This window comes from Cibotium barometz, chromosome 7 (assembly GCF_041138505.1).
Source record: "Cibotium barometz isolate CiBa-2024 chromosome 7, ASM4113850v1, whole genome shotgun sequence".
Classification (NCBI taxonomy): domain Eukaryota; kingdom Viridiplantae; phylum Streptophyta; class Polypodiopsida; order Cyatheales; family Cibotiaceae; genus Cibotium; species Cibotium barometz.
In genome coordinates, this window is record NC_141052.1 from 59,341,671 (window position 1) to 59,413,759 (window position 72,089).

A 72,089-nucleotide genomic window follows, 5' to 3' on the forward strand; every position below is an offset into this window, starting at 1 on the left:
TTTATTTCGAAAGTGTTATTCTCCTTAAAATGAAATTTATGCATAAATAGATGCGTAAAGAAATTTTATAACAAAAATAAGAATTCTCTTATATTCTATAAATAGATACGAGGATGTGAAACGAATCAAATAGATGAAAATGAACGAGGAATAGATGGAGATGTATGTTTGTGAAAGAATGGACGTAGTTATATGAATGTGAAAGAAATGATGTAGATGTATGTGAAGGATGTATGTGAAAGAAATGATATAGATGTATGTGAAGGATGTATGTGAAAGGAAAGATGTATGTATGTGAAGGATGTATGTGAAAGGAAAGATGTATGTGGAAATGATGTAGATGTATGTGAAGGATGTATGTGAAAGGAAAGATGTATGTATGTGAAGGATGTATGTGAAAGGAAAGATGTATGTGGAAATGGATGTATGGACGTAGATATGGAATGTGGATGTGGATGTATGTGGATGTGGATGTGGATGTGGATGTGGATGTATGTGGATGTGTGGATGTGGATATGGATGTAGATATGGAATGTGGATGTGGATGTATGAACGTGAATGTGGATATGTAAATGTGGATATGGATGTATGTGAATGTGAATGTGGATGTGTGAACGTGGATATGGAATGTGGATATGGATGTATGAATGTGTAATGTGGATATGGATGTATGGATGTGAATGTGAATGAATGTATGAATGTGAATGTGGATGTGGATGTATGAATGTGGAATGTGGATATAGATGTATGAATGTGGAATGTGGATATGGATGTATGGATGTGAATGTGAATGTGGATGTATGAATGTAGATGTGGATGTGGATGTGGATGTATGAATGTGGATGTGGATGTGAAAATGGATGTATGGATATAGATGTGAATGTAGATGTACGAATGTGGATGTGTATGTGGAATAATGAATGCAAATATGAATGTGAATGGATATGAAGTCGATATGAGCGAATGGATGAGATGAGATGTTAAGTGAATCAGAATGTGAATGAATAATATAAGATCTGAACGAATGAGATGTAATGAGAAATGGAAGTGATGAGACGTAATGTAAATTAAGAAAGATAGGAATGGATGTTATGCGAAGTGAATGAATCTGATGTGATGGGATGGAAAATGATGTATCTGGTCAAGAATGGATACACATATGATTTGGATTTGGATTAAGTAATATGGATTGATGTGGAACAATCTGGAAAGATGTGAGTTCATTATTGAAACTGTATTTGTGAACTGTTTGCAAATGACTGTTTTATGTCAAAGATGCTGGGGAAGCATTTTGACTGTCTTGAGTATGTGGTCGTGGAGACCTACCTGATAAAGTTGCAACAGCTGACGGAGAGTCAATGGAGGACGTCTCGCGTAGCAAGGTCGACCGAGGTCTTGACCAGCCTCAGTTCGATTTAAATGGTAAGCTTTCGGTACGGTGGATGAGGGACCAAGGAAGCGGCCTATGAGTGAAGCGCTAGGCGAAGGATCCTAGAGGGTGCTGATGACCATACGGTGCTCGGGCTTTGGGTCACCGAAGATACCCACACGTGCGTCGTGGAAGATATTGGAACAAGGAGTAAGAGTTGTTTTCTGAAACCGGGCACGGATTGGTTGATTGACCTTAATGGTCCTCAACGGATGAGTCCATGGCTCTTTTATATGGATCTGTTGGTTGATCTTGCTGATCTTCAACAGAGATTCCATCTTGAAATTTTTTTTAGTGATTATATTGTCGGGTACTATGAGCTAGGAACTATTGAAAAGGCCCCTGAGTGGACAGGTGGTAGCGTTCTGGTTGCCAAAGATGCCATAGATACTCCGATGAAGAAATGATTGGAAATTAAGATTCAACCGGATATTTTAGAGGATTGTAATCAGTGACACGATGGTTTCATTAAAGGATTGTTTTAAAGATAGCTGATGCTGAGAAAAAGACAATTTCATATTGGGTGTGTAAGTGGTGTGACTAGTTTATTTTTGCATGAACATCCGGCTAGGTGGCCTGGGAACTCTTTTCCCTAGTACTCGGGACAAAACCTAACCAAATTCTAAATTGGATCCCATCACTACAGTGGTTGGGCGGTTGGCTAACCCATGGGACTGGATGGGGTGGACTGATGGATCCGTAAATCGAGACTCAATTTCTATTTAGTTCGATAGATGAAGTAAATCCCGGACAAAAATTGTTCTATGGAAAAAGGATTAACGGCTGTGCCTCTCGATGAGGAAAAAAGCGTTGGTCTCTATGATCCAAGTGCAATCTGTCTCTTGGTCTGACTATGGAACTTACGAGTTCGGTTAGATCAGTTCAGTTAAGTAAGGCTTTTGACTACGTTAGGGAAAAGTTATCCTGGTGGAATCGCTCGTGCTTTCCCGGCAAGAGAAGTTTTCCAAGTTCGGTTTGGAAGAATCGAGGAATTAGTCACCTGTCCGGATATTCGTGGGCGAGGCCCCGAGTGTGGGACCCCTGCCCTGTGCAAGATGTGCTACTTCCGCCTGCGCACCCCGAATCCATTGCATGGTGGGGACAGGGATCTCACAATCCCCACCACCTCACCACATCACCAAATTGGAATCGCCTCCTCACCTTAGCAAATTGGGCATATAGTACAAAACCCACAATGGGGTACTGGGCAACATAGCCCACGAGTACAAAACCTAATTCAGGGTGCCCTACAAAAAAAAACATTTGCCACATGACCGTTCCAAATATGCCACAGCCGTTCCATTCTCTCCAGCCATTGCCACGGTTGCACCAAGTAGAACTATAAATTTTTTCCCGTCATTCTGAAACTACTGCGACCGCACCATTACAAACTCCAAGTTTGCCACAGTCGTACCATTCCCATAATGGAAGTGCCACGCTTGTTCCCTTCTCACACCAAGCTTGGTACACCCGTTCCTCCAAGTGCCATGCCCGTACACCAGAGCTCCCACGCCCGTTCGTTGGAAATGCCACACTCATACCCTTCCAAGTGCCATGGCCATGTCCTTCTAGAAAAGTATAAATACGGGCCCCACCCCTCAATTCCTCACTTTCAGCCTTCATTCTAGCCAAACTCTTGTAGTTTTTTCTCTCGAGCTTACCCATTCTCACACCTTCTAGTAGCTATGTCTGATATCTCAGACTCCTCCATGGATGTCCAACACCACCCCACACTTAGGAGGAAGCATCTGATGGGGGGACCGATTTGAAGAGTATGCCTACCACCCCACACAGTTGTCACATTTTGGGGAGGCCCTCATGAAGCAAGTGAACAGCCACACTGTGCATTCACTTATGAAGAACAACCACAAGGTGGAGCACAAGCTCCTCTACTTCACAGGACCGTGCTATAGGGCAATGGCAGCAGAGCCTGTGGTCCATAAACCAAGCTGGAGTAGTTGGGCCTTGGAAGCTTGCCCACTTTGGAGCCATGGGGGCTAGACTTGTTAAAGTGCCTCTACTTCACCAAGACCTATGATGCAAACTTTCATACCAGGGAAGTTTTGGACAATGAGGGCCATCCACTAACAGTGCAGCTCACAAATGCACCCAAACTGACCAAGGGCGACACTAACAAAGACGAGGTTGAGTGGGCGAACAGTAATCAGGAGGATTTGATCATGCCAGCCCAAGCCCTATAGTTTCTTCTCACCACACTCTAGATAGGTAGATTCAGTAGGTACAACATGTCTACTATGGCCAGAGTGCACCAGGGATCAATGGTCAATGGGGTAGACTACTTACACAAGGAGCTTCATGCAATATGCTCTAATCCGCAGGGGAAGCTGGCAGCGGGACACTTGATTGACAAAGGTGCTTTATCATGTGGCCGGGTGGGATGAGTTACCCTGAGCCATCCAACTGAGTGGCCTGACATGGTGCCAACATCTATGCCCCGACCACAGTCCTCTCCAAAGTCACCACCCCCGCAAACCACCATCACCTAGAACCTAAGGGCAAGGATCCGATTGAACAGCCACCCACTAAAGGCCCTACACACAAGGAGCTGGCAGTTGAGGAAGCAAGAAGAAAGGTTGAAGAGAAGAAGAAGGAAAAACCTGATTTTTTCCAGCAAAACCTTTTTGAAACACCACCCCCAAAGCACTTTGCATATTTCCTCCCTTATTTCACATAAGCTAGGCCCTCCTCACCTCATGCATCTCACGCCAACACACAGTAGAGACCCTTCGCTGGGTGCAATCAGGTAGTTTTAGGTTAAGCCAGGCATCATACACTAAGAGTGTGCATGCAGCCCATGGCACAATGCCAAATTTTATGCTTCAATTTTCTCACATGGCCAGAGAGTTAATTACTCAGATGATAGATTGTGTCTACCGTCAATAGGAGGTGGCCACAATTTCACAACAAAAGATGTTGCTAGCAAAGGTGTAGGAGAGGAAGGTCTCTAGAGATCTCTACCAGGTCAATCTACATAACCTCTAGGTGTAGAATAAGATAGATAAAAAGGAGCAGCAGGTCGAGCACACCTTGGCCAGAATCACATTACTCCCACAGCAGCTCCAACAGGCCCACGAACCTGCTCAGAGGGCCCATCAGTCACGAACTCTTTGTAATAGATACCATGGCCCGAGACACCTAAGATAGAGAGCACAAGCTATGAAGGAGGCCCTTGCATAGACAAAGCTGGACTTCAAGAGATATAGGGATATCTCAAAGGAGACCCTCCATGAGGAGGAGGAGCTTCTGGGCGCCATCGAGGCCAGAGAAGTGCAGCTACCACACCAACCCCCTTTAAAGCTTCTTCCAACACCATAGAATGCAAAGTGGACGCCCTTAAGGATACTGCTTACAGAGCTGCCACTCCTTGTCCTTCCCCCATAGAGTCCCTTCCACCTCACCGACCTCCATTACAGGAGCGTTCAGCTCAACCTCCTCTAGCACAATGTATTGTTGGACAAGCTCCTCTCCCGCCAAACCTTCACTTACATCCTCACCAAGCTCCCCCTTGGTAGCATCCCCCTCATCCCCCATTTTTACTTTGAGGGGCTCCCCACCCTCTCTAGGCCAATTTGATCAGCTGGTGCTTCTAAGATTTGGCCAACCAACGGACCCAGCGGATCTTATTGACCTTTCTGTTCTTGAAGGCCTGTGTCCATACCACTACTCCTCCAAGAGGACCGTGGAAGCATTGTAGAATCTATGGAGTAGGGGATGGCACATCGTCAAATCCGCCTACCACTCCCTCCGCACCTCACGATGCCTGTTAAAACCCTAAGGTCTCTCTAGTTAATCATCATGCATAAACATGCATAAACCAGGCATAAACTCATCCATCTGACCACCCCTGAGCCCAAGGGTACACACATAAATATAATGAAGTACCACGTAGCTTACCTTGGTGTCCCATACCACCAAGAGATATGACATCATTCTAGCAGCACATAGCTCTAGTGTGAATTGGTAAGAATGTAGATACAATCCTCTACCCAAGACAACATCCCTTGAGTGTGCCCCATGTCCCTATTATATAGGAGGGCCCTCAAGTGACTCTTAACTCTCCAATTCCCATGTGTGACCCTTGGATGCTTGACCCTAACCTCAACCCTTAAGGTTAGCCCTAACCCATGCTCCACTAGAGCTTGTTCCCATGCTCCCATGCTCATAAGCCTAATGTGGGTTAGCCTCCTAGTATATGCACATATAATGTGCACATAACATACTTCCCCTCTCTCAAAACATTGCACTCTTGCAATGAAAAGAAGGAAATCTGCGCATTTTTAGTTCATATGCAACCGTGCCAATCCAATGTATAACTCAAAATGGACCACAATATTAATCATCATCATGCATAAACATGCATAAACCACGCATAAACTCATCCACCTGACCACCCTCGAGCCCAAGGGTGCACACATAAATACAATGAAGTACCACATACCTTACCTTGGTGTCCCATACCACCAAGAGATATGACATCATTCTAGCAGCACATAGCTATAGTGTGAATTGGTAAGAATGTAGATACAATCCTCTACCCAAGACAACATCCCTTGAGTGTGCCCCATGCCCCTATTATAGAGGAGGGCCCTCAAGTGACTCTTGACTCTCCAATTCCCATGTGTGACCCTTGGATACCTGACCCTAACCTCAACCCTTAAGGTTAGCCCTAACCCATGCTCCACTAGAGCTTGTTCCCATGATCCCATGCCTAATGTGGGTTAGCCTCCTAGTATATGCACATAACAATGCCATTCCCCCATACTCAGCGGCGGCGGCCAGAATCCTCATTTTATACCACAGATGCTATGTACAAATGGAGGTCATGGGTGGCGACCACATGAATTTTCCAATTTGATGATAAGCATGTAGCCTTTCCAATAGCATTCACACCAAAGAAAGCTGCAAAAGTGAGGACTTTTTTCCAAGCTCATGGGCCCCAGGACTTTGACGATGAATATCACGCGGTGACAATGACAACGGGCTAGAAGGAGGAGGCAATGACCAAGGCACCCAACCAGCTCCACCACCACCACCTTCCTCTCTCCCACATCAACCTCCACAACCCATTCCTTCTCACCCCAATACCAAAGCCCAACCCCTCTGGTACATCCACCCTACCCCTCTTCCCTCCCCAAACCTCTTCTCTCCCAATTCATTTTCCTACCCCACCTTCGTCACCCACACCCCCCTCCGCACCCTCCTTATCATTGCACTTGGGAATACACACTACATTTCGTGACATCCCATCCACCTCAACCAAACCCCCACCCCTCTTTGACACCCACCTCGCCACACGAGATCCTCCACATAAACACCCCCTCCACCCTCGTCAATCACCGACACAACACCCCTCCAACATAGTCCTCGAAGAAGGAGAGATTTTGCCACCACCACCACATGAGCGTGAGGAGACCCTCCGCTCAACCCTCTTAACTGGTGGTACTCCCTCGACCACACGGAGTTTGAGAAGGCAATAGCCATCCTTCTCGGTCGACAGCTCTAGGCCACACCCGTCACTCGCATTTCAAACCGCGCATGGACATCAACGTCTTGCATCCATACCTTAAGGCTAAACATCGTCAATGGCGACACGAGCACCCCCCATGCCAACAAGGATGGTATCATTTTTGGATATTATGAGCGCATAATGTGAATGCCCACTTGGAGACTACAGACATTTGATGATATAAGATTAAACCTCTTCAATAGCTTCTGTATATATTTAGACTGCAGCATAACAATGCCGTCATTGCACTGCAAAAACTGAATCCCCAAATAATAATGCAAGGTCCCCAAATCTGACATCTCAAACGATGATTGCAAATCAGCCTTAAAGGCTGAAATCTGATCTATATTGGATCTTGTGAGCAGCATGTCATCAGCGTATAGAATGATGACCAAAAATGTGTCCTTACTCCTCTTCACATAGAGGGTACTCTTTGTTGGACTGTTACAAAAATCATTTGCAACCAAGTATGCATGAATCTTCTCATACCATGCTCTAGGAGCCTGCTTAAGGCTATAAAGAGCGTTTTTCAACCTGCATACTTTAGACTCTTCCCCTTTCACATCAAAACCAAGAGGCTGCAATACATACACCTCCTCATGTAAATCACCATTCAAGAATGCAGTCTTAATGTCCAACTGATGTACATTCCACCCATGATGTGCTACCAAAGCAATGAGACACCTAATGGTAGTCATACGAGATGTGGGTGCAAAGGTCTCATCAATCAATGCCCTTTTGCTGGGCGTACCCCTTTGCACCAAGTCTGGCCTTGTAGCGATCAATGCTACCATCTGCTTTGCATTTTAACTGGTAAACCCACTTGGTACCAATGTCCTTCTTGCCATGAGGTATATCTGTCAAATACCAGGTATCATTCTTGAGTATAGAGTTATACTCATCCTGCATAGTATTTTCCAAGCTTTCATAGAAAACTTCAACCATGCTCTCTATGTGAGTTTTTCTTTATCTTCCCCTCTCTTTCCTTTATCTTTCTCCTCTCTTTTTGCTTGCCCTAACCCTAGCTCTATGCATAGAAGTGCTAATAGAGATCTTTTATGGTCCATCAAAGCTCTCTATTATGCTTTCTATGTAGACGCTAGGGCTAGGGCAATAGAAACCACAAGCTTTTAGTCATTTATGAATTAGGGTTAGGTTAAAGTAACTCACCTTGTTTTTCTCCTCTTCTCCTTCTCCTCTTTCACTTCTCCTCTTGATTTCGAGTATGTTAAAATGAATTATAATTTCTAGCTTTTTGTTTTATTTTGTTACTATTTTGTAGGCTTATTCAAGTCAATAACCCGCTACTCTAGCTTCTTGAGGTAAGAGCTCCCTCTTTTATATTATGCTTTTAGGGCTTTTTAGGGTTTTATGCATTTAGGGTTTGTGATTTTTTGGGTCTCTATACATGTTGAGAGCTCTCTATGCATGCATAGAGCTCCCAATGCATGCATAGGGTTTTATGATTTTTTTAGAGTTCTATGCCCTTAGGGTTAGCAGAGAGCTCTCAATGCATGCCTAGAGCTTCCAATGCATGCATAGAGCTTTTAGGGTTTTGTATTTTTTGAGGGTTTTATGCCCTTAGGGTTAGCATAGAGCTCCTAATGCATGCATAGATGTTTAATCTTATGTTTAATATACTAATTACTTTGTTGCATCTTTTGTTTTGTAGGTCTTTCACTAATCCTCTCCTTCGGCTTCACAAATGTTGGGGGGAGGGGGGGAATGATTGCTTATTCCCTTGGCAACCTACTGAGAGTCATTGGTTATGCACGCAGCATACACCAGGTAAATATGGATCTATCACAAAACAAATGCAGCATACACCAAGTAAATATGGATCTATCACAAAACAAACGCAACACATAGACTATTGAAAACTATTAGACTAACTACTTAATACAGTGCAAGAACACGATAACTTAACAGATAACTCTCGATCATAACATATAAAATGAAAATGAAAATACATAAAGACATAACAAGAAGACAAATTTACAAGAGAGAGAACAAAAAAGAACAGTATTTCTTATATCAACCAAAAAAGAATGATGATACAATCGATAGCAAGCCTTTACAAAGCTCAAGATCCATCATTTTATACTACCTGCTTGCAGTCTTCATTGATGAGTACTGTGATAAGATGCACCGGCTAGGTGTTAAGCTTCATCGTTCTTGTAATAAAGTACTCTAGCTACCATTCGGCTGGCCCTGACACTTGGTGGTGCTGACATGAGGGTGTCCGATTGCTATAGCATTAGTCCATGACACAGGCTAGCCTACGGCTAACACTTGGCACACCCGGTGGGTCGGATTCCCAATCCGACGACTCGAATCCACAAAGTTGTCTTCCGGAATGTTAGATGCCTTTTAGCTGTGTCGGTGGTGGGCAAGTTCTTATCACAACTTGTGGAGGCGTTACTGATGACCTCTTGTTCAGCGCTTTTAGTGGCCGGATCCTAAATGTTGTGGTAGCAGGCACATCTTGGCTCTTTATGTGGAAGAGCAGATACATAAGGTGGAGGATGAAAAACACCTTCCATGAGATAAATTCCAGGGATTGATTCCTGAAAGCAGACTTCCAAAAGATAAATTCCCTGAAACTTGCACCAATGTGAGTAATTGCTCCACTGACATGTGTATTGGCTATGGCTTTTAGATCTTCCCATAGATTATACAATTGGTGTTCTTCTTCTGTGAGCCTTCTTGGGTAATCCACCCACTTGTGAGCTTCCGCACATTCTTCCGGCCATGGTGTCTCCACACCTTACAGTGGCCATTGGCATCTTGACTGGTGAGGTCACTTTGCCTTCTTCTTTCGAGCTCATATCCGAAAATTGAATTGTGATTCCAGCCAACAGATTGGCTTCTGCCTTTTCGAGTGCTTTTTTCGTAGCGCCTCTTTGTCTTGTTGCTCGTCCACCTAGGCGGATACTTCCGTTTGGATTTTGTGTTGTTCCTGCAAGGTGACCCCTTTCTACTTCCACTTATTATCTGAGGTCGGTTCTTACACTACCGTTGGAGTCTACGCAACCGGTCTAGCGTAGCCATTGACTGGGTGTGTTGGATTGCGGCCACCACGGGAGGTTGGATTACCTATTTAGGGGCTCTCCTACCATTATAGTGGTAGGCTTCAGTTGTATGTGTGGTCATCTTGCAAATGGCGCACCAAAGGTCATTCAGGCCGCATTCCTTGGCTCCATGTCCATAATTGCAACGCTTCACACACCAAATGTTTGACCGGACGACAGGAGTGGGCTTCGCACCTTCACTAGCCGACTGAGCCATGGCTACTGCCAGTTCCTTGGCTATCTTCCTTGCTTCTTGCTCTTGGACCCAGTTTTGCGATCTTCCTCTTTCTCCTCTGATTCCTCACTAGTTGTGGAATCATAGGAATCATCCTCCCCATCTGATGATCTGGATGAGGACTTCTTGGACTTCCTTTTACTCTTGGACTTTTCCTTGCTTTTAACAGGGCCTACCAACACCCGCTCTGCGCTCTGAGAGAGCTGAGTCTACAAGCTATTCCATGTTGATGGTAGTCAGGTTGGCACCAACAATAGAGCATTTGAGTTGCTTGTTGAGACCCTTCATGAAATAAGAATTGAGAATTTCCTCTACGGGCTGATTAGCTACAACTAGCCTCCTGCGGAGAAGTTTCTGGAACTTTGTAGCATAATCTTACACTGTCATTCTCTTCTAGTTCATTCTGCACAGCTTATCGAGCACATGCACGGATGTCTTCTATTCTCTAAAGCATTGAAGGAATGCATCCCGGGTGGCATCATAAGTGGGGAAATCGGCACTCATACTGAGCAACCCAAAGAGCGACACTCTTCTGTGGGAACAAAGGTAGCCTTTTTGAGGTGCTAGTTGTTGCATCATGTTGTGGTAGTAGAGGGGATGAGGCTGCGAGGGTAATGGTGGTGGAGGTGGTATGAAGAGTGGTTGTGAGGTTGGGGTAGTAGGGGTGAGTGGTTCTTCTTCTAAGTGGGATAAGGGTTGTTTTGGTATAGATTCGGAAGGTTGGTCTTCAAGGTTGGCGAGCAAGAATTGCCGTTGCGCTCCAAGTAGTGCCTTACACATGCTGACATGAGGGACGGGTTTGAAAACAAGGGGAAGAGATTCAAACACAATGGCAATCAAGCAGCAAGCGAAATTGCAACAACAAGAAGCAGCACAAAGCATTGTGGTCTCACTAAAGTGTGGGGGGGGATGGACCCCTTATTTCCTCTGCAGCATACTAAGAGTCACTAGTTATGCATGCAGCATACACCAGGCAAATACAGATCTAGCACAAAACAAACGCAACACACGGACCATTGAAAACTACTAAACTAATCGCTTAATAAAAGTGCAAGAATATGATAACTTAATAGAGATAACTCTACCAACCACCATATGTAACATATGAGAAATGAAAATACACAAAGACGTAACAGGAAGACGAATGTACAAGAGAAAGAACAAAAAAAGAATGGTCTTGCTTATATCAAACAAAAAGGAATAATGATACAATCGGCACCCAGCCTTTACAAAGCCCAAGATCCATCTTTTTATACTGCCTGCTTGCAGTCTCCACAGGTGAACAAACTTAATTCACTTAGGCGAACAAAGTTAATTTAGTCATATGGAAACACATATAAGATCACATCCTCATACAATGCAGTGCGAGCCTTTACAATGAAAACATTGAAGAGGTGGCATGTGTGCCACATTATTGAGATCTCATGCTCTTTGTTGTACCATAGCATCAAACAACGAAGCATAGTCAACCTCTTCAGTTAGTTATGAATGTCCATATGGATTGTATTGACTGTATGGATCATGTGAGTCATATAACTCGTAGGTCTCTTGCTATGGACTCTCTGAGTTTGCAAGTAACGTCAGTGAATATTGTTGTACTAGTGTTGTCCTAGGAGGAACTAGTTGCGATGGTAATACCGGAGGTGGCAATGGCATTTGTGGTTGTCTATACATTCCTCTCAGTAAAGGATTTTGGTACATGGGCACTGAATATTGTTGTACTGGTGTTGTCCTAGGAGGAACTAGTTGCGATGGTAATACCGGAGGTGGCAATGGCATTTGTGGTTATCTATACATTCCTCTCAGTAGTAAAGGATTTTGGTACATGGGCACTTGGTTTTGTGCTTATTTTTGTTGGTTATTTGCTAGAGTGGGTAAGGCTAGGACTTGCCTGGCGCACAGGTAGTGTAGGACATTGGTTACCTTTGGTACCAAACAACAAGATGTGGGCTGGTCTTGTCTTGCCCTGGTCTTGGTCTCTTGGTAGAGATACTATTTGCCTGGCAACCCGCCTTCCTACTTCCCTTACTAACATCAACATATCTTTCGTGTATCCACGTGGTAGTGGTTAGTAGGGACATGGGCACGCATTACTCTTCTCTACCCCTGGATTATGGCCTCGTACCCCATGGGGTTGGGTTGTGCTATTTCCAAGGGCACTGGCCTCATGTTTAAGAGACCTATAGAATGCATATTAGCATCTGATGAAGACATCATGGGTGCTCGGTGGGTCTTATGCTAGCTTGAGGAATGAATCCAATAGGTGTCTCTTTTTCTTTCCTCGTGTGTCCATTGTTCCTTGTCCAAATGGATAGGAACTGGTTGATTGGTTGGTTGTGCAATGGGTGACTGTCCCTTCCTGGGATCCTAGGATAGGTTGTTCTACTCTCCCCAACACTTGGTTTGTTAGTGCAGGTGACGATCTTGTTTGGGGAGGTACTACTCCTACAGCTAGTGGGTCTTGATTTGGCAATGTGAATGTGACCCTAGGTTATTGTCTAACTTGCGGTGGGGTTGATTGGGAAATGCCTCTACTAGATTCTATACCTTCCCTTCGCAAAGTTCTCTGAAAGTCGCAGTTTCAGATAGTGTAGGCAATGTTTCATTTTGAGTGAACCTAGAGGTTCCTGCTCTTGTGTGTACACTAGAACTTCTCCCAAAGATAGGGCAAATAAAAGCTCTTTTTATGATGTTCACAGCACAATTGACAGAATTGGTGGGTGAATTTGGTGCATGTTGGACCCTAACACTTTCCATTTCAAATTGGTCCACCAATCCTTCTTCTAGATATGAGTTTAGTTGACTTATGTCGTACAAAGAGACTTCATTGGAAGAAGCAGAATCAATTAACGGTTGCCGTTTTAAAAGAAAGGCACTTTATTGGGTACTAGTTGTTTGGTGGGATCTGATGCTTTGGGAATCAGAGGTACTAGGATTTGAGGCACTACAGTCTTGTTTATTGTAGTCTAGGACTCTTCCTAATCAAATGTGCATCAAGAAGTGCTCCTCACTTTTTGCCCTAGATTTGGTAGTTCGTGGAGTACTTCCTTTTTCGTGTAAGACCTGGAGTTGCTTGGCTTTGCTCTCTCTTGGAGGTGCCCCTACGTTGCCTTCTTTGGAAATTTTCAATAAGCAGACAAAGGTGTTTTTGTGTTTTCTCTTGTTTTTATTTTGTTTGGTGTTTGCATAGGTGCAGGCGGTGCGGGGAGATCAACCTAGGGGGCCCAAGGCTCAAACTGCAAGCTGTCATGGTGATCACGGGGCCGACGCAGCTAAGGTGAAGGGAGAGGTGACGTATGGTGATTAGAGACGCCGGAGGGCAAGCGTAACGGGTGCTAAGCGTGGCCTTGGGGATCAGAAGTAGCGGGAATTGAGGTCTGACACATGAGCGAGGTTTGATCACAAAGGTGGCACAGAGAAGGAGGAGAAGGAGGAGAAGGTTGAAGGGCCGAGGTTAGGGGGAAACTGGCCACGGGGTGGGTGGCAGCCAGCAGGGATGGAGAGTGTTAGCTTGCCTCGAACGCTGACCCAGAGATAGCCTGCGCACATGAGGAGCTCAGGCCGACGAAGAGCTGCTCAAAATAATAAAAAAATTTCGTTTTATTATATTTTAATCCTCCTCTGCACCGAACGTTTCCTTTGGCCGATCGTTTTCTCCCCACCTATTGTCATTCTAGCCCAACACACCGACTGTCACCTCCACCTCTATAAAGATCAAAGGAAGGCCTTTTTTATCCACACCGGAGAGTGAGAATTGTTTACCTTGCCTTACACCCTTGCACAAAAGAAAACAAGGGTGTGAGGCCATGTGCACCCTTGCACAAAAGAAAACAAGGGTGTGAGGCCATGTGGCTTAGTAAAAAAGCTCGACAATGCTATGGCTCGCTAAATCTGGCACTGGAAGATGCTAAAAAAAGCAAGTTGGATGACGCTAAAAAGATGTTCCTATTCGTCTTCTTTGGCAGGTCGTAGAGCACTACAAGACGGTGATCACAACCAATTTGAGCGAGGCACAGAGAAAGCATAAGGAGAATGTGACATACATTTGTACGCTAGCTCAGATGTCGGACCTCTGCACTGGTTTGGGTGGCGTCCACGTGCTGGTGGTGGCCACGTTAGTGTCGATTGCCTCCGTGGACAAGTTGGGGCACCACAAGCTCTTCTTGGAAGGGGGCATTCAAATGTTCATCTCTCAAGTGAAGTTGTCTCTCAAAAGCCTCCAAGGCTCCCTTGCTACTCCGAGGTCGCAATGTATTACTGCTCATCTATTGCCAGTACCTATAATAGCATATATATTCGAGATCCTCAAAGGCTCCCTTGCTACTAAGAGTCACGAAGTATTTGCTTACTACTCATCTTCTGCCAATACCTACAACAGTATATACGCTCATATGATGCGGGTGGTGTAGTGTAGCTCATTTACGCCTACGCTAAATACTTAAAAAAGGAGGTGATGACACAACCTCTCACATACAGGACCTTGGATGTTGTCAGCCATGGCCTAGAGCCTCTTCACATGAGCGACCAAACAACCCTGCATGACTCTTAGCCATCCAGCGTCTCCTGTCATCACCGGATCTACCTCTATATGTTGAAGTACATCCACATGTGTGAACTCAAGAAAGTGCCAATGTTGATGCCAAAATTTGCAAGCTTTACCTCTCATTTCTGATTGACATGATCGGTCCTCGACAACCCCAACAAGACATTAGCGCACTTCACATTGGTGTGCACGATGCCTTATGTGTGAAGAAAGTCTAGGCCTTTTAAGATGGACCCTTGCCTCTAATTCCAGTAGACAACCCTGCTCCTACACCACAACTCTTCTAGGCTCCCACCCGCCGTGTACTCCAAGAACACCCTTTTCACCTCGCATCTTGGTTGGCCGTCATTAGTGCTGCTCTTGAAGCCCAGGCACTTGATGACGTCAGAGCAGCTGATTGGATGATCTTGAAACCTCTACAAGATGGCCAATTGATTCCAGCATACAACTCTGCTCCTACACCAGCTCTTCTAGGCTCCCACCCGCCATGTACTCAAGAACACCCTTTCACCTCGCATCTTGGTTGGCCATCCACAGTGCTGCTCTTGAAGCCCAGGCACTTGATGACGTCAGGGCAGCTGCTTGCATGATCCTGCAAGCTCTACAAGATGACCACCTCGTTCTCCACGTCCTCCTTTCACGCCAAGGTACCACAGAGCACCGTCTTCACTACCAATTGGTTTCCTGAGGTGGGCTGTAAGGTTCCCCCCTTCCAAAAATAGGGGAAACACTTAAGATAGTCCACTAAGTCTTATCTTAGAGAAAATTTCCTACTCATCGACACCTTGACCATACAGAGATTCAAGGATACGATTCATAGGTAAGACCTAGTTCTATCCCGCAGGGGGAGCGTGGTCTCCTAAAATCAAATCACCCATAGGGTAATTGATCACATAAATTGGGTAACTACAAGACTTGATTTCTAGAGGCAACACTTTTTTCCTCATCCATGCAAGGCACAGCCGCTGGCCTAGTCTTCTAGAATAGAGTTACCCAAGAACCTATTTATCTAGTATAGGACTTTCACTTAATCTGTTGGAAAGCTACCCGACTAATCGGGTCCACCCGTCCGTAGGATGGTGCCGTCGAGGCATTCCATCCTTCCACTTTCCACCCTACTCACGCGTCAATTTGTTTTCTAATTAATCCTACCACACTATTTGACATAAATAAACATGTTCCTTAATTAAGGCCCTTTTCACAAGGTTTGTTAAAACAGCCTTTTTCTACAATACAATCATACCAAAGATAAGATTTATAAAAACAAAGTTTAAACATGAATCAAACAAGCCAAACCTCTCTTATTCTTTTCCTTTATACCGCCGATGATCTAGAATTCGGCCTTCCAGCCTCTACATGCTGGGCAAAACCCTACGGGACGATACACCTCATCGTCGGCTGCTGGCGAGGACTCAAGCCAGCCTGTCGCCCTCTCAGGATCCATCGCTCGATCCTCCCGCCCCTCAGAGGGATATCTGCGCACTAGGGTGGGCTAATTCACCGCACTAGCTTGGGCCCTCAGAACTAGGCAGCATCACAATCACTCGCCTCAATCGGTGAACCTCATTCTCCCAATGGTATAAGGGATACCATGGGCCAACTCCGAGCCTTACTAACATCTCCGCCATCCCGCTATACAAGCACAAGAACGGGGCAGTGTCAAGGCAGGGAGAGTTGTACCTATACCTTAATTTAACCAAGATAACAATCCATTTACTTACTAAACCATAGGACTAGAATCCATGTTACCTTCTTAAGAAAACAATCCTTTTCTCACACAGATTTTAGCGTTTCAACTTGAGATTGCGATAAGACATTCTTTATTAAGGCATATGCTGTTGTATTCGTCTCAAAGAGGTAGATCACTGTAACAATCAATAGAGACGCCGGGGCCATACCTCAACCCCTAAGAATAATATATAATTGAAAAACAAAATATGTATATACCTTATAGAAGTTTGTCGTTTATCGTTGTCTTTGCTCGTATTAACAAGAGCTTTAGAACTTGACATATGAGAATAGAGTCTTCTAATACGTTGTCTTTTGATTGAAATCATCCAATAATCTCCAAGCTTTATCTCCTCTTACTCATACTGTGATTCTTCTCTCTTTCTAATGTCTATGGCAAAATAGCCTTCTTCTCTTACAGGGCTACGGGATACTATTCTTTCTCTAAAAGAAAAGCTATGGAGTTTTGGTCTCTTCCTCCGAAAGACCATAGAAATCTAAGCTTATTTTCTGAGATATTAGATAAGAATGAAGGGATATGTGCATCTCAAACTCTGGGATTACCTTGAGCCTACTTGCTGCCTTCTCACAGTTTTCTCTGTGTAGAGACCTTGACAGAAACAGCAAATTGTTTCGGCCATAACTCTCTGATAAAAACTCAGAATATGGCCATGTAACCACTCAAAAGAACGGGAAGGCATCTGGTCTACAAGCCATCGCGGGCAGAATAGGTAAAAACGTCTGTATATAGCCACAAACATGCCATCTTTAGAAACGCGTTATTTTTTCACATTTTTAGTATGCATGGACTCTAAATGTGTAAAAGCACTCTAAATATGACCTCTTATCACCTAAACTCGAAATTCTTTTTTTGGGGATACTTATCTCTTAATAGAACTATTCTTATGTTCTTATTTCTTTTAGGATTTTTGGAGCTAATATTTTTATTCTAACACTTTCCTAATGTTTTTAGCCTTATTGTCTCACTCTTCTCTAAGTACACTCTCATTCCTTATTGAAATCTATATTAAAAGAGACACATACATACATGGCTTGGGAGGGACGTTACAATCTCCCCCACTTAAAAGATTCGAGATGTCCTCATCTCGCGAGCTAGGGTAGTATCTAAGTAAATCCTCCTGTCTCTTTCAAAGTGGTGTCCCCACTAGGTAGAAATCTTCTTTTATCTAAATATTGTTCTTAAGGAGTCATTTATTTCATGTGCTTGGCTCATTTTGTTGTGCCCCAAAAGGTCTATTATTCTAAGTTCATGCATCCATATACCTCTCATATAATATGAACCTTCGAATTCCTTATTCTATACCCCCATGTAATATGGTACTTAACAAATTATCATGGAAAAACGTAAGGAAATCAATTCTTTACGCAATCTAACCTATGATAGCAATTTCATAATCTTAGTATCGTCTTGTAGAATACCTCTATTCATCATGCACATTACTTCACATGAATCTTGCACCAATCCTCTTCTATTTACTCATAGAAATACTTGTTGAATTCGGTTATCTTTAGCCCAGCTATCCCTATTTCTTGACCTAATTTTTGCTCTAGCTCATGATTCCTTGTAGCCAAGGGTTGGGCTTGACATTCCTCTTGAATTAGGGGACCTCTTCTTGAATAACATGGAAGAACTCATGTCCTTCTCGACGCTTTCTATAAAAAAAAACTTTATCATAGTCTCTGGCTATAATTATGGCTTTTGAAATAGAGGATGGTTTCACATTCTTGATGAGGTTATTCAAAGGTAGATTAAGCTTCCAAATGAATCGATGGAGAAGAGTTACCTCATCCATCTCTAGAGCAAATCGGAGAAGTTTAACAAAAGTTTGGTGGTATTCTTTTAGGGTCTTCCTTTCATGGGTTAGCTCCAAACATTCATTCATTTTATCCTCTCGAAATCCTGGAGGACAAAGCCTTTCACGAAGGTGTACTTTCATGGCATCTCATAAGTGATTCTAGCTCCAGTAGTGGTTAGATTGACAACAATGCTTCTAACTTTCTAGCTCCAATGGTTAGATTGACAACAATGCTTTCAACTAATTTGACATTTCTTACGATTTTTAGACGCGAGCAAGGGTGAGCTTGCTTCTTTCATTAAAAGCTCAAAACTATCAAATACTTATCATAGCATCACATCTAAAGGCACTCTAGATTAATATATATGAGATCTTCATTTTTTGAGAATTACACATCTGGTATCTTGGGATTGACACATCCAAAGATTATCAGGATTGACATATCTGAGATGATTAGTTTTCTGAAAATTACACACCTGGTATCTTGGGATTAACACATCTAAGATCATGATCCTCTGGGAATTACACATCCGAAGTTTGTCTGAGATGGGTTCAAGATCTTGGATGATCGTCCTAGTGTAAAGCATCCAATGGATGACATTCACACATCAACTATTTAAACCTTAATGGAGTTATAATCTTAATAATTTATAATCTGCGAACTCATGAGATATATCCTGAAAATTTCTCTAAACAAAGTTCCGGTCTATCCTTCTATTCAGTCTCTCACTAGTTTCTTAATTTGATCACCCTATGTTTTTCCTCACAAAAGGTTTTCTCCCCGATCTTATTTCTCAAATTTATTGTACAAATATCTTGCGTGTGCACCCCCAAGATATAAGCACAATTTCATAGGATGATTGTCTCAACATGTGAGGATATTCAAATCACTTCTATGGCCAGTAGAGATGATTGATTCGTCCTCATATGATAAACAATCACTTGTTTTAATCCCTTGACAGTTAACCTTTGAAAAACAAATCCTAGGAACTAAGATCAGCTCTGATACCACTTGTAAGGTTCTCCCCTTCCAAAAATAGGGGAAACACTTAAGATAGTCCACTAAGTCTTATCTTAGAGAAAATTTCCTACTCCTCGACACCTTGACCATACAGAGATTCAAGGATACGATTCATAGGTAAGACCTAGTTCTATCCTGCAGGGGGAGCGTGGTCTCCTAAAATTAAATCACCCATAGGGTAATTGATCACATAAATTGGGTAACTACAAGACTTGATTTCTAGAGGCAACGCTTTTTTCCTCATCCATGCAAGGTACAGCCGCTGGCCTAGTCTTCTAGAATAGAGTTACCCAAGAACCTATTTATCTAGCGTAGGACTTTCACTTAATCTGTTGGAAAGCTACCCGACTAATCGGGTCCACCCGTCCGTAGGATGGTGCCGTCGGGGCATTCCATCCTCCCACTTTCCACCCTACTCACGCGTCAATTTGTTTTCTAATTAATCCTACCACACTATTTGACATAAATAAACATGTTCCTTAATTAAGGCCCTTTTCACAAGGTTTGTTAAAACAGCCTTTTTCTACAATACAATCATACCAAAGATAAGATTTATAAAAACAAAGTTTAAACATGAATCAATTTCATACAAGCCAAACCTCTCTTATTCTTTTCCTTTATACCGCCGATGATCTAGAATTCGGCCTTCCAGCCTCTACATGCTGGGCAAAACCCTACGGGACCATACACCTCATCGTCGGCTGGCGAGGACTCAAGCTGGCCTGTCTCCGCCCTCTCAGGCTCCATCACTCGATCCTCCCGCCCCTCAGAGGGATGTCTGCGCACTAGGGTGGGCTAATTCACCGCACTAGCCTGGGCCCTCAGAACTAGGCAGCATCACAATCACTCGCCTCAATCGGCGAACCTCATTCTCCCAATGGTATGAGGGATACCATGGGCCAACTCCGAGCCTTACTAACATCTCCGCCGTCCCGCTATACAAGCACAAGAACGGGGCAATGTCAAGGCAGGGAGAGTTGTACATATACCTTAATTTAACCAAGATAACAATCCATTTACTTACTAAACCATAGGACTAGAATCCATGTTACCTTCTTAAGAAAACAATCCTTTTCTCACACAGATTTTAGCGTTTCAACTTGAGATTGCGATAAGACATTCTTTATTAAGGCATATGCTGTTGTTTAAAAGAATACAAACTTTAAATGGTAAATCAATCAAATAGATCACTGTAACAATCAATAGAGAAGCCGGGGCCATACCTCAACCCCTAAGAATGATATATAATTGAAAAACAAAATATGTATATACCTTATAGAAGTTTGTCGTTTATCGTTGTCTTTGCTCGTATTAACAAGAGCTTTAGAACTTGACATATGAGAATAGAGTCTTCTAATACCTTGTCTTTTGATTGAAATCATCCAATAATCTCCAAGCTTTATCTCCTCTTACTCATACTGTGATTCTTCTCTCTTTCTAAGGTCTATGGCAAAATAGCCTTCTTCTCTTACAGGGCTACGGGATACTATTCTTTCTCTAAAAGAAAAGCTATGGAGTTTTGGTCTCTTCCTCCGAAAGACCATAGAAATCTAAGCTTATTTTCTGAGATATTAGATAAGAATGAAAGTATATATGCATCTCAAACTCTGGGATTACCTTGAGGCTACTTACTGCCTTCTCACAGTTTTCTCTGTGTAGAGACCTTGACAGAAACAGCAAATTGTTTCGGCCATAACTCTCTGATAAAAACTCAGAATATGGCCATGTAACCACTCAAAAGAACGGGAAGGCATCTGGTCTATAAGCCATCGCGGGCAGAATAGGCAAAAACGTCTGTATATAGCCACAAACACGCCATCTTTAGAAACGCGTTATTTTTCCACATTTTTAGTATGCATGGACTCTAAATGTGTAAAAGCACTCTAAATATGACCTCTTATCACCTAAACTTGAAATTCTATTTTTGGGGATACTTATCTCTTAATAGAACTATTCTTATGTTCTTATTTCTTTTAGGATTTTTGGAGCTAATATTTTTATTCTAACACTTTCCTAATGTTTTTAGCCTTATTGTCTCACTCTTCTCTAAGTACACTCTCATTCCTTATTGAAATCTATATTAAAAGAGACACATACATACATGGCTTGGGAGGGACGTTACATGGGCTCCATGGCCAGGTGCACCATGTACATTTTGCAAATTTGTATGCTTGAGAATCCCCAACTACCTCATGCACAAGATGTCTTGGTGCATAAACGCAAGTAGGTACTCTCTCTCTCTCTCTCTCAAGCACACACACACACACACCATCATCAAAACCAGGTGCACTCCATGCTTTGAAGCTTGCAAAACAAGATTGTTTTTTTTTCTTGTACCGTGTTTTATGTGAGTGCTTGGGTAGCATACTTTGTGTAATGTAGAGCATATTTGAAATGCTCGAATGAACATGAATTTGAAAGCATACTTGGAAGCAATGATAGCCTAACATCCGCAAATCGACGAGCTTGAAGCTTGTTATTATGTTCGATGGGGATTCAAAAGTACCTCGCAAATTAGAAAATTACAAATTTATTACCACATTAAAAAATGAGTTTTGTATCATGAATCAATATGTAGGACTAATGGCCACCTTCAACACTAAAGGTGTTTTGGTCCACTTTCGATATCGAAAGTGCTATTTGGGAAACAAGGGAAGGGCACGTTCTCCTATGTTTGTTAAATTTTGGGGAAGACTGTGCCAACTCCCCGCCATACTTTATGTATGGTTTTTTTTTATAACTTCACTTACACAAACGAGCACGAAAATCCTATGACTTGATGATTGACGTGTAACTCAGATTCAAATGTGGTAATGAATTTAGAACTATCTACCTTGTGATGTACTTTGAGATCTCTGTTGATGTGTCCATCGATTTCTCACATCGAATATAATCATAGGCTTGATATTCATGCTCATTCGAGCTCTATAAGCTGTTCATATAAACTTGAGAAAGATACGCATGAGATGAAGACATACTACAAAAATGATATGGGTTACAGTGTCCATCTTCATTCAAGCGCTTCAAGATGTTTATACGTGAACATAAGGACACACGTTCTTTCAAAGTACGTTAACAACACACAAGTGCAAGCAATCAAGAGGATAAGGGTACCCAAGTATTCTAGTTGTTTTGTGTTTGTGTATTTTTTGGAGATATATATATATATATATATATCTTTTTGTTTTAATTGTTTTTTTAGGTCAATGGGAGAGAGAGAGAGTAGAGAAAAGAAAAGTGACGGATAAAATTAAAGGGCCTTTATTTGTTTTGGTAAAAGAGAGAAAGAGAAAGAGTTAAAGAGGAGGAAAAGATTTGAAAAAAAAAAAGAAATAGTATATATATGTTTTTTTCTTTCTTTTTTGTCTTTTAATGTTTATGATGAAGAGAGAGAGAGAGAGAGAGAGAGAGAGAGAGAGAGAGAGAGAGGAGAAAGAAAGAAAGTTTTATGAATCGTCTTCAAAAGACCCATAGGGCCTATGAGACCAAAAAATTACATCATAGTCCATGCTACATCTCGCCATGGAACAAAAGAAAGAGAAAATGAAACTGAAAATATAATTGACTAATGAAAGATGAGAAACAACTGCCTAGAAACTACCATGAAAATACATCATCATCATAGCTAGTATGATCATCCTCCTCCCCCCCCCCCCCCCCCCCCGGCGCGTGGGTGGCTAGAGGGCCATCTAGATGGCTGATACAAGTAAATTAGATATCCACTGGGTCGAAAGGGGCTCGATGGAGCATATCCCATATCTACAAAGCAGCTCTGTTTGGCGAGTAGATGGTGGGTGTCTAGCCTGTTGTAAAGTATTCGCTAAGGCAAGGACGACTCCCTGTGGGGGCGGTGTGGGATCTATATTAGGAAGGGCTTGAGCTAGTGGCTCTATGGTGGGATCTAGTCTCTCATCATCCTCAGCCTGTCTCTAAAATAAACTGGTAATGGGTTGTTGTGCCGAGGTCCAGGGTGTGCTCATTGGTAAGGCTCTATGTGTCTATGAAGCTCAAGTAGAAAGAGCCCCAAGCATCACTGTTAGAGTAATCAATGATCCGAGTCAGTGGACCGAACCCCTCTCTAAAGTGGTATTGGAATCTCCCTCATATCTCATAGTGGGAAGAGACACGTATGTGGCCAATCATTATCCTTATAGCATGTGACATGTGAACATCGAGGTAGTGTGCTCTCTGCATAAACCCATCACGTGTGAGCCTCAAGAAGTTATCTATATAGAATTACATCTTCATAGGTAACTCTAAAGGATTTCTAGAGTTAGAAAGAGACAGAGAAGAGAGAGGACGAGAGGGAAAGAGAGGAGGGGAAAAGAGAGGCAATGAAGACTAGTTTTTATTGGTTTTTTGTGTTTGATGAAAAGAGAGAGAAATAGGTGAAACAATGAGAGAGAAATGGAAGAAAAGAAACAAAAGGGAGAATAATAGAAAATAGATTAAAAGAAGTAGACATAAAATAAACAAAGAGAGGAAAGAAGATCCCCCCCTTTTTTGATAGTTTTGATAATTATATTTAGACTTATAGAGAGAGAGAGAGAGAGAGAGAGAGAGAGAGAGAGAGAGAGAGAGAGAGAGAGAGAGAGAGAGAGAGAGAGAGAGAGAGAGAGAGAGAGGAGGGGAGAAGTGAGAGTTTTTTTATTGGTTTTTGTGTTTGGTGTAAATAGAGAGAAAAGGAAGAAAATAAGAAAAAACAGAGAATAATAAAAAATAATAGTAGATAGAAAAAAGACTAATATAATTAGATGACAAAAATGGGTAAAATAAAAATAGATAGAGAGAGAAAGAGGAAGAGAGAAAATGGATGGCCAATTAAAATAAAATGTGAAATCAAGATATAGGGATAAAAGGGGAGGAGGAGGGAGAAGGGATGAAGAGACCCAAAGAATCCGACCCGAAGATTCCTTCTTAGCTTTTGTCCATGTGAGAAGAATCAAAGGAAAAGGGGGGGGTCCTTTTCATGCATCAATAGTTCACCTTTAACTTTATCACAATCCACTCCCTTCTTTGTAACTACCTCTTGCCATGCATCATAGAGATATCCAATTAAATATTCCCAAGTGGATTTGGGGGCTAGTGGGGTAATGATGGGCAAAGTTAGTGGTTTCCTACTAACTTGGGGTTTCCACTAAATCTACCAAAAATTTAAGTAAGGCTAATCTAATTAATTACGATGCCTAATCATAATTTTTAGGGCTCTAATTACTACCAATTGGATTAATCTTTGGAAGGGGATATTTAACAAGTACCTTAGCAATTAGATTACTAAGCCCTCGAGTGATTAATCTTAATTTATCACTCCCGTTTTCACCTCTAATTTTGCTCTTGGAAAATGAAGTTCAAAGGGGAAAAATTAGTGGCTAATTATACACAACCATGAGCCAAATTGATGGTTTGGGGCACACAATTGGATTATGACAAGGGCATTACACTCTCTAACCACTACACGCATGGTTCATTTGTTTTTTTAAAACTCTCCTAATTTCTCACTAATAAAAAACCTTATTAGTGATTATTAAGAGATTGTTTATTTTTTGTGCGTTTGTAGCCACCCTCGCTACCTATGGCACCCAAGCCCATGAACCCCCAAGATCGGGCATCCCCAAGTCGTCATCCTCATTGTGTGAACCCCCAAGATCGGGCATCCCCAAGTCGGCATCCTCACTGTGTGAACCCCAAGATCGAGTACCCCAAGAGTAGGCATCCCAAAGTTTGTGAACCTCAAGGGTGCCCACCACAAGGCCAACCACCAGCCACACAAAGTGGGAATCTCTGGCGACCCCACTTCCAAGTTTGGGTACGCACTTGACCAACTAAGCGGCGCCCACCTACTCGTCAGTGCCTCTCACCACTCCAACGGCATCTGTCACCTACTTGTGCTCGGCGCTCTCACCTACTCCAGCGGCATCTATCAGTGACCACTTCTAGCACTTGGCTCATGATAGCCCAAGGGACCATGCCCATTGTATATAGAGAGACTATGGTGTATTGAGGGGGATCCCCAATGCAATGTGGATCCCCATCCTGTGCATCCCCGCACCCCTTTTGCGCATCCCTGCTCACCCCCCTCGTGCATCCCCAGCTTCACACCCTTACCCCATTGGGTATCCCCAACCAAACACCTCACCCCTCTTGCGCATCCCTGCTCACCCCCCTCGTGCACTCACCCCCTCGCCCTCTTGTGCATCCTCGCTCACCCCCCTCGTGCATCCCCATCCATGCATCATCTCCTGCATCCCCATGTGGACCCCCTTGCACATCCCGTGCATCCCCACCCTGTGCATCCCCACACTTCCGTGCATCCCCGCACTTCCGTGCACCCCCCCCCACGGTGCATCCCCACACTTCCGTGCATGCCTCTCGTGCATCCCCATCCCCTCACCGTGGACCCCTTGTGCATCCCCATCCGTGCATCTCGTGCATCCCCACGTGGACCCCCTTGCACATCCCGTGCATCCCCATCCCATGCATCCCCCTTGTGCATCCCCATCTCCTCACCGTGAGGGTCCACATGCATCCCCATCTGTGCATCTCGTGCATCCCCACGTGGACCCCCTTGCACATCCTATGCATCCCCTTGCACATCCTATGCATCCCCATCTCCTCAGCGTGAGGGTCCACATGCATCCCCATCTGTGCATCTCGTGCATCCCCACGTGGACCCCCTTGCACATCCTATGCATCCCCATCGCGTGCATCCCCACACTTCCGTGCATCCCCCTTGTGCATCCACATCCCCTCATCGTGGACCCCTCATGCATCCCCAGGTGGACTCCCTTGCACATCCCGTGCATCCCCACACCCCTTTTGCGCATCCCCATCTAGTGCAAACCGTACACACTTGCGCACTCCGTGCACCTCTTTTTCGTGCATCCGCATCCTCTTTCCTTCCCTTATTCCCTCTGTGCACCCCCGCACTACCCGGTTGCCCCCCCTTTGTCGCATCTTCCCCTTGGGCATACCCCCTTCACCCCGTATCCCCCTCGTGTACCCCAATACCCACCTTGTGCACCCTATAAAAAAAAACCAAAAAGAGCACCCTACCCCCCTTGGGCCATCTACCTTGGGGACCCCACACTTTCACCCCCCTTGGGCCATCTACCTTGGGGACCCCACACTTTCACCCCATTCCAATTTGGGGACCCAAACTTCGCCACCTCTCCCCTTGCGCACCCCTAACTTATGCACCCGGGTTGCTTCACTTGTGCACCCCCAACTCGCGCACCCTGAACGTTAACAAAAAATAAATAAAATCATAATTGTGTGCACCCCACAATTTCACCTTGCGCACCACCCCCACTGCTGCCGCTTCCTTCGCCCAATTCAAACTTGCGCACCCCCAACATTCAAAATACATATTCCCATCGGCTGTCTGTCGACTTCTGCACACACCATCCCCAGCCACCCTTGACGCCATCGGCTCCTTGCACACACCCCCAGGTCACCCTCCTTGCGCCCAACCACCCCTCCCTTTGCCACCTTTTTTTCTTGCACACCCCCATAGCCGCCTTACCCACACCCTTGGGGACCCCCACGTTTTCCCCCTACTCCACCTTGAAATTTTTCTTACTTGTACAACAGAGGCAGACTTCTCATGTTGACCTCTATCGCTACTCACTTAGTAGTCCAAGCAAGGCTATGGCTTCAACTCCATCAGCCTTACGAGTTTGGGGCCACCGCTCCATAGCCCCATGTGCACCAATCATGACAAAGTGCAGGACTCCCTTGTACTCTGTGGATTTGTCATGATGGAGAAGCAATATGACCTCAGTGCCAGCAACCATGCCCATTCCTTGGTCACCTTTGTTGACTCAGTTCCAACTATCTTAGTTCACCAACCTTCACCTGCAACATGGGTATGTGCTATATCCATAGGGGAAGATGAAGTAGCAAATGGTTTTAATTCTCGCTCGATGAGGCCTGTGGTGGTCACTCTCTTCTCACCAATATTTCTTGTGGGCATGTCGTGTCCTTCTTGCTCGACACTTCCTCTTGGACCTGTGGTGGTCCCCTATGGCGGTCCATCTGCAGCTTCACCTCAACATGTGCCTCTCTACTTCTGGTGTTCACTGGGATGGTGAATGGATTAATTGGTGGGGGACCTGTAGCCACCCTCACTGCCTACGCAGCCCAAGCCCATGAACCCCCAAGATCGAGCATCCCCAAGTCCGCATCCTCATTGTGTGAACCCCCAAGATCGAGCATCCCCAAGTCGGCATCCTCACTGTGTGAACCCTAAGATCGGGCACCCCAAGATCAGGCATCCCAAAGTTCGTGAACCTCAAGGGCACCCACAAGGCCAACCACCAGCCATGCAAAGTGGGAATCTCTAGCGACCCCACTTCCAAGTTTGGCTACCCACTTGACCGACGAAGCGACGCCCACCTACTCAACGGTATCTGCCACCTACTTGTGCTCGGTGCTCTCACCTACTCCAACGGCATCTGTTAATGACCACTTTCAGCACTTGGCTCATGATAGCCCAAGGGGTCATGCCCATTGTATATAGAGAGACTGTGGTGTACCGAGGGGGATCCTCAATGCAATACATGGTCTTGTGATGTCCCAACTATTGCCTACTTCTATCTTGTGTTGCGTGTATGTCACTTAGGTAGCTCTTGTGTGGTGTTTCGTTCTTGAGTCTGTGTGAGTGCGTAGTGGAGTGGGATAGAGAGGTTGCCATCTCCCTAGCTTGTGCCAACTCCTGAGGGTATACTGCCGTATAGAGGACCCTAGTGATTTAGTGTGCCTGCATGATAGCCATCCCAGTCTACTACAGTGTTTTTATTAATTAATGGACTAAATTACAAAGCTTAGCTAACCATGCACTCAATTAACAAAAAAACAACATAGCTTAGGTAAAAAATAGAGATTTTACCAATGCAAAAAGAGAGTGTAATTACTCCTCTACATTATTTTGTGCTCCATCTGATCTATTCTCCGATGCTCCCAAACTCCAATGCCAAACAAAAACAACAAAAAACAACTCAAAAGTACTACAAATGAGTAGTAAAACTAACAGATTTGCATTCCAACTGATAGGCACAATAAAAAAGACTCCATTGGACAAAGTAAGTGAACCCTAAGCTAGAGCATCTCCCCAACAGTGGCGCTAAAGATGTTCACCATTTAGGGGACAATCTTGTGCCTTGCATGAGGAGATGAAGTGAAAATTGCAAGGGTCTATATGGGGATGCACTTCTAGCCAGTGTATGTGTCGACTCTCCAAATTGGAGCCGCGAGGGGCTTCAAACTTGGCACCCTTGGTGTGCCAAGGGTGCCGTGCCTCAATAAGTGTGGAGCAATGAGAGAAGTAGTTATGGAAGAACTCACCTCTACCTCAATACCACAATACTTATGATCCTTGCAAGATGTGGGAAAGAGAGATGTAGCTAATGAGAGAAATGGGAGAAGAAGTATGCACAAGAAATTTTAAGCAAAATATCCAACAATCCACAAGCACGAATAAGGAAGCACTATCAAAACACAAGAGCTAGAACTAGAGAAGTCAAGACTGAATTGTGATGAATGGGATTGGCCCTTTCCTCATTATTGAAAATGTCTTATATACATGGGCTCGACTTTACAAATGCCCACCTGCCCACCTGCCCACGATATACACATGTCACATAGGCTTGGCTAGATCCCATAATCTTACGTTATTAAGGACATGGCACGGTTACAAATGGTGGTACAAAGTGGCGAAGACTACGCGTTGGAAGTAATGTCGTTATTAACAATAAGTCACTTGGATGCAAAACGAAGATATACCCTACTAATTTTGACGTATGAAGCCCCTAGTAGAATTATATTGGGTGCCTATTCAAACTTTTATCTTGGTCTTTATTTATTGCCCACTACCGTGGGTATTAATTAAATATTACCTTAACCTAAGGGGTTCTCTAAGGTCAAACTTAAAGGTGTGAGCCTTCAAGTCCAACACCACCCTCTTGCTCTACTGATTAGCCGCTTCCATTGCCCATAAACCTCCTCCTCGTAGCCACATCCTCCTCATAACATAAATGCAACCTATTTTGATGGATTAAGGTACCTTAGGAATTTTTACTACTCTTTCTCTCAAGCATGCGTGTGCAATGCTTAATTAATTATTGCAAAAAAGCATTTTGATGGCTTATTAAAATAAAATAGAGTTTTGTATAGCCAATGTGTAATGTCTTAAAGATTAGAAAATGCTATTTTCAAATTTTAAAAGGTCTACACCTGATAGATAAGAAAATGCTATTTTGAGATTTTAAAAATTCCCCACCTTGAAGATATCTTAAGAATTTTTATATACTCTTTCTCTCAAGCATGCATGTGCATTATTGCAAAAAAGCATTTTGGTGGCTTATTTAAAATAAAACGGAAGCCAATAATTAATTATAATAATTATTGTGTGAACTGTGTGAAGCCTATCAAAACTACATCTGATTATTAAAAAAAACCTTAGAATGCCCTAGGTTATAGTAATACAGTACTAGGCTGCAAAACAAACATTCTCCATTGTCTGTAAGCGGGAGAAACATCATGGGCGTGGAGAAGGAGGTATTGCGACCTGGAAACGGACCCAAGCCCTCCCCGGGTCAAACTGTCACAGTTCACTGCACTGGCTATGGTATGAACCTGCTTTCCTAGTGTTTACTCTTGTGCACGCAACATTTAACATGTCTCTTCTCTTTTCTGCCTTTTACAGGCAAGAATGGAGATCTGTCTCAGAAGTTTTGGAGGTGATTACAGTAGTATATCATTATTGTGCAGATACCTTGAATTTATCCCGAGTAGCCCTTTCTGCTTATTAGGCTAAGTTAATACTGGCTAAGTAAATGCTTTGATTTCCACAGCACAAAAGACCCTGGTCAGAAGGAATTCAAGTTTGCAATAGGACAGGGAAAAGTCATCAAAGGTAATGTAAAAAAAAAACCAGATTGTATATACATATGCATGTATGTATGTATGTGTGTTTGCTTGCCATAGTCACAAGAAACGTCTTGAAAGAGGATTAGGAGAAAGTGAAACTGCCCCTTGATCTCCAGAGTGTCTCTGGGTACAAATACACCAACAAGCGTATGTGTGTGGCTAGAGCTTAAAGGTCTTGGCCTTCCTTGGGTGTCAATTCCCCTACTAGGGATGTACGAGTCAAAAACTCACTGAATCATTTATTCCTTGTGTGTTCCTTCCTGGGCCGCTCTAGGTATAAGCTTAGTGTCAATATATATGGCAACCGTTACGGCCAACTGGGTCCATAACAGAAAGAGAAGAGGAGGGAGAGGAGCAAGAAGAAAGAGAGGAAGAAGACGAAGAAAAGAGGAGGAAGAAGAAAGAAGGTAGGAGAAGCAGACTGAAAAGGGGTTGAAAAGGAGAAGAAGGTTGCGGGCTGCAACAGGGAGGTGCACAAAGAGGCTGGAAAAGTTGTGTTAGATGCAGGGTCGAAACCGTGGTGTGATCTAGCAAAAAACGCCTTAGCACTGCATATCGCGATGAGGCTCTGTTGCATCACATGATTTGCCGCTGCGGGTGAGTCAAACTCCACCTGAGAGTAGCTGAGCCCTAGAAAATGGATATTAGTGAATTTGCCGGGCTCACCAGAGAGGGCTGCCTGGAGCAAATCTCGAATCTGTCTGCACGTGGGGTAGATCCCTACGATCTTGCAAACCAGAAAAATGGGAGGCAATAGTAGAAGGCAAGAGCTGGAGGTCTGCTTCGGAAAAATGGCAAGGGGCGGCAGCCTCGGTCAGGGATGACGGAGTGGCTGTCATGGAGTCCTCCTGAAGGGATGAGACCAGAGAAAGCCGACACCTGTTGAAAGAACATGTGCATGAGTCGATGAGGAAGGGTACAGTTCAAGGTGGGGGTTGACAAGGAAGGGCGAGGGGTTAAGTTGGAAACGGGGAAAGAAGGATGGCCGGTCAGATGCTGGCTGGGCAGGCTGAAGCAAGACAGACCAGGTGGAAGGGTGACGGGCAGCGAAGAGGTGAAAGAGGCAAGGGGGGTGAGAGGGTCACCTGGGCGTGAATGCGCAGGTTGGGTGGAAGAGGTGGAATCAGGGGGCAACCTGTGCAGGATGCATCACCAGGCGGAGGAGAGGAGGGCAGCGATGGCGAATTGGTGGCAGGGCTCAGAGGCGGGGCAGGGCAGAGGGCATGTCGGCGGATAAAGGCGTGAAGGAGATAGGACAGGGGGATGCAGAAGGGAAGGGGTGCAGATCTGCGCTGGGGGGTGTGGGGGTGGTATGCAGGGGGCTCTCCAGCTCTGGATCAACCTTTATGAGTTTTTTACTATTTGTGTGCACTTACTAACCCTAAAACTCACAGATTACACAGGAGGAAAGTCTTGTCTGCAGATCAACATGAAAGCCTAGCAGTTCTAGCAATATCAAAATTCAAGAAACAACAGATGCTTCAGAAGCTCCAAAAGTCTGAGAGGCATAGTGAAAAGAACAATCTTGAGTCCAATCTGAAGTATCTAGAGAAGATGTGTTGTCAACAACTATGTTATTTGAGAAAGAAGTTTCAATATGGAGGAGACATCAAATGTCGAATTAGCAACAAGCGATGTGGAGCTTGGTATGCTACATGAGCTCTTTGGAGACTTGGATGTTCATCATGTTGAGGTATGTGAAGATGAAAGGGTTTCAATGATCAACTACGTGGATTTGCTAGAGGGTGGATGACTGGAAAGCCTAAAGGACGTGGGAGCAAGAGAAGGCTCTCAAGTTGAAGCCAATGGGGACCTAACGTAGGACGATGAGTTATTGGCTTCATCAGACAAAAATCAGGCTGATCCGTTCCATTGGTTGGGGACACGTGTGCGGGTAACATGGACCTTCGTCTCGATTAACACCAAACAAAGAGGCTTCAGATTTTAGCAAGTAAAGCAGTATTTTCTCTAGAGATAGTTCAAGCACTAGATCATGTTTACAAGCAAGATCAAGATCCTGGACTTCACATTCATTCCAATTGTTGCTGTAGAACTATCCACATCCAAATCTAGGCAGAGCGGTGGGTATGATCACCCTTTAGATTGTTCCAAGATTTGTAGGAGGGAATGCTACATGCATCATTCTCAGTGATTGGATGCATGTGACATTCTAGGCTACCAATTAGTTTTAAGGGTAGGTTTTGTAGAGAATCAGCAAATATTATATTTCTAATCTAGAAGGGACAAAATGGGCTATCTGTGAGTGCAATCAACACAAAACGCAAATCAATGTTGGCCTTCTTTTTCTATGAATTGCGAGAAGGGTTTGTTACTTTGTTTAAAGGGAAGTGTTTAAGAAGTTTAGATTTAGCAAACCTAGCAGTTTGTCTGTAAATTTTCAGCTTCGTCCATTCTTTGTAATATACAATAGGTTAGGTTGTAAAATAATTTTTCAGCTAGGGTTTCTTTCCTCTCTTCTTATACTTTGTATGTTTCAGCTTTATACTTCAAAGTAGTTCAAAGAACCACACTTCCATTAGTGCTATTTTGAGAGTCTTGAAAGGCTGCCCCTTTCTCTCATCGTTCAGGTCTTCTCCTTTCTAGGGGGATGTTGAGGTTACCCATTTCTTGTCTTGAAGCTGCAGTCTGGGGATGCCAAGGTTACCCTTTCTTGCCTTGGAGCTGCAATCTGCCAAATCAGGATGTCAAAGTGGCCATACTGCATGAAAACTGGAGCTGGGGATGCTGAGGTTACCCTTTTCTTGCCTTGGAGCTGCAGTCTGCCAAATCAGGCTGTCAAAGTGGCCATACTGCTTGAAAAACTGGTGTGGCTAGTCCTACATGTTTTGGTCCCAAGTTTGGAATCTTGTGACTATAGGCTGTTTAAGCTTGAAAATGCATGGGCTCAAAGATCTTGGATGAGTCAAGTTGGTCTCCTGCTTGGCTGCTACCAGGCCCATGGCCAATGTTGTTCACACACTTGTGTTAATGCTGTTAGGAAGTGGTTTTGCCGCTTGTTTTATCCATAGTCATAGGGAATGGGCATTTTTAGACTCAGGAATGTTGGAGATGGCAGCATCTTTCTGTTCACATTCCCGTCCCATGTCACTCTATAGTCACAAGGAATGGCCATTCTCAATCTTTCCCGTCCCCGTTCCCCGTCCCCATTTCGTGTCCCATGTGATTATGGTTTTATCTAGGTCATGGCTGAGGGGGCACTTGCTCCTCTAGTCATCATGAGGGAACTCTACCAACAGGAGCTCCTACTCTCAAATAGCTGCGTTACTGCTAGCATGGTTCCAAGTTTATTCCCTTGGCTCGCAAAATAGATTGTGCTTTTGCAATCTCATGACATTTGTGGCCTTTTTTTTTTTGGCTGTATGTAGGGTCTATGATCTTTGGCTGTTCAAGCCTTGGCCCTTAGCAGTGTATGTTCTTGCTTCACTTGAAAGAGGGAAAGAGTCAAATGGTCCCTTTGCACCAGCTGAATGGCCATGGAGACCTGGCTTTTTGAACTGCCATGGGTGCTGCATGAATCCAATATCTTTGATGTTTATTCGTAGCTAGCTTCAAATTATATCTAGTAAATGTTGAAATCACTTGATTATTGTTTGATGGTCAAATTGCTTTTGTACCAGGTTGGGACGAAGGAGTATTAAACATGCAACTCGGGGAAGTTGCTCGTCTTCGGGTTTGTTTGTCTCCTTTTTTGGTTGCATTTTTACCTTGTTGATTGCTTGTTTTCATTTTAGAGCAACATGCATACTACATGCTATAGGGTGTACGGCGGAAGATTCATAAGGTATATAAGATACATTTGATTTTCAATTTAGAGCAACATGTTATAGGGTGTAGGGCTGAAGATTCATAAAGTTAAAGATACATTTGTTATGCAAGCATTGTACCTATCATTGCGTGGCCATTCAACAAGCAAATTGCCAGTGTTGCTTCATTCTTGGAAAGTGAATGTTCTCACCTCTTACAATGGCTTGATTGCCACAGTATATAACTTTTTAGTGGCTAATTGCATAATAGTAGACCTTTTCCATGCCCTTCTTTCTATTTGGTACAAAGGCATGTAGCCATTTACATGGTTGTGATGTGTGGATGTAGGCTAATAATGGGCCAGGACACTTTTCCTCTTTAATAGTTGGTTGCAGAATAGTAGATCTTTTCCATGCTCTTCTTTCTATTTGGTACAAAGGCATGTAGCCATTTATATGATAGTGATGTGTGGACGTAGGCTAATAATGGGCTGGGACACTTTTTTTCGTCTTTAGGAGGTTTTTTCTCGAACCTATGTACACACTCTTATGAGTGTATGTAAATGACTTTATCATGTCACTTCACTTGTACTTTACTCATTCTTATCAATTTACTTTGAGTGTTGTGCTTCCGTCTATGTCTCCTTGCTTGTTGCATCTATGTATGTGTTGCTACCTTGACCTCCACTCCAACAATTGGTATTAGAGCAGGTTCTCTTGGCCCTCACCTCTTTGTCATCTTCTCCTCGAGTTACTCTTTTATTATCTCAGATTGAGCTATTCTCTTAGGTGGAGAAGGTATATCCTATAGTGTGATGTTAACAACGTTACCAGAGTCTTTATGTGTTTCGGAGCGTTTTAGGTGCATTTCGGGGCATGTTCGCATTCTATAAGGTTTCCACAGATATCTTGAGAGAGTATCAATTCGAATTGTTTTTGTTCGATTTTAGGTTTGTTGCACAACAATAGTAGCATTTGGTGTGCAGATAGGGCTATCGTCATCTTTGATATCGCATCTTCGAGCTCATCTTTAATAGCATCGTCAGCATTATCATTGATTTTTGCATTCTTGTGAAGTATCATTTCCACACTCTACACTACAATTTTTCATTCAATTTGCAGATTTTCTTTTTCATCAGTGATCTACTAGTAGTCATCTCAGTTGTATTTAGTGGGCACTGACAGTACCTGTAGATAGTTGGGATATTTGCATTCTGTGTTAGAGATTAGTTATTTATAGGCTGAAATGGCAGGCAATGATGTATTTAGGATGCTATTTGTGGAGGATAAGCTTGATGGGACCAACTACCTGTTGTTGTCCTACATGATGCGCCATGTATTGGTCGCCAAAGGGCTTTGGAATGTTGTTAATGGCATTGAGGCACACTCTACCTCGTCTGTGCAGCAACATAGTATAGGTACTTTAGATGCTCATATGAGTTTTGATGTCATTATGGCATCTGTCTCCACACCTCCCACAACGGAACAAGCTAGGTGGGATGGCAAGGATGCATAGGCACATGCATTAGTAGCACTTTCAGTGAATGACAAGGAGCATGATTCCTCATACTTGCTCATGTAAAACTGCAAAGTATGCTTGGGATGCGCTTGTTGCGCTTTACCAGGTGAATAACGAGGCACGAGTGGCCTACTTGCACAAGCAGTTAGAGTTTGAGCTTATGAATGATGGAGATTTAATAGATGAGTTTCTCATAAGGAGTAAAGATCTTAGGGAGCTGCTTGCATGTATTGATGAGGCCTATTTGGACATTTCTTTGGTGTCTACTGTTCTCACAACTCTATTGGATTCATACCAGGGTTTTGCATGTACACTTTTGCTCATGATGAAGGGGAACCCCAATGCCCTTACTTCTGATGAGTTAGTTGCAAATTGGAATTCGGAGAACAAATTGACCCCTTCTCTTGGGGAGGGAAATGTAAATAATTCTCCTTTTCGTGATCCTTAGAAGTGAGAACGAGATTCTTAAGAGTATCTCAAGTACTGGATAATGACCTGTGGGTCTTGCGTAAAGTGGGGATGAAGTGCAAGTAAGGCATGAAACCCCCTTGCGGGATGGGGACACATCCATGAGCTCACCCCAAGGGGTATGGCATTTCTTACTCAGAAATCGGTCGGGTTTGAAGGATTTTGCCTACTACTATGGAGGACCAAACCCACCAGCTTGGCAATCCAGCTCCAGCGGATTGGCAACAAGCTTTGGAGCGACTGCAACAGCAGTACCAACAACAACTTCAAGAGTCCATGGCCACATTGGCTTCTTAGGTCTAGCAAATGTAGACGGATCACCATTCTCATTCAAGTTTTGGCAATCATAGATGGTTTAAATGCCCTAAACGACCCAATGTTCCTCAAAACCATAATGTGGAATCTTCAACTTTAGAAGATTGCTTCGATAAAGGAAAACATGCAGTAGCTCATGCACTTCATGTTAGTCCTAACCTTGATACATATATAGCAAACTTTATTGCGTCAGTTGATGACAACAGCGAGGATTCTTCCAGCACGACTTCAAAGTAGAACAAGATGATATTGAAAAGTCCTTGGATTCTCTATCTCAACATGATGAGTCACCAACGGTGGACTTCTTTGAAGACACAGAGACTACCAAAGCGAGAACTTTGCATGTCCAAAAAAAAAAACATTAAAAAAAACAACTAAAACCTTCTCTACTATCTTTTATAGGTGCATGCAAAGAGAGAGAGAGAGAGAGAGAGAGAGAGAGAGAGAGAGAGAGAGAGAGACTCACCCCTTCTCTACTCCTCCACGGTTGCAGCTGTGTGCAAACGGAGGTGCGAACACAGAGAGAGAGAGAGAGAGAGAGAGAGAGAGAGAGAGAGAGCACAACCGTGAACTTTGCATGTCCAAAAAAAAAATATAACATAAAAAAAAAACAACTAAAACCTTCTCTTTAACGTTAAAAAGAAAACAACTAAAGCCCACAACCGTGAACTTGCATGTCCACGATTGCAGAGAGAGAGCCGTTTCTTAGGCTCCCTCTCCGGAATCGAACCCTAATTCTCCATCACCTGTCACCACCATGGTAGGCCTCTATCCTACCATCGAAAGTTGACAGGGCAAAAATTTGAATGAAGCATCGCCGGCGTCGAGGCCGTGCGATTCGGGAAGTTATCATGATTCACCGCATTACCGGGCAAGCCCGCATCGGCCTTTTATCTAATAAATGCGTTCCTTCCAGAAGTCGGGAGTTGGTGCACGTATTAGCTCTAGAATTACTACGGTTATCCGAGTAGCAAGGTACCATCAAAGAAACTATAACTGATTTAATGAGCCATTCGTAGTTTCACAGTACAAGAGAGTTTATACTTACACATGCATGGCTTAATCTTTGAGACAAGCATATGACTACTGGCAAGATCAACTAGGTAGCTATCCTCGGTAACACAAGCGGCACGAAGGCCGTGTGCTCCGACTCCGCACACTCGGCGCACGGCCACGGGGCAGAGCGCTCCTTCTTAGGCACCCGAACGAAAAGGGACCGGGGAGGAGGAACGCACCGGTTACAGGCAACGGCACGACTTCGCGCATGTGCAAGACGGTCGAGCACCGGTTGCGGGCCAACGTGCGGGGATGCGCGCGACGCAACGGCTCGTGCAGAGGCGTGCGACGCCGCACGGAGGCACCCAGGCCACCAACGCTCGACAGAACGTCACAAAGCGAGACGCCACACGGAAGCAAAAGTTGGAAGAAGAAAATTGATGAAGAAGATGCGACCATGGACATTCCAATACTAGCCGGATACTGAATACACCGCGGAAGATGCACCTGCCAATTGGTCTCTTCAAAGCACAATGTCACCCTGAAGAACAAAGAAATTTGCTTGGCTCTGAATTCCCACACTAGTGTGTGCAGTGAACTCCATTCACCCAACAGTGGACTGTGAACACATCAAGTCTGAGAAAACCTCGAACAATGAACTTAGAAGACATCCGGTCCATAGCTAAGAAATTGGCTTTGAATTCTCACACTAGTATGTAGTGAACTCCATTCACCCAACAATGGACAGTGAACACATCACGTCCTAGAAAACCTCGAACAATGAACGTGCACACCACAGGTAATCAATCATGTAAAGCATATGACGCTGGCCAGAGGTATATGGCTGCATTTGGCCTCTCTTTACAACAGGGTATCGCCCATGAAGAGGATTTCCTTGGAAGTACAGATGTGGGTTATGAGCCCTGCAAAGTCGTCGACGATGCGGGAGCATATTAACAAGCTGCAGGCTCTTCAGCAGGAAGTTCTCCAGGTTGGGAAGGAGATATCGTCAGAGGACATGGCCACAACATTGCTGTCACATTTGCCCTCTTCGTACTCAGCATTTTACTCGTATTTGATTACCAGTGGCAGGCTCAGCACCATCACGTGGGAGGAGCTTGTGCCCATGGTCTTGGACCAGGAGGAACGATTCACGAACCCTCCTCAGGGTGGAGGTTCGGAGGCCTTAACTGGCCAACGGTCGAAAGGCCGTAACTCGGGCAAAGGGAAGGCTTCATCGAAGAAGTCTTCTGAGAAGAAGTCCGACACTGACCACGAGAAACTGAAGGCAGAGAGGACCGACCTGTAATGATTGTGGCGAGAAAGGCCACTATTGGAGGCAGTGTCCCAAGCGGAAGACCGAGAAGGGTGAAGATTCCTTAGCAGCAATCATGAAGACTCTGGCTTTTGTGCACGTGGAGGTGGTGGACACCGCTGTTTCATTTTCTTCAGGCAGGGAGGAGATTGGAGGATTCTCCGCAACGGATACTAGGGAGTGGATTCTAGATAGTGGTGCTTCCAGGCACATGACTCCTTCCCGTCCCGGTTTACAGGATCTTTGCAGGCTTTCTGGTCACATACTTATTGGGGATACGTCCACTATCCCAGTTCACAGTGAGGGCAGGATGGAGATAGTTCCCCGATGGCAGAGGGGGGAAGCGTTCCTCCCAGGTGTTGTATGTTCTGGCACTTGGTTTTCATATGTTGTCAGTGCATCAGGTTTGCAAGACTGGCGTATGGGTGGAGTTTGATGAGCATTTTGTGGTCCTCAGGTTTGTGGTGAGTGGCAGTCTGGTAATGGCCACTTAAGTGTGGATACGCTGCAGGTACAGGCTTTCCGGGACCAGATGGTGGATAGCTTACCAGTAGATGGCAGCAATTGGCAGGAACTCTCCAGTACTGATGTTGGTAGTTCTTGTGTTCGTCTGTCAGAGGAAACTAAACAGGTCACTTATGCTCTGTTGTCTCGTTGTATTCGGGACAAAGAACCTCCAGTAGATGAGGATGTTCTTTCCACGGGGACCTTTCGGAAAGCCAGGCAGGTGGCAGGCGATTACTTGCAGAAGGAGGTGGTTTCTCCAGGCTTTGTGGTTCCGGATTCAGAGGGGGTGGTTGACAGGTTTTAGAAGGCCTTGCGTGGTCTTCATCAGGTTTCCAGGACTTGTTTTTGCACAGTAACAGGTGTAGATCCTTGTGAGCAGTGTGATGCCTCTTTGATTCAGAAGCAGAATGGTTCATTGATCTGGTTGATTGACACCAGATTGGTCGGGAGCTTCCTGATGAGGCAGTTGAGCTCATGGTTGCAGATGACTCTTTGGGAGGCAGGATTGGACGGGAGCTTCTCATGGTTGCAGATGACTCTTTGGGAGGCAGGATTGCGTTTCTTGTGGTTTCTGCGGCATGCGAAGGATCATGGACTCTTGTACACAGGAGGGGGATTGTTGGATGGAGTCCGACTCCACGGTTGGAGTGACTCAGTTTGGGGAGGAGATCCGGACACGAGGAGATCTACTTCAGGCCCAGGAGCAGTTTTACAAAGCAGTAAAAGGCAGTCATCTTTTGCCTTGTCGAGCACAGAGGCAGAGTACCGGGCTGCTTGTGATGCTGCTTGTGAGGTGGTGAAGATGCAGAGGTTGCATTGCAGGTTTGAGCTTCCACTGGAGGAACCCATGGTCATCCAGAGGCACTTTGTTCGTGAACAGATCGTTGCTGATGACATCTTGCTGGACGGAGGACAGTACGGTGGACCTCTTCACGAAGTCACTCTCTTAGGATTTGCTCAGGCGGCACCCCAGCTCCCTGTGGTTGGTTTCACAGCCAGGAGCTGAGAGGGGGTGTTAGAAGTCATCTCCTGTCCAGTTTTATACGCCAGGGCCTTTGTTGTGGGTGTGCCCGTCCTTATGAGGTGTTTTATCATTTTTCCCCACTCTCCACATTTTTCCTTTAATTTTTTCATTTTTTCTGTGGCTTGGGAGGCAGCCCTGAGCTAGCAGGAGGATCCATTTGCTGGCCGACTACATCAGGATGTGTGTACTGGAGCTGGTCGACTGTACTTGATCAGTCGTGGACCCTCAGTGCTAGCCGACTGGCTGCATATTGCTGGCCGACTGATGATGCAGTCAAGGAGTGCCTTTTCAGCAGGCCGACTGCTCATATGGGGGCATATAAATAGGCCCCCAGTCCCCTTGCCACTTGTGTACCATACCCGGGATTTTCTTGTGTATATAGAGCAGAGTTACATGCCTATATCTCTCTCTCTCTTGTGCTGTATTTTTTTGCATGCGTTTTTTGCTCGTGTTCCCTGATCTGGTCATCATCTCTGCTGCGTATTCTGACAGACGTACCTACCAATCTCCTCCTCGCGACGTCCCATACCGCCATGAAGCTACCCTCGCGGGCCTCGAGATTGCTGCCGGCCTCGGCTGCGTAAAGCAGGTGCACGTCTGCACTAGATCCAGGCTCCAGACCATAGAGCTCTCACAAATCTCGCGAGACTCTATATGACTAATGACTAACCTTGGCCACCCTTTTAAGGCAATTGGCTGGTCATCGGGCGTCCACACTTGGGCGCCCGTCCGTAAGTCTCTCTAACTCAAGTTCACAAGTTTCCTCGCACTTTTATTGTGTAAAGATCGAATTTTCTCTCCACTTGCCCTCTTCACGATGTCGACCCAAGAATCGGAGTTGGAGTCCCTTGTCGAACGCGAAGGCTTGACGGCTACGGAAGATACCGATGCTTATCTTTTTGACGATTATGTGTCAAAATCGGATTTCCAAGAGTTCAAAGTTGCTCTGGAAGCTTTTTCTTCGGAACGTCAGGCACAAATCGCTGCCCAGATGCAAGCTTTGCAGAACTCCATCTCTCTCTTGACCACTACCCTCTCTACTCTTTCGGGTATGGATACCTTGGCCTCTACTTTAGGCCCCAATATTACTCCGGAACCGTTCGGGGGCGAGCAAAAGCAGCGTACCAAGGAGATCGTGGACACTTGGCTACATAAGTGGCAGGTCCATTTTCAGTTTCATCCATATGATGATGGAAAAAAGATCCAGTTAGCAGCAGGTTTCCTCTCAAGCAAAGCTTTGCTTTGGTGGAAGGAACTCAACCCTAAGCCAACAACTTGGGCACAATTCGAAGACGTCTTCAAGAAGGAATTCCTCAAGAAAGAGGACGATTATGATGTTGTTGCCCAGTTTACAGCTTTGACCATGACCTTGCAGCACCTCACTTATGAGGTCTATCTCCAGAAGTTTAGGGACTTGCAAATGAATGCTACAAAGATGGATCCCACTACTCTTTTGGAGTTCTTCGTAGCTGGTTTACCAGACTCATACAGTTTACAGGTTAAAAATGCCAAACATTGGACGAGGCCATTCATTCAGCTCGTATCTATGATGATACAATGGTCTCTTCCAAGTCGAAACCCGTTACCGAGCAGGGGAACAAGCATAAAAGAAAGTTCTCCACACCTATGGCTAACACGATTGAAGGAAAGTCTTTGGACCAACCTTTGAAGAATTCAAGTTCGACACCAGCCAAGAAGAAACGACTCCTTAAAGCTTTGAAGCTCAAAAAGGAGGGACGTTGTTTTATCTGCGAAGAAAAAGGACACATGCGTAATGAGTGCCCAAAGCAAAAGGGTGCAAAGACCAACGCAGGACCCAAGCCAAAGGTAGCTAACCAGTTGTCTTTGATAGGTACGTCAGTTACTGTACTTTCTCGCCCTAGTACATGCTCTGATTGTTTGTTCAACTCTAAAGTATTTGGCTTGCATGATCTTCTCCGAGTTTATGGAGAAGTGAATGGCCATAGAATTCACATTCTTCTAGACCTTGGTAGCTCACACAACTTTGTTAACTACAAACTTGTGCAGGAATTGAGTCTTGATACGACACCCAGCGATCATACCTATGAGGTACGCCTACTTGTGGGAAGGCAAGTATGGGATCGAAAGGTGGAGATGCTTCCAATCCAGATTCAGGACTACAAAGATACTTTGGAATGCTATGTTAGGCACCTAGAAAATGTAGACTTGTTATTAGGGATAGCATGGTTTAAGACTCTTAAGTCCAGATAGATTGGTCTAGTCATATTTTTTCTTTTCAGCATAAGGACACCCAGTATAGTATTTTAGGTGATTGTATACATCCCTCTCTGGGACATCTTGTAAATACAGTTGGTTTTGGAAATATAATGGATTCTTCTTTGTATACCGCTTTCCATTGTGTATTGATTCCACTTTCTTCCTTTCTCATCCCTTCCATGGAAGTCAATGAATTAAGTGTGTTTGAAAGCAAAGAATTTCAGATGATACTTGATTCGTTTCAAGATGTATTTTCTAAGGAATTGCCATCGAGTTTACCACCTGAACGGGCCGTAGATCATCGTATTGACTTAATCCCTGGTGCTCATCCTGTCAGTATTTCACCTTACAAGATGAGCCAAGCTGAGGAAGATAAGTTGGCTAAACAACTCGAAGATTATTTGAGGATGGGATAGATCCGTCCAAGCACCTGTGTTGCTTAGGAGAAAGAAGGACAACACCTGGAGAATGTGTATAGCGCCAATGGATGATTCGGAATGGTTTACTACTCCGTAAAAAAATAGTTTAATCTAAAAAAAAACAAAAGCGCCGAATGCTTTTTTGGATTTTTTTCCCTCTTGGAATTAGCGCCGCTGACCTGCTGCTTTCGTCACCTGCGTTACTGCCGTCACCGACCGAGCTACAGGCGCCTGCTTTGCTGTCGTCGGCCACCTCGCTGCCATCCACTCGTTCCAGCCAATGCCTATGCTCAGGTGTCCAGGGTAGCCTGCGCCGGCCTGCGCTTAGGCTTGGCTGCCTGCACAGGCCTGGCCGCCTGGCTGCATAGGCCCAGGTGCCCGCCAGCCTGGTCACCTGGTTGCGTAGGCCTAGGCGCCTGACCGCCTGGTTGCGTAGGCCTAGGCGCCCGCTTGACCGCCTGAAACTGCCGGTAGCCCACATCCAGTACGCCAACGCCCGCCAGCTTTCACACCTCTCGCACACTTCTCTCTCTCTCACGTTCAACAAAAAAAACGAACATGCTTTTTTCTGTTTTCTCTCAACAGTTGCGACTGCACAAACATGAATCTTCAGCCTTCTTCTTGCAAAGCAAAACAACCCTACCATCTACCTACACCCTCATCACGGGTTTCTTTGATGGAAAAGCACATACTAACTGAAAAACAGCAGCATGCATAAACAAACCAGCAAGCTTCTTGAACACATACCTTTCTTCGACCTCATCTTCTCTACCTACCGACTTGCTCGTTCACGAGGCACGCTCTGATACCACTCAAATCCCCACCGGATCTCCTCGTGGAACGCTCTTGGTATGAGACTCGAAACATGCAAACAAACAAACAAACATGGGGGTGCAGGCCTGACTCACCTCCCCACCACGACAGCTGTGGGCAATCCCACAGTCTTGGCTGTCCCCACTGAGCCACGAGCTGAGCTAACTAGGTTGACGTACTGACCAATCTCCTCCTCGCGACGTCCCATACCGCCACGAAGCTACCCTTGCGGGCCTCGAGATTGCTGCCAGCCTCGGCTGCGTAAAGCAAGTGCACGTCTGCACTAGATCCAGGCTCCAGACCATAGAGCTCTCACAAATCTCGCGAGACTCTATATGACTAATGACTAACCTTGGCCACCCTTTTATAGGCTCTTGGCCGGTCATCGAGCGTCCACACTTGGGCGCCCGCTCGTTAGTCTATCCCTAACTTAGCTCGCCAATCAGCGTGCCTAGCTCCAAGCTTTCCCAAACCTCGAAGCTAGTCTTGTGTGCGTGTAGCACATAGTAGATACACATTGTGCACATGACATTTCCTCAGATTCATTTCTCTCAGGAGAGGTCTCCTGCTCTTCCTCATCTTCTGTGTCTGTCATCTTGCTGAAATTTTCAGCAATGGCTTTCCTCGAGACAACCACGAGCTCACCCCCTTAAGAAAGTTGTTGATGGGTCCCGGCAACGGAACCTTGAAACCGGCCTCCGGTAGAAACCAAAGTGGGGTAGACTAACAGTCACCCAATCCAATTGTAGTCTAGACAAATAATCAAATAAATAGGAGCTAGAGTGCTCCAAAACAAAAAGGAGAACGACACCTGTTGGCCCCAAAGCTTGGCGCCCCTCTCGGTACTTCTTTATTCAATTTCAATGGAAAGATTTAGATGATTACAACATGGCCATCCTTGGCTCGTATGTCTGCAAGTCCAATCTCCAATCCTCAGTACCTCTTAGCATAGAAGTTACACAGTGTGGTGTCCCAAGAACACCACACTATTATCACCTCTAATCTGCTAAGTCTGTACATCCATGAGGCTTTGAATAAGCATCTGACTGAACCATGCACATAGCCATAATCTCAGCCATGAAAACCAGTCCACGAACTCATCCAAAACAGCCCACAAACTTGTCCTGTTTTCACCCTCTGAACTGCCAAACCCTTCCTCTCACAAAGGACTGAGAGAACCACTCTAGAGCAGTCTTGAGCCAGTGAAAAGAGAGACTTCAAAAGACATCACCTGCAGTCCCACCCTCTGAACTGCCAAACCCTTCCTCTCACAAAGGACTGAGAGAACCACTCTAGAGCAGTCTTGAGCCAGTGAAAAGAGAGACTTCAAAAGACATCACCTGCAGTCCCACTTGCTCACAAAGAAAGAGAAACTTACAGTCTTGATGCCAGTTTCCACAATGAAGAAAAGACTGGAGGAAAAGCCCCGAACTGTCTTGTTCTCTTGTCTTGCAGCCGGAAGCGGGAGAAAACTTGTCAGAGAACCTGCTGTCCAGCCTTGTGTTCCCTTCTCACGACTCACGCTTCCCAACTGACAACCATCTTCTTGCCAAAAGCAAAGGAGGGAGAAGAAAGCTTCTGTAGGCGACTGTTTTCTCCGCAGCACAACAGTCGGCTATCCTCCCAAAGACCCAAGAAAGAGAAAGACAGTATGGCCTGTGTCTCTAGCACAGCAGCCAGTTTCAGTCCCTTAACAGCATACGTGGAGGAGTGCTAGGCTGTCCCTGTAGTCTCAGCAAATCAGCCCGCCTGCAGCCTTTCCAAAAAGCCTCCTGTGGTCAGCAGCGCAGAGTTCCCAGCTTCAGATTTTTCCTACGCCTGCAGCCAGCACCGCCTGTCTACTGTCCCTTCCAAAAACAGGAGTCCAAGGGGCGCAGCCTGCAGCCAGACTGTACACGATTCTTTTTCCAGAAACTTCCATGCCTACCAATCAGCGCTGCCAGTCTGTTTTCAGAAAAATCCCCCACGCCTTTCCATCCACACTGCCTGCCGCCTTGCTCTTTCTAGAAGCAAGAGAGAGGAAGAGGGGGGAGAGGCGTGTACTTCCAAAAACGGAGTAGCCCCTTCTCTCCATAAAAATCCTAAGGCCCTAAGGCCCTTCATAAGTTTATTAAAACTTATGCCTAGGGGCCACCCAAGGTTATAAACATTAAAAACTTTATTCCCTTGGTCCCCCTTCACACTTGGGGATGTCCACACATTAACCTTTTGTCCGGGCACCCAGGTTTGAACAATTAAATGTTTATCTTGCTCACTGACCACCATGCCCACACTTGTGTTGTACCAATTTCACAGGGTCATGACAACCTCCGGTCTATCCATTTTCTAGAAATCTCTTAGTGCTAGGGCTTGGCACCACTTTTCTCAATGCGGGGGATATCTCTACTTTGTGACCTTTATTAATGATTACTCCAAGCACACTTGGGTGTATCCGTTGAAGGCAAAGTCAGAGGTTTTTACATGCTTTAGACGCTCTGTTTCTATGGCTGAAAATGTGTTTGCATGTAAAGTTGGCACCCTTCGTACAGGTGGAAGGGTGGAGTATATGTCAAAGGAGTTTTATGTATATATGGTTGAAAAAGACATAAAATATCAATATAGAGTGCATTGTATACCTCTGTAAAACGGTGTGGTAGAGAGGAAGAAATCTCTCTCATGGAGATGATACGTTACATGATTAAAGGCTAGGATTTGTCTCATAAGAAAAGCTTTATATGGCCTTAAGTAGGCTCCCAGAGCATGGTATAAGAAGATAAACGCATACTTGGTTGCAAATGGTTTTTGCAATAGTCCAACTGAGAGTACTCTTTATGTAAAGAAGAGTAAAGATTGTTTTTTGGTCATCGTTTTATACATTGATGACGTGCTGCTCTTAGGCCCTAATGAGGAGAAGATTTCAACCTTCAAGGTTGAATTACGTGTGTCATTTGTGATGGTAGATTTGGGCTCGTTGTATTATTACTTGGGCATACAATTTATGGAGTGTGATGATGGTATTTTGATGTTGTAATCAAAGTACATACAGAGGCTATTGATATGGTTTGGTCTTGAAGACTGTAAACTTGTTGATACTTATAGGGCATTTAGTTCCCTGGCTTATTCTATGCTAAGAGAAGTGATATTCACGCATGCTTTCAATGATTACACACGAGTGTCCACCTCCATCTTCATTGATAGCCAAAGTGCATTAGCCATTGCAAGGAATCCAATGTTTCATGTTCGCACAAAGCACATTGAGGTGTATTATCATTATGTCAAGGAGAGGGTCATTGCAGGAGAGATTAGCTTGACGTTAGTGGGGATGTCATAGTATCTAGTTCATACTATGCATGATGGAGTTGATGGTTTATTGTCTGGTGGATGACTACCATGAGGTTATAAATTGCACTTTGTTATAAGGTGAATTTGGGCATGAACCTAGATTCATCTAGGTATATATATATGTCTCTACACATGACAATGTGATAGATATGTTCACAAAGATTCTCTCGTGAGAGAAGTTTGAAGCTTTTCGCAAAACTTTGGGCTTATTGCCATTTGGGGATTGATGAGCCACATGATCCCTATACATATTCATATCATCTCTATAGGGAGGACTCGTAGCTATTTATATGGTAGTGATCTGTGGACGTGTCACGTAGGCTAATAATGGGTTGGGGTACTTTTTCTCGCTTTAGGAGGTTTTTTTTTCCCGAAGCGTATGTACACACTCTTATGAGTGCGTGTAAGTGACCTTATCATGTCGCTTCACTCGTACTTATTCTCATCAATCTACTTTGAGTGTTGTGCTTCCATTTATCTCTCCTTGCTTGTTGTCTCTATGCTTGTGTTGCGACCTGAATGAGTATGATGGATTTGGCTTCAGGGCAACCGGACCTCGATATAGTTCAAGATAAGTAGTGCTTTTCAGCTGATGACAATCAAAAGGAAGATCAAGGGATGCCATGACCTAGGTGCAGGGCCTCCTTAGAACACATGTTAATATGACTTCTGTATTGGGTTCGCATTTACTTATGCAAGAGAGGCTTACATTGGGGGAGAGTAAGAGGTTTGACTTTGATTGGGAGGCAGAAGGCAAGATTTTGCATTCGTTAGAGCAAAATAAGAGTCCTGAGCTCTGAGGAAGGGACTTGAGTATGACAGGGGTGTGTGCTTGCAGGGTTGCAAGATTTGGTGCAATGCTTTTTTTAAGAGGGGAGATGTGTTGTGTGCAGTTTCAAGCGAAAAGCTCTTTATGAGTGCCAAGTTGGGTCTCACCTGCTGTGACTGGGTTTGGACTGTTATGTGTGGATCATGGACATTGCGTGGATTTTATTCTGTGTTGTTTTCTACAGCTAGAGAGTGGTGCATCTTATCTAAACCTCCTTTTGGAGTTTCAAACACGAAAGTACACGGTTAATTCTTTTTATAAAGCTGGATAAATGATCTTAGTGCTTGCTTGCTGGCTAGCTGTGTATGCTTATTATTCTTTTGTACAGGACTGTTTTTGATAGGTTGTTCTTTCATGGATGCAGTGCTCTCCAGACTATGCATATGGTGCTGGGGGTTTCCCTGGTTGGGGAATTCAACCGAACGCAGTTCTTGTGTTTGAGATTGAGGTCTTAAACATCTCTTAGATGTCAGATATGAATTACTGCATTGTCAACTTTTCATCCTGTCTCATATTTAAGAATGACGTGGGAGCGAATGAGCTCCTGACTGGACAATCTTCTGAAGTCCTTGGAACAAATTATCAATGTAAAGACGTGTTTTTTTGCTGGTAGCTTGTGGTTAATTAGCTCTCATGCCTTGGTGTGTGCACAAAACTGAGCCAAGCTAGGCTGTTCACAGACCCTAGTCATATAATTCTTGTGAGAATCATGTATTTTGGTTGAGCTTGATTGGACTTTTGATTTAAGTTCAATCTTTTAATACTAGTCTTGTAAGGAAAAAAAAAATAAAATCGCATGGCTTTTAGAGAAATTTGTAGAAAATCCTTAAAAAAAAAGCGTTTTCCTAAAACACAAGATTGTAATTGAATACATATACGAAGTGCCAAAATTTTTAAAAGGTATATTTATGTGATTGTCATTTATGCACTTAATAAATACAGAAGCTCTATTTTGAATTCTTTTTCTAGAACAATTTCTAGCATGTCACAAAAATAATCTTTCAAATTCGGAGCATTGGGTGAAGATATTTTTTCATGTTTTTGTTATTTTTAGAAATCATAGATTTGTTAGTTACATGCTCTCCCAACAACAAAAGTGTCTTTCTTTAACTGTTAATGATATTATCATCATAGTACACAACCCACTTTGATCTCTTACTACTTGCACTTGTTTAAGGGATTTCTTACTTTGTGTAATCGTTGCAACCCTCTTTCTAAAGATATAGCTATGTATGCAAACCAAGACTTACTTCCCCCATGTAGCATATATTATCCGCAAAATGAAATCATATTATAAGAGAATACAATGTGTGGTGTACACAAGAGAACACTAAAAAAGAAGTTGAATCTTTCACAACATAAAACTTTAAAACTCAAATTGCAAAATAATAGAGATAGATAAGAATATTATATTACTAAAGTGATACAATAGATGGCAAAGCCCTACCCGTGTGCTTTTTTATGAAGAGAGCTTTGACGGTTGATCTAAAACTACTAAGATGAAGATTGTATGTTGGTAAATACTAGGGAGCTACCTCACATTGGATGACTATGGAGAAGGGACTAGCAAATCAAAGAGAAAAAGTGTAGTCATGTAGCTTGATTGTACTCCAATTTATGTTGTACTCAAAATCATTCATACGTTATAAAACCTTACTCAAAATCGCACACTCGAAAAAGCTACCATATGATACGAGATTGATTAGTAAACTTAATTCTTTCTTAATTAGCAAAGTCATGTATAGAAAGACTACAAATAACTCACTATAGAGAGCCACAAATTTCGCACATCCTTTATGGATATCTCCACATGACTTTGCTAATTCAACAAATTGTTGCATTCCCAAGACTTAACACATAGCCACTCATAAATCTCGTATCATGCACATCTACCTCCTTGCTAGCCTCATAAAACAACCCATAATGTAAGGTGCCTCTCACATCTCATATTACATCTCACACTACCCCAGCATGCATCTAGATGTTGAAGGCCATGCCTTGGAGACCTTCATTAAAAGCATGCAATTCTAGAAATTCCATGAGGGGCATTGTATGAAGCATCCAATCTTTGTGGAGCTAGAGGGATGGTCGAGGTGAAGGTATCTAGGGAAAATTGAACTGTAGCTTTGGATTCTGCTCCAGCTCTTGCTCGAATAGGTTCTAGGGATGGTCGAGGTGAAGGTATCTAGGGAAAATTCCATGAGGGGCATTGTATGAAGCATCCAATCTTTGTGGAGCTAGAGGGATGGTCGAGGTGAAGGTATCTAGGGAAAATTGAACTGTAGCTTTGGATTCTGCTCCAGCTCTTGCTCGAATAGGTTCTAGGCCCATCTTCATTCGAGTGAAAAATTGGGATGACTCTGAGGTACATGGGAGCGTAGTAGTACTCTTTCCAATACTTGGCCTGGAGAAGGTAGGTCGTTGGCCGCCACACTTGTTCACCCATGAGTTTGTGTGATTGGGGTAGCGTTGGCATGTGGTCCCTGTTGCAATGACCACTGTTTGAACTTCTCTTCCAGATAAACTTTGATTAGGCAAATGTCGAGGCGATCAGTGATTCTATTGAGATCGCCTTTGTTCCAGGATCCTAATGGCCTTGTCAATGTCAATGCCATTGAGAGAATCATGCCAGTTGAATGGATAGTCACAAGGGTTCATCAGTTGCTACTCTTCGACGGGGAATGTTGGGATTTCACCTTCTTCTAAGATTCCTAGAGATGAGGCTGTTGCATGTGGGGTCAGTGAGGGGTGGTCGTCTTGCAAAGTTGAGGCCTTGGTGAGTCCATTTAAGATGTGCCCTAAAGTTGTAAGTGGCAGGGGTGGTTTGGGAGATGAAAGGGGTCATGGCGACGTTGGAGAGAGAGGGGGTGTAATCTTGGGTGGAGTGGCAAGTGGCAAGGAGGAGGTGACAAGAAGGGGAGTTGACGTTGATGGTTGTTCTTTGGCCTTGCTTTTGTGGCCGAAGCATCTTGAGCGGGTGCAACTAAAGAGGGGCTTGATGGGGAAGGGCCCTTGGGAGCCTCACTTGGGCCGCTAATCTTGCTGGGTGGTCCTCCTCTAGCTGGTCCTCCTCTAGCTGGTTCTCTTGGATGACATGTCATCTTGTCCTTGGCAGTGTCACTTGTCTTCCTCCTCTTCCTTCACAGTGTTGTGGCTGGTTTCATGTATCTATAAAATTTGAGACAAGCCCCACTACCAGATGTGAATCAAGTGGCAGTGGCATCTTAGAATGCATGGAAATATGGATAAGGAGGAGGTGGTAGGAGGATAAGTATTAACCTATTATTACACCTGAACATAGAAGGGCTGACTATCCAGTTTGGCAGAGACACCAAAAGGAGCTTCAAGCCACAAGCAACAAGCAACAAGGTGATGCAACCTAAGGAGGACAAGCACCTACAGTAAACATGCTAAGAGTTGAGACCTTACTTGGAAAATTACGTGGGGAACCCTTGGAAGTGATGGCTATGATAAGGTCACACGATTGAACCAAGGGACAAACCAAAAACAAGAAGGTTAAAGCCGGAAGAGTGGACGAGGCAGCATCGAGTTTGGGACCAGTTCACCAAGCTGGTGATGAAGAAAAACAAATCCTGAGAGAAAATCCAAACCTATTGTTAGTGTTTGAGGTAGATATGGCAAGGATTATTCAAAGATATGATTCGAAGGTGTTGACAGTCGAGCTAATCTAGTCAATGGATGAAGAAAAGGGGGAGCATAATTTCAAGAAGAGAAGCCTAAAGACCCACTACACCAGCGGAAGAAGAAGTGAGGCTGACAGTCCTAAAACAAGAAAGGGAAGCCAAGAAGCACCAATTGAGAGTTTAGTCATTGAAATCAATCTGGGTGATAAATGCAGGCCCAAGACCATAAGGGTAAGTACATTGCTCGAATAGGAATTAAAAGATGAACTGACACAACTACTTACAACATACAAGAATGTATTTTCTTGGGACTATAGAGATATGAAGGGCATTGATCCAAGCTTCTATCAGCACAAGATCAACTTCAAAGATGATGGCATTTCTATCAAGAAAAATAGGTACACAATGAACCCAAACTATGCAAGGAAGAAATGGACAAGTTGCTAAAGATAGGGTTTATTTACCCCATTGACGAAGCAGAATGGCGGTCACCCATTATGATAGTACCAAAGAAAAATGGGAAGTTGAGGGTCTATTTATTACAAAAAAATAAATGTAGCAACAAATGTAGATCCCTTTCAATTGCCCTCCACAGACTTACTCTTGGATGTAGTAGTAGGACATGAGATGTACTTCTTCCTCTGGTGGATGGATTTAGTGGGGTATAATTAGGTCCGGATGTCTCCAGAGGATTAGGAGAAAAATGTCCCCCATTCATCACAGAATGGGGGACATTTGTATCAAATGTGATGATTTTTGGCCTCAAGGATGCACCACCAACTTCCAAAACAGACGGTGCAAGAAATCTTTGATGAATACCTCACCACATTCAGGAGGGTGTTCGTTGATGATTTTAGTGTTTGGGAAAAAGATTGAGCATTTGCATCACCTAATGTTGTCTGGGAAAGTGCAGGAAAGCAAGACTGAGATTGAATCTAGCAAAGTGTGCATTTGCACAACCAATGGATCCCTACTATCATGTGTCCCAGCCAAAGTGGAGGTAATCGTGAAGCTACAAGCACCAAGGAACATCAAGGAATTGGCCAAATTTCTAGGCCAAATCAAGTGGCATAGTAAGTTCCTGAGATTCCCAGTGGATGTTAAAACACCACTTGACTATAAAGAACATGGAGTATGCCTAGTTTGGAGGATCCCAAGGAGCATTCCAAAATCTGAAGATGATGCTAACATTTGCACCCATCCTGTAACAACCCAGCTACTACGAACTAATCTTTCATGTATTTGTGGATGCATCTGATGTGGCCCCATCGGGAGTGCATTGCTGTAGGAAGTACAAAAGGCTGGTCCCGACCAACATATTATGCAAGATGAAGGCTGGCAAAAGTAGAGAGGAACTACTTCACCATAGAGAAGAAAGCATTGTGGATGATTTACTCCATCGAGAAGTTTAGGCATTACATGTGGGTGGGTACTTCGATTCCAAAGACTGGATCCCTCAATACGAAGCAATCAGAGACCCCCCTGAAAATCAAGGGAACTCAAGAGGAAGAGATTCTACTCAACCATTTGCCTCCAAGGCAGTCACATAAATGATCTCATGGAAGAAGAGATAGGCCGGATCCATGCAGCCATTGAGCACAAGGATCCGAACAAGAAATTCTTTGTAATTCAAACCCCTATAGAGACTATATGGGTAAGAAATGTAAGCTTTTGATTGGTTTTGGTGGTACACATTCTTTCATATCACTAGGATGTATGCATAAATTAACTCTAGAATAAAGGAAAACACATGCAAGTAGAGTGGAAAACTTCTCTTCATTCGCCACATGAGACAGATGCAATTCAATTTTTATTAGATATTGGAACTCTACTAAATGTAGGTTCAAGGTGTAACCATTAGGAGTCTATGATGGCATTCTTGGTATGGATTGGCTTACAAAAAATCAAGTTGATATCCATTGCCATAAGGGAACCATCTCCTTCTTAGATCTACAAGGAACCAAAGTCCAAGGGATTGGACCCACTGCTATAGTTAGTCAAAGTTTCCAAGCTACTAAAAGGGCTTAGAAAGAATTAGTCCATTTTTAAAGTCAAATTGAACCCAGGAGCCATAATGGCTAAGTGAATATGTTGATCTATTCCTTGAAGAACTCTAAAAAATACCTCCTACTCGCATCGGGAAGTGGATTCTTGAGATTGAGCGGATATTAGGAGTCCAACCCACAGCCAACCGTGCCTATAGAATGGAAGTTCTTAAAGCCATTGAGCTTAAAGAATAATTGAGGCAAGTGTTGGAACCAAGGCTTTGCACAACCCAATGTATCACCGTGGGGAGCACCTATTCTCTTTTAGAAAAAGAAAGATGGAACACTCAAATTGTGTATTGACTATAGAGCTCTGAACCAGTTAACCATAAAAAAACAAATACTCCATTCCAAGGATTGATGAGATCTTAGACCCACTTTTAGACTGAATTTATGGTGCCTAGAACTTCACAAATATTGACTTAAAATATGGACACACTACCAAATCAAGATCAAGAAGTAGGACATCCCCCAAAAAAGTTTTCAATACTCGATATGGGCATGATGAATTCACGGTAATACCTTTTAGATTGACCAATGACCTTGAGACTTTCAATCGTCTAAGATAGTTGGATAACTCTCACTCTCACTCAGTCTCACACAATGAGCAAGAGGCATATGAACCACGATTCATAAACTTTACTCTCAACTCTCTCTCTCTCTCTCTATCTCTCTCTCTCTCTCAACAAGATAAGAGCAAGTAGATAAGCACAACTCAATTGGCACAAAGGGGGATTATGTTTTTTTATTATGAGAAATTCACTTATATACAATTGACCCACATGGGTGCATAAACTTAACCCTAATCTACTAAGCTTTGTCATTTGCCAACTTTTCGTATATTATATACAACTTTTTGAGTGCCAGTTACACTTATTTGGCAACTTTGGTGTGTGTAGTAGGAAGTGTCTTTTTATTAAGCCTAAAATGGGGTTAAAATCTCCCCTACCTCATGTATATTCCATCCTCAAAACATTCAAGGCCTAAAATTCCAATCTTCGAGCTTAAATCTTCAAAGGTCACATGAATGTATCCCCACAAACACAATGGAGATGATGATAGTAATACATAACTCCTTGCTCTTCAAGTCCCCTGTTCATGTCAAAACAAAGTACGTCTTTATCAAAATTCTCTATTGATTTGTGCTTTTGGTCTAACAAGATCACTACGAGGTTTAATAAATGATAAGTGTCAAACAATGGCTAGATCTGGGATCCATCTCCATGCTTTGATCTGTAATAATAGCCCTTTTCTATGGCTCTCTATGCTGTCAAAAGTGGTAGGCTTAAAGAGGGGGAAGTTATAACATACATGAGAATTCCAAGATCCTCTCCTCTGCCAACTTCTAGTTTGCCTCGAATTTATTTTTTCCTTTTGTAGTTGTAACTTATCTTGAAACTCCCGAGCCTTGAGTATCTCCTCTTGCTGCAATCTTTGTTCACATTCATTTTCTCACTCTATAGCTCATGCACTCTTTGACTTGTGCTTGAAGCCTCTAGGACTCTTCTTCATGGGCCATAAATCCTTTATGTCAAAACCCACTTTTAAAGCATCAATATGATTGTTAATCTCCACCGTAGTGGTTTGATATATCTATTTTTGTGTTTGAGATCATGTTCTATTGCCCTTCTCTTTATGATTTCCTCAAGAAATTCTTCCTTAGCCTTTTGGATCATCCTCACAAGCTGCTAGCCTTTGTCTATGGAGTTTTTGATTGTGGGTGAGGATATTACCATGGTGGTAGGATACCAACTTTTTGCTTTCTTCATCTTCTAGTAGTTTATCTTTGTATGAATTTCCATCTTTGTATCTTTCTAGTAGTTTTTGATTGTGGGTGAGGATATTACCATGGTGGTAGGATACCAACTTTTTGCTTTCTTCATCTTCTAGTAGTTTTTTGTATGAATTTCCATCTTTGTATCTATCACCTAAAAAGTGTTCCAATGCTGACATGTAACCAAGTAAAATTGGCTTGGTTTAGCATGGGGATAATAATTGTATGGTATTGAAGCTCTCTTGGGTAGGTATCTATAGGGTAAGGTCCTTTAATTGGAACCACTTTGCTTGGCCTTAGTTCCTCTTCATCTATAATCCTCTCATGCTTTCTAGATGGGCCGAATTTATCTACTGTTAAGGCTTTATCTTTTTTTTTTTGGGGATAATAATTGTATGGTATTGAAGCTCTCTCGGGTAGGTATCTATAGGGTAAGGTCCTTTAATTGGAACCTCCTTTGCACTTTGCTTGGCCTTAGTTCCTCTTCATCTACAATCCTCTCATGCTTTCTAGATGGGCCGAATTTATACTGCTATTATGGTTAAGGCTTTATCTTTTTTTTTTGGTAGCAGGGACGTGGCCTCTTTTCTTATTCTTGTGATACCTTGTCCTCCATCTTGTTCTCATCTTCCATAAGTACCTATACTTCCATAAATGAATCTTGGGGTGGGGAAGGTACTTATAAGAATATACCATAGCAAAAAGATAGATAGGAAAACAAAGTACAATAGACAAAGCAATAGATAGAGAATGGAGAGAATTTAAAATTATGAGATAGGTACAATAATGTGATGGTGCTATCCACTCTCAAGTAGAGCTTCGATGGAGATCCAGACAAACTTTGGATGGAGGATGTACTAAGTTAGAGGGTGTGGATACTCATAAGCATTAGATACCTTAGCTTGTGATAACTATGCCCATATATAGTGCTATAGATGGTGTGGTATGCGTGCATACAACACGTGTAGTTATGTGACATAGACACAGTCATTGTCCTCTCAATGTGGCCAATTGCCAATCGCTCACTAATAATAAATCCATACTATTGGGTGGGGGATCCCACCCCTAGACCCTTGCCAGGGGGACACAGCTAATGCTTGAGCGCTTAACTATCTCCTAACTATCAATGGTCACAATAACAACCTCATTGGAATATAAGCCGGGGTTCTCACCAAAGTTACATGCAAGCACCAATGGATTCTCCTCATAATGGGGAATTTTATAAATGTGCACCAAACAACATCGATGAGAGGCGAGCATTGAGTATATACTAAACCCCCCCCCTTAATGTCTTCTTGAAGATAGATTATCTTCTTGGCCCAATGCTAAGCGAGATGGTTCTTCCCAAGAGCCTTGGTGAAGATGTCGGTGTAGTTCTGGTCTATATAATAGTACTCTAGCTCCACTATCTCATCCTCAATCAACTCTTGCACACATAATAATGCTGAATCTCAATGTGCTTCATTTGAGCATGAAACACATGGTTCTTAGTAATATCCATGCAACTTTGATACTAACCTAAACTACCATGTCCACTAAAATCCTCCTCAGCCATAATACTTCACAAGCAGTTGTACAAGTTGTCTTGTACTGAGCTTCTATATAAGAAAGTGTCACTATAGGAGGCTGCTTCTTGTTAGTCCAAGAGAAAGCACTAGAATCAAGTAAAAAACTAATTTCCAGAAACTGATTTCCTAGAATCACAATCTCTTGCCTAATCTGAATCATAATAACCCATAAAAGAGACACGTGCACTATAAGTGATGTCGTACTCAAGAGTACCTCTAATATACCTAACACCAACTGTGAATCTGATATCAAGTCTAGTGTTAGTGAAAAAAATTAAACTCCCCACCACTAGCTTCTTGTACTTCATGATGCCTACTAAGAGTGAAGAATCTTCTGTAAAAAGATTTATGTTCACCTCCATAGGTGTTTAGGTTTGTAATCACTCATCCTAAATGCTATGAGAATCTCCCAAGCATAATTCTGCTATGATATGAAGATCTTGCCTAACTCCTCCTAGACCTCAATCCCCAAATAGAAATACATAAGATCCAAGTTGGTCATCCCAAATGCTATGAGAATCTCGTAGGCATACTTCTGCTGTGATATGAAGATCTTGCCTAACTTCTACCAAACCTTAATCCCCCCAAAAAAATGCATAAGATCCAAGTCTATTATCTCAACCTCACGATTTAGCATATCCATTGTTTGTTGGATCATTTCTTCATTGTTACTTACTTATGATGTTTAAGTTATCTACATATAAGACAACAAGAGCAATCTTGCTATGCCTTTTTTGAATATACAAGTTAACATCAAAAGCACTTCTAGTAAACCCAATGTTTTTGAAAAATTGGTCTATCCTATGATACCATGTCCTTGGGGCCTGTTTCAGCTCATACAATGCCTTGTTCAGCTTACAAGCTTTGTTTTCTGATTTGAGCATCTCAAAACCTAGTGGCTGAACTACATATATCTCCTCCTTGAGATGTCTCTTCACCTTGCAAGCTTTGTTTTCTGATCCAAGCATCTCAAAACCTAGTGGTGGCTGAACTACATATACATTCTGCTTGAGATGTCTCTTCAAAAATGTTGATTTGACATCCATGTGAAAACTATTTATGAGTAGCCTAGGTAAGTATCACCTTGCGAGCTGGGGAGTAAAGGTCTCAGCAAAGTCCAAACCCTCCACTTGTGTGCAACCAACCTAGCGTTGTATTTTTTAACTGAGTCGTCAACCTTATACTCAGCTTTCCAAACCCATTTAGTACCAAATTAACTTTATGTTTGGTGGTTGGTAGCTCCTAGGTGTTGTTCTTTATGATGTTGTCATACTTAGATTGCATTGTAACTTTCCACTTTAGATGTGCTAAGGCTTCATCCAAGGTGGCTAGCTCCTTCACTGTTCCCATTATCTCAATCATCAAGGCCATGTTGATAATGAGATCATAGATTCTCTTTTCTGCTCCTCTATTCTCCTTGATCTGCATGGTCCCATTGAAGATTATGGCACCTTAGGTATCAGGTTGGAAGTGGCTTTCTGTGTGGTGTAACTGCAGGTTGGTTTTCCTCCCATCTGGCTGGTGGGTTGGGGTCATGTGGATTATTTCTACGGTGGGGTTGATGATGTCTCCTCCATTGAGTGTGGCTTCCATAAACACCACATATCAATTGGTGCCTATCTTCTTCACCTCTAGATCATAGAGTCGATAAGCCTTTGACTTGACTGTATACAAGAAAGATACCCTTCTTGTTGTTGGCATCAATCTACTTCCTGCATGCATTTGGTATATGCAAATAGCATTCACAACTAAATGTTTTGAAATGAGACATTGAAGGTTTCTTACCAAAGTAGGCCTCTTGCGGTGTGATACCCTTGAGTGCCTTTGTGTAGCTCTAATTGAGGATGTGAATTGCTATGCTCATCTTAGTTTTGTGGAAGAATTTGGATGTACCTTGAGGCTAGAATGGCAGTAATTTTGAATTTCCAAAGGGTGTAGCTTGCCCTATCATCAAGCTTGCCTTCCGTGAAGGCTGGTGGATGAATGCACAAGATTGGTGCAACAAGCAATCGAGGTAGAAGCCATCACTCTTAATATTCTATACAAAGAAAGACTAGAGTTTATGTACTATTTATGTTAAAAGCACCCAAGCTCTAATACCATATAAGAATATAACACAATGGAAAGATGGATAGAAAAACAAAGTGCAATAAACAATGTAATAAAGAGAGAATAGAGAGAATTTAAAATTTTAAGATAGGTGTACAATATGATTGTGCTATCCACCTATGCGCTCTCAAGTAGAGCTTAGATGAGGGACTCTGGATGGAGGATGTACTAAGTGTATAGGAGGGTGTGGATACTCACAAGCATTAGATACCTTAGCTTGTGAAAACTATGTCCATACATAGTGTTGTAAGTGGTGTGGTAGTTGAGTATACACAACACGGGCGGTTATGTAGCATAGACATAGCCACCATCCTCAACGATGTGGCCAATTGACCACTGCCCACTAATAATGAGCCAATACCATTGGGCCGGGGCTCCCACCCTCACCAGGGGGCGACAGCTATTAATGCTTGAACCCTTGACCATCTCCTAACCATCAATGGTCACAATAATGACCCCATCAGCATGTAAGATAGGGTTCCCACCAAATACACGTGTAACGATTTCTTTTCCTCATAATGGGCACCTTTACAAATGTGCACCAAGCATCGATGTGAGATACATACTGAGAGGCGGGCATTGAGTGTGTACTAATAGTTACATGTTCCTCTTCTTGATGTTTGGGTTGTGATAGCTCCTCTTGAATTTCAATGAGAGATGGGATTTTCTTCGATAGATGTTACTAGAATGGGTCATGTTGTTACACACTCTATGAAAGTCTGATAGATGATGTTGGCTGTGGCTTAGTGAAAGAGAAATTCTATTTCTATGCTAAATTCTAGTCTAAGGTCCATGATTGGATATGGAGGAATATCCATAGGTTCTTCTTATGTATCCTCCCTAGATAGATCGGGTTTGTCTTAGGCTTAGCCTAATTGGGTTCTTCTTCATCCTAGCCCCCTTCAGCTTTTCTACATCCATACCTTCCAAAACTTTATTGGTACTAGCAAAATGAGAAAGTATGCCTCCTCTAGATTTTTCAAGAGATCCTCTTGTGTTGTTTGCATGGATATAGATTAATACCTTTATGAGGAGATATGGATCAAATTTGTTTTGGTTAGTTTAAATAGGTATAAACCTCCTTGTGAAGGTAGTATGCCCAATCAACCTTTAAATTCAGATGATTTTTTTGAAGCTTATGTAGGTCAATTCCATTATACCTTTCTCCCAACCATTGACTTAATTTGCATGATCATCGACACTGCTCATCCAATTAGCTCATCTGATTTATGCTTGATATTGGTGCATTCCACCCTATTGTTAAAGATGGTCTTCTTCTTTAGCATGGTATTAAAGGGAAGATCCTTTTTGACTTGATGAGTATGGAGGGGTAGTTGTATGGCCTCTCTAATATCATCTTCATAGATCATCACCCTACTGGTGCGGAGTGGTAGCTGTATGGCCTCTTTAATATCATCTTCATGGATCATCACCCTACTTATGCTTTCATCGGGCATGGTCACTTCCTCCATCTTTGTGTTGTTATCATAGGACTTGATGCTCGACGTAGAGGTTATCATTGATCACATTTCGTATATCTATTCAACATACTGGTCTAGGCCAATAGCTTATAGTTTCTCCTTCACCTCTGGTGTTCCTAGGAAAAGCATGCATTCTGGGGAGTGTTATTAGGAATAGAATTTTCCTTTTGTCACCACTGACACCTCTCTGCTTATGAGTCCTAGCCACATATTGTAAGTATCGTTTGAGATGAGTGAGCTTTTAGGCTTGAGATACCTTCTTTTTTCTTTCTTCTTGGTTGGTGATAGCGTAGGATCCTACCCAAGCCTCTAGGTGGAAAGATATATAGTCAAAATCTTTGTTCTCTTTAGTTTGGTGGAGATATATTGTAATAGTAGACATGAATTTTTTCAACCTCTTTGCCAAGTAGGGGTCCCTCCTAGCTTGTATACCCTTTTTTTTTTGTTTAGTGTGTTAGTGCTACTTGTAGCTTTCTGGAACTTGGAGATACTCTGGATTGGGTTTTGTTAGGTGGTGTGAAAAACCAATCTGGTTTATTGAGAGATATTCACGCTAAATGGATCGTAGCTATATTCACGCTAAATGGATCGTAGCTATATTCACGCCAAATGGTTGGTAGCTATAAGATACTATTAGTATGATTGGCACATACTTGGGATGTGAAGGAATGATAAATCGATGATGTTTGTCATACACCACCTTCTTTATTGTAGAGGGTCTTTCCAAAACAAGTGATAGTCCACAAATTGGATATGCATGATGTCCAGAGGTTGCCAAACCTATTTTAAAATTGAGATGATTTAGAGGTAGAGTAAGACAAGTTTAAAGTTATAAAGTGCAAGTATGTACCTGACCATTCTGAGAACCCGAGATAGTCATGCAACCTGGGATAGTCATGCAATGTGTAAACCAAAACTCCTTTCACCTCCATATCACACCTATTTATTGGCCTTGAGTCATCATGCACTTTGATACCTCACCATAGTGTCTCAATCTCCTCAATCAAAGGTTTGAGGGGTACAAATTGATGCTCCCCACCTTATATTTGCATGGTACAAGGAGAGCAAGCATGATATGACCTTTCTTGATTGCCACCCATGGAGGTAGGTTCTAATTCACCAATACAATAGGAGAAGTAGACCATGATGTAGACTTGAAGCCAGATGGGTTAATAGTGGCCTTTCTCCCTTCATTTACATTTACCTATGCATTCCACATGTTGTTGACCTCTATAGTTTCAGTGGGGTTGGCACCTTAACCTTATTTACCCTTTTTCGTATCTAATTTTATATGGTAGGTTGGTAGTACCCTTGTGCTATTATCGTTTCCCCTGCACCCAATAGTTTTGAGTTGGTTTATCTTGCTTATGTTCTCTAAAGTAACACTTGGATATTCTGGAATCAAGAAATCGTCTCGACAGATCCAAATTTTTGTCGATGAGAAAAATTCCGTCGATGGAAATTTCAATCCATCGACGGAAATTTGGATTCCGTCAACAGAATTTTTTCCGTCAATGGAAATTTTTAATGAAAAGTTTTGGTAGAATTTTTTCAATGGGAATCTTTTTTGGACTTTTATTAGTTAGATGAAAATTTTAGTCCGTCAAAAAATTCCGTCGATGGAAAAAGTTTCCATCAAAAAATTCCATTGAATTTTTGTTCATTATGGACCGATTTTTTTTTTTGGACGAAAATTTTGATATATTGATAGAAAAGTTAGTCTCAATGGAAATTTTAATTAGACGTTTTTGGGTTTAGAGTAAAATGTAAGTAATGTTTTATGTATTTTTTTCCACAAAAGTAGTGTTTTTTTAAAAATGTTTGACATGAAAGTGTGTCTTTTGTCTCTATAAATTTGAAAAAAGGTATATATTTGTTTTTTTTCTTCCAAAAATGGAGTTGAGTAGTCGTTTGCATGATTTTGTTGTCATTTTTCATGACTCAATTTAAAGAAGAATATGGTGGCGAGGGTGGGTTTCCACTTAGTGTTGATGCACATGCTAAGATGGTTTGGAAGGTGGGGGTTGAAATGGGGTTCAATAAAAAGATATTGAATTGAAGCAAATATAGGGCCATGGTGTGGTTGATGAGGGTAAGGGACCTACTCATGGTTGGAAAAGTGTTGAGGTCTTTCACCGAAGCATGTCTAGCTTCCTTTAGTAGCACCCTTCCCATGGGGTATCATTTGAGGCAAGGGTCTCTATTTTATGAATTTCAGCAAGGGCCTTGGTTATGAGGGTTTCTTTGTGGAGGAGGAGGCCCTCATAGCTTTCATAGTAGTCGCTTTTCTCACTGCATGATTGTACTCCTCTTTGTGGGCCACCAAAGCTCTCATTGATTTCTAAGAGGAGTATAATCATGCAGTCTCTTTAATGAGTGCATGATTGTACTCCTCTTTGTGGCCACCAAAGCTCCCATTGATTTCTGAGAGGAGTATAGTCATGCATTTTCTTTGCTGATGATTGTGTGATTATACTCCTCTTTGTGGAGAAGGAGGTCTTTGTACCTTCCCTAGCAGTCATTTTGCTCACTGCACGATTGTACTCCACTTAAAAATCATCGAGAGCTTTGATGGCCACATATGCAGTGAGAGAAGCATCACACTCCTTCATAATTTGGTTAGCCACATGGATATAGCCTGGATTTGGCTTTAGTTTACTTGAGCTCACCTAGGAGTTGGTCTCTTTGGGATATGCCCACCCTACCACAACTTTGGTATTTTTGAGGGCTCTTTGGGATGTGCCTACCACAACTTTGGCAATTTTGAGGGCTTGGTATTAAAAGAAGAGGGCATCCATATCCTAATCATGAGAGAGGGCTAGCTCCTCCTAGGTGGATTTGGCTCTGCCCCCCAAGCTCATTTTGATAAAGTAGTTGTTAGGAATAGCTAAGATTTTTTCCCTCTTCCTAGATGTATGCATCCCTACTTTTGAGATCTTGTTGTTGTCAAAGGATGTAACATTTGGAGGTTTTGGTGGTGACATGATCGATAACTCAACCCACCAATGAGTGTCAACATCAAAAGTACTAGGGGGAGATGCAAAATCATCAAACATTTCTAGTGTGAAAAGAGAGAGTTTGAGTGAGAGACCAATCTATAGCATCCTTGAGGGTGTCATGGAGGTACGTATGGGATGCTCCCAAGAGGGTTGAAAGCCAACCAAAGTTAGTGTGAAGGTTGGAACAAAGTAGGAGTTGGTTACGGATTTAGGGAGGGTAGTGGTAGCCATTTGGCATGGGTCACTAGGTCTCTTGGATGTGGGTCAAGTGCAAAAAAATCTTGAGGTTAAAATATATCAATGGTGGAGCCAAAAGGATCTTTTCCTTAAGTGGACTAGGTAATGTGGATGGTGGCATCATGAGGTTGAGGTCGTGGGTTGGGGCAAGGGTGAGTGGCCAAATGAAGGTTCCTCCATTGTGAGCATTGGAGAAGAAATGGATGGATTATGGGATGGCTCTTGTTTGTGTTTCTTTGGAAGAGGTTGGGACTTGGGGGTGTCAGTGTGGAACAACACAGTGCCACAAAGCACGAACGGGCTAGGCGAGGCACAGGGGTAGGATGCTCTTTATTAATGGCATGAAAAAGGATCTTTGTGAGTATATGTACTCAATGTACCTTGCATGCTAGGTTCTTGCAAGATCTTTAGAGCTTAGTAGCAGTGAAGGTTTCGGCCCAATTTATTCATTGGATGGAAAGAATCTTGGTAAGGATAGTGAGGGACCCCCTATTGTGGCAGTCCTTAGCCTTCTAGTAGTAGTGAGTGAGGAGGAAGGTGAGCACATGGGCCGGTGGCACCCAATCTAGGATGAATATGTTAGGTCTCTATAGAAAATTTGGGAGTTTCATGAGGAAGAAATCTATCCTCCATAGCATGGTGGTAGTAGGTGAGTCTAGCCATAGGTGAGTTAGGGGGTATGATCACGGCCCTTCACTGACAGGCTCTTGAGTACTAGTAGTGAACCTAGGGCATGTAACGGGGAAGATCTAATCATGGTGGGCTTTTTGGTAATAACCCATGATCAAATCATGGTAGGCGGTTGTTTATAACTAAGTACTAGTGAACCTAGGGTATACAATGAGGTAGATCTAATCATGGTAGGCTGTTAGTGTATGACAAGCCATTGGTGGTAATTGCGAATCAAATCATGGCAGGCCATGATGGTAGGCCGTTAGTGTATGACAAGCCATTGGTGGTAATTGCGAATCAAATCATTGCGAATCAAATCATGGCAGGCCATTGGTGGTAATCGAGAATCAAATCATGGTGGGGGGCCATCATTGGTAACCTAGGGAAGATCTAATCATGGGTCAGGCCTTTATTTGGTAACCTAGGGCATACGATAGGAAAGAATCAAATCATGGTGTTAGCTTAGGAAATAACCCACCACAATAACTTTATAACCTTAGCTTAGGGATAGTTTAGGAATAGCATTCCAATAGTTGTAGGTGTCATTCTAATTTTCAAAGCCAATGGGAAGCCTTGGCAATATATAAAGAATGCAAGAAACAACCCAATGTCATGGGACTTTGCCTAACCACACTCGGGTTCACAAACAACTTAATCGAGAAACCAGTTTATCGTGGCCTAGTACACAAATGCACAGTCGGTTGTGTCACTCACCTCGTGAAAGCTGGTTGCCTGGGATTCTTGTAGGAGGCAATGTTATCGCATAGCCACACTCAAAATCTCCACTCTGTCACCTCGCTATTGCACTCTAATAGAAGCTCGCCCCTCCTCACCACTCAATCTTACACACTCACTCTCTCTCACACATGCAAGAAAGAACACATAAGAGCTCAAACAAGCAAAAGGCAAGCAAGTAATAGTACAAGAGAGTAGAGAAGAAGAGCATTCTATTAGCTTATGCATAAAAGATTGAGTGGTGAGAGTCACATTTTGCCTCTTATGTGTGGCTCCTAGGGTTTACACTCTTGGGCGGCCAAAGTTAAAAATTAGGTCCTAGGGCTTATTCGACCACTCTAGCTTGTGCAAATAGGTATTCCACAAACAGTACTCTCTACCTAAGATCCCATGGGTGTGCCTTTAATAGACAAGCGATGAGTACATGTAAAATATACAATACATGGCTTTCAACTGAATTCTTGCACCTCTGGCCCAAAGGAGGTGAAAATGATATGGTCAACACTATAGAGGTCTCCAGCAAGGGTTAACATAATACCCCCCCTTCTTGATGTAGATTTCGTCCTTGAAATATGTCGATGAAGATGCGTCGAGGTTATATGCTGGATGCATGTTGGAATTAGAAATGTCGAAGGTCTTGTAAGGTGTGCAAGGCAACATGGTATAACCACAGTAAGGTGTTACTATGGAAAAAAATTGAAATTTAAGCACAATGCAAACACTTAGTCAAGCAGTGAGAAACTTTTATCATACTGGTCAAATTTTTCTAGTTAAGACAAGAGTAATATTAAGTTTGGTCCAAATTCAATAAACCAAAACGGATCAAAGAACATGGCTTGGGTTATGACCCTCGTCTCTACACACTAACACTTTTGTGAAACCATCTTTAGATATTATCTAGCCTCATAAATGAAACTGCTAATAAGTGTTTTATTACAAGATTTTTCCTTTGTATTCTTAAAAAAAAAAGAAATTATAACTTTTAATTCTAAGATAAAAATGTAAGAGTAAGGCACCACCCTCCAGACACCCAAGCAATGGCCCAAAGACCCCATATAAGAGTATCTAAGAATTGCTAAGATAAAAATGTAAGAGTAAGGCACCACCCTACAGAGACCCAAGCAATGGCCCAAAGACCCCATATAAGAGTATCTAAGAACTGCTAAGTATACCTTGTCACATCGATGGTTTTTGAGCCCTTTTATTGGTATGTTTTTAGCCACAAGGTCCCATGAAGATCAAGGCTAAGAACCACTAAGTACCTCAACATTGATGGTTTTTGAGCCTTTATTGGTATGTTTTTAGCCACAAGGTCCCATGAAGATCAAGGCTATGGTCCCAAGGCTCTACCGCTAAGAGCGAAAAGTCCTACCAAGATCTCACATGGTGATGGTTATCTTCTTGGGCCTTTCTTTTCTTTTCTTTCCCTTTTTTTTTTTTGGCTTTGTTATTGAAAAAAACTATTGTCACTTTTATAATTCACCTAGAAGGCTTTACTCTAAGTAAAGAGGGCACAGTAAGGAAGGTGGAGTACCCTGCATATTCCTTTGGCATATAGTAAAGTCGATTTAAGTAAACATTGAACTAGGACCAAATCCTTAATGGTTATCCAAGTAATAACCAGAAGAAAGATAGACCAGTCACCACAGAAGGACACATGCAAGCACTCAAACAAACATTGAATGAAAAATTTATAAAAAATATTAAAATTGAAAACATTAGTAACCTTTGAGGATGGGTTTAGAATACACTTGGTTAGTTGTATGGATGGGAAGTCCATCTTGTCAAATTTCTACTTGTAATGTTAAGAACTTCTGTTTAAAGTTTTCAATGAGTGTAAAAAATCTATACAAACTCACAAAACTATTTCATTTAAAAGAAAAATAGTCTTATAAAGGCTTTGATCAACTTGTTCATTCCTTTACAATTGAATTAATAACTCATATATTCATAACTCTATAGGGACATAGAGTAAGTATCAACATATTGAAGCAAGGAAGTGTAAACCTGAGTTGAGATTAAATTCTCTCTCTCTCTCTCTCTCTCTCACACACACACACACATGCATGTGTGCACACACACACACACACACACACACACATGCATTTGTGTGCATATGTATACACACATGTGCATGCACGCACATGCGCACACATGCACACACACACACACAAAATTATGCCCATATGCATGTACACCTGAACATGCATATGTAGAAGTATTCACACATATAGGCACATGTTTTCAAGTGCACACACACATGCACATAATCATGTACACACACCCATGTATACATGTAACATGCATACATAACTCTCTCTCTCTCTCTCTCTCTCTCTCTCTACACACACACACACACACACACACACACACACACACACAAAGCATACATGCACACATGTGTATCTACAACTTCCCTATCCATATCTCACCTACCCATGTGCACACACATGCTTATTACGCTTGTTATGCATGCACATGTTTACACACACTTTTACAAGGGTGATGCACATGGGAGTTTTGGACACACTTTATTTTTATTAAGGTGTAAAAAATTTTATGCAAATTTATTTTAAAAAAGTAGATAGGACATTTGCAAAGGACAGAACATATAAAGGGAAATATTGACATCATAAGCATCAATAAATGTACTTTTCTTAACCACGAACGTCTTCCTTGAAAAAACATACACAAGAAATCAAAATCCACCTAAAAGGAGATGGTATTTGTTTTTATGCTACTTTTGAGGGTGTGTAGCACTAGATAGCCCATGTTTATTGATGTTTTTAAGGGTGTGTAGCACTAGGTATCACATGATTATTGAAGTTTTTAAGGGTTGATTATTGATTTTTTTAAAGATGTCCATGATTATTAACGTTTAACTTGTAAATGCTACGTAAAAGATTTTTATTTATTTATATCTTTTGCACACTAGCACAAACTAATTACATAGAGATATTTCTTAGATAAACATATCAAAAAATGCATTGTGCTCATAGTTTAAAATATATCATCAATTACTATAGATAATAGTGAATATGTAAGGTTTGTAAGTCTCTCTCTTCTAGTTACCTTACAAACAAATAATTTTCATCACTAAACTTTCCCACAAGGGTAGATAATAGTGAATATGTAAGGTTTGTAAGTCTCTCTCTTCTAGTTACCTTACAAACAAATAATTTTCATCACTAAACTTTCCCACAAGGGTACTTGTAAAAAATTTAATGCTCACATTTCAACTACTCACTTATGTTTGAGTTCCAAGTATTAGAGTATTTGGTTGCATATAAGACCCTCTCCCGATTTTTAGTTACATAAGACCCTCTCCTAATATTTCAATTAAAGGAATCTTATCATAAACATAATTTAAAAGATACATTATTTGTAGCTACTACAAATGCCCCCTTTTCATGAACTATTAAATGAACCAGTATACCAAGAATTTTATTGCATTGAATCAATGAACGATTATGTGTTTTTGTATAGTACATCTTTTCGAAATGCTTTTCTAGTTTTGCATATCAATGCATGATATAGGCATATAGTAGTCCAAATGTGTCATTCATTTAGGTTGAATCAATATTAAACATGAAAAGTCAAAGCTTGGAGCTCAACTTTTACAAAATAAAAAAATCACATTAATCAAACCATACCAACAATATGTTGTATTAGATCAATAATTTATTAAATACTTATATACAATGTATAACTTGAAAATGCATTCTTTTCAATTTTGCATATGAATGGTTATTAGTGGAAATATCTATCCCTAGTTTTATAAATGTTTAAATTACTATTTACATCTTCTAAATTTTAGATGGTATATCTTCAATTATGAGATTTATCAATAAGAGACCAATGAGTAGAGAAAAACATCTCTTCAAGGAAAATACATTTGTTGAGAACACACACACACACACACACACACACACACACACACACACACACACACACACACACACACACACACACACACACACAAAGAAGACAAAATGTGAAGGATTTTAAGTAGAAAAAAGAGGAGGTATTGAACAAGTAATTTCATTATAGCCTATCAAAATGGCAATCCAAAAAAAGGTAGATATCTAGCATGGAATTCTTGTGTGGGCAGCAACACTTTATTGAGATCTTAATCTATGTTTACAATAGAAGTTATTTAGTATTTATCTTTTTGGTGCTTCTGGACTCATCCACATCCACATCCACATAGAAATAAAAGTAACGATTGTTATATGATGGGATTTGTTGATGAATGATGAGAAGCTAAAAGAATACCAAGATAAATAATGGTGCATTTGAGTGCAATATGGTTCTTTGTAGCAGTATCAAATGATTAAAAAACTTGAGCATTTGGTCATAAAGAATTCAACACAATTGTTTTGTCTAAAGACATGATGCAAGAGGAAATCTATCATGAAAAAATGGTAGAAAGATGTATAACTCATGGTAAACGAATGCCAAAATAACTTTATATTATGGGGACATACATAGAGATGTGTTATTTTTTAAATTTATTTATTTAAAAAGATAAACACATATAATGTAATAAGGCTAAGAAAATAAGTTTAGTTAGGTTTTTTTTCCCCCCCTTAAAAAAAACTATTAATAGTTTTTTTCCCCCTTAAAAAAAACTATTAATAGTTTTTTCCCCCCTTTAAAAAAACTATTAATAGTTCCTTCTCTCACTTCATTTTCATTTCACTTTTTTAGAGAGCTTGAGCTCAAGATCTACGTAGACACCCACGTAAGGACACCAGCACATCACCACGTTAGCATAGTCGTACATGGATATGGCACGCACCAAGAACACCGCACGTGTTACCATGCCTTCACAAAACACAGTGCAAGGCACCCAACGACCACATACTGGCGACACCACAGAAGAGAGTGACCCCTTGGATTCTAGGACACGCCCAATGGGATCACCAGAGTCCAACCCTAATTAGGCAGGCCGCCCTTTCTAAGCTTACTCCCATTTGGACTCCATCAAGGGTCTCTAGGCAGGCCTCCCTTTCTAAGCTTACTCCCATTTGGACTCCATCAAGGGTCTCTAGGCAGGCCGCCCCTACTATTGTGATTTTGTAGATCTTAAAAGGACCCATACCTCTCAACTTCAATTTCCTTTTGTTCTTTTTGAGGTTATAAATTAGGACTAGTTCCCCTTCCTTAAATCTCCTAGTTTTGATGTTAGCACATCGAATCACCATTTTTTTTTGCTTTTTTCAGCATACATACCCACCGTAGAGTGTAGCCTTACTTCATAAAGTTTCTCAAGATTCCCATCCATTTCATTTGCTTTGCTACCCTCAAAGTTGGGATCATGAATTCTATTAGGAGTATAGCTTGACTCTGAAGACTAGGTTGTATGGAGTAGTCCCAATCTCACAAGCCTAATGTGGGTTAGCCTCCTAGTATATGCACATATAATGTGCACATAACATACTTTCCCTCTCTCAAAACATTACACTCTTGTAATGAAAAGAAGGAAATCTGCGTTGAACATTCTCAACTCACTCCCAAGTTGAATCCTCTATTTCCCTATCTTTCCACCTAACTTTAACCTTAGGGATTAGTTGACTACGAAGTTTTCTTTCCCTGAATTCAAGTAAATTTTCAGATTCATGTGGAACATAGGATAAATCCTCGACTTCAAACGAGTTCTTTGTAGTAACTATGTTATCCTCGCCTCCTAGTTTCTCTTTCAATCTACTGACATGAAAGAATGGATGAATTCTAACATGTGGAGGCAGTTTTAGTTCATACGCAATCGTGTCGATCCGACATATAACTTGAAATGGACCACAATATCTAGGAGATAATTTTGAGTATTTTCCTGTTGTGATAAATTTTGAGAGGACTACCATTTAAATAAACCAACGCACCTTGTTCAAAAGACTGAGGTGAGCGTCCTCTATTAGCATAAAACCGTGCCCTATCTTGAGCACTCCTGATAGAATCCCGAGCTTCGGTCAGCATTTTTTGCATATCACGCAAGAAATCCCTTGATGCATCAAGCTCAATGTCCTTATTAAGACTGACATCAATAGGTGCCTTGGGTTGATACCCATACATAAGCATGAACCGACTAAAACCAGTAGCATATGTTTAGAACTGTTATAGGCAAATTCCATCATTGGAAGATACTTTTCCCAATTTGATGGTTTTCTAGAGACATATCCTCTACAATTTGATTCACATGCTCTGTTTTCCCATTAGACTTCCGATGATCAAAGGAACTCATACTCAAAGTAGTTTCCTTGTTGTAAACCATTTGGAATAAAGTAGAAAGACATGGCATTATAACGGTAGGAACCAGGGATCCATTGGCGGCCCGACGTACCCACATTTGCACAGGGAATTATCGGCGTCCTAAGTTACCTATATCAACATAGGGAGTCATCAATGTCTTGATGAGTCACACATATGTACATTTGCACAGGGAATTATCGACGTCCTAAGTTACCTATATCAACATAGGGAGTCATCAATGTCTTGATGAGTCACACATATGTACATCTGTAAACCATCAGGTGGACTGTATAAATCACCTAAAGGACAGAACTTAAAGAAAGAAATGCCAACAAAGGAAGAATCCAAAATTCCTTAATTCAAACATAACAAGATAAACTTGTTGAACTATAAAGAAAGAGATTTCAACAAGTGAAAATGCCGACTAGATTACACTCATCAAAACGTGCAGGCTATAGATAAAACAAGTTTATCTAGAGAATTCCTACACTACAACTTCAAGTGAATTCAGAAAATGAGATTGTCTTTAAATGTTGGGGTCAACATGCCAAGTGGTGTAAGCAAGGTAACAATCTTGAGCCCAAATTATCCCATAAGATAATATATGTAAGGAATCACTAGCGTCCTATACCACCTTGATACCACCCATACATACCTTACCAATTTGGAACTCCCTAGTATGCCGTCTGGGAAATATGAATAAAATCCTGCATAAAGGGAATGAAATGGTCTTATCCCCAGACTTTTACAT

At 42.6% G+C, this 72,089-nt stretch overlaps 1 protein-coding gene across 1 annotated transcript; it reads left to right on the forward strand.

Annotated features, from left to right (window-relative positions):
* Positions 1-29,828: 29,828 nt before the first annotated feature.
* On the forward strand, positions 29,829-48,434 carry FKBP12 (FK506-binding protein 12). The gene is made up of 5 exons (XM_086800879.1): positions 29,829-29,995; positions 30,074-30,107; positions 30,222-30,283; positions 33,936-33,988; positions 48,190-48,434. The coding sequence occupies exons 1-5, from the start codon at positions 29,908-29,910 to the stop codon at positions 48,289-48,291; spliced, it is 339 nt and encodes a 112-aa protein (XP_086657005.1). The 5' UTR covers positions 29,829-29,907; the 3' UTR covers positions 48,292-48,434.
* The last annotated feature ends 23,655 nt before the right edge of the window (positions 48,435-72,089 follow it).

What these genes read in the sequence shown, in the direction of transcription:
- FKBP12 (XM_086800879.1), top strand. Translation starts at nt 29,908, where the DNA reads ATGGGCGTGGAGAAGGAGGTATTGCGACCTGGAAACGGACCCAAGCCC. An exon ending in AGTTCACTGCACTGGCTATG is followed by an intron (nt 29,996 to 30,073) that starts GTATGAACCTGC and finishes TGCCTTTTACAG; the next exon opens with GCAAGAATGGAGATCTGTCT. An exon ending in CTGTCTCAGAAGTTTTGGAG is followed by an intron (nt 30,108 to 30,221) that starts GTGATTACAGTA and finishes TGATTTCCACAG; the next exon opens with CACAAAAGACCCTGGTCAGA.